The sequence below is a fragment of the Manihot esculenta genome, chromosome 8, assembly GCF_001659605.2.
Source record: "Manihot esculenta cultivar AM560-2 chromosome 8, M.esculenta_v8, whole genome shotgun sequence".
NCBI lineage: Eukaryota > Viridiplantae > Streptophyta > Magnoliopsida > Malpighiales > Euphorbiaceae > Manihot > Manihot esculenta.
This window is the reverse complement of record NC_035168.2, coordinates 6,489,812-6,561,900: the sequence shown is the minus strand read 5'-3', so window position 1 is coordinate 6,561,900 and position 72,089 is coordinate 6,489,812. Positions and strand designations below refer to the sequence as shown.

The 72,089-nt window shown below is 39.7% G+C and overlaps 2 protein-coding genes across 4 annotated transcripts; both read right to left on the bottom strand.

The window, feature by feature from the left end:
- Window positions 1–35,581: 35,581 nt before the first annotated feature.
- On the bottom strand, window positions 35,582–37,482 carry LOC122724412. The gene is made up of 2 exons (XM_043959358.1): window positions 35,823–37,482; window positions 35,582–35,730 (listed from the first exon to the last, which is right to left on the bottom strand). Exons 1-2 carry the CDS (start codon window positions 37,480–37,482, stop codon window positions 35,582–35,584), a joined length of 1,809 nt encoding a protein of 602 aa, XP_043815293.1.
- Window positions 37,483–55,902: 18,420 nt separating this feature from the next.
- Window positions 55,903–65,028, bottom strand: LOC110620400 (condensin complex subunit 1). Of its 3 annotated transcripts, none has more exons than XM_043959440.1 (17): window positions 64,825–65,028; window positions 63,772–64,187; window positions 63,526–63,686; window positions 62,252–63,440; window positions 61,852–62,043; window positions 60,682–61,332; window positions 60,417–60,593; window positions 60,157–60,224; window positions 59,794–60,016; window positions 59,608–59,707; window positions 59,378–59,493; window positions 59,241–59,298; window positions 57,819–57,970; window positions 57,543–57,735; window positions 56,659–56,820; window positions 56,493–56,586; window positions 55,903–56,335 (listed from the first exon to the last, which is right to left on the bottom strand). In XM_043959440.1, the coding sequence occupies exons 1-17, from the start codon at window positions 64,958–64,960 to the stop codon at window positions 56,332–56,334; spliced, it is 4,092 nt and encodes a 1,363-aa protein (XP_043815375.1). In that variant the 5' UTR covers window positions 64,961–65,028; the 3' UTR covers window positions 55,903–56,331. The 3 variants fall into 3 exon arrangements, with proteins under 3 accessions (XP_043815375.1, XP_043815374.1, XP_021619813.1); XM_043959439.1 differs by having other exon boundaries at window positions 55,903–56,323; XM_021764121.2 differs by having other exon boundaries at window positions 55,903–56,323; window positions 63,865–64,187.
- Between the last annotated feature and the right edge of the window lie 7,061 nt (window positions 65,029–72,089).

Here is a 72,089-nt window from a genome sequence, read left to right as displayed (position 1 = left end):
TCACAGACTATAAAGGAAAACTTACATCACTGTACAAATATTTAAAATAGATTAGAGTAATAAATTAATAAAATTTGAAACTAAACTAGCATACTCAACTTTTTATTATTAATAAACTGTGAAAACCAAGAAAATTTATGCCTCGTTCTCCTTTTCTGGAAGTAAACTTAAGTTTATGACCTTTTCACCTTTTCTGAAAGCAAATCAAAACTAAATTTTATTATAAAATTTTGTTTGTATTTAAACATTACGTTTTTGGGCAGGAACCAATTTTTTTTACTGTAATTTTTATACTTTCCAAGAAAAAAATGTATAAAGTAATTCTCTTGTTTCTAGTTGAAAATAGATTAAAATTTTAATTTTTTTATAAATTATGAGATCTAAATTTATTTGTATATATTTATTGATTCTAATTTATATTATTATTTTTTTATTATTTTATTAATTCATCAATAAAGTTTATTACTCATTTAACAAAAGTGACGTACAGTTAATTTGAATTATTGAATCTATAATTGTTTGAGATGTTTAACATTTAGTAACAATTAGCGTAAACTCATTAAGAAATTATATAATCTAATTTAAACAAGTCACGTATTGAATTTATTGATTAGAATAAATTCTCTCTAATTTTTAAATTTTTTGATAAATTAAATTTAATAAATATTTTTTTTATTATTTATTTCTTATGATTAATTAGCGAACATCAACCAATTTAATTAGGAATAAAAGGAGATAAGTTGTGGAAACATCTCTGCAACTAGTATCAATTTATTGAAATTACTAGGAAATTACTTTACTTTTTTCAACTGAAATTTCTTCGCATTCATTGCTTTTATTTCAATTTTTTATTCATTTATATAAAAAATTATCTATTTCATAAAAATATTTAAAAACTCTAATGTGAGAAAGGAGAGAAAAAATTGTTATTATACTAAGTAAAATAAATATTAATTTTTATTTTTTAAATAAAAAACTATTAATTTTAATTAATTTATATTAAAATTAGTCAACTAACTATAATTAATAAAGGTCTTTAAAATTAAGCTATATTTGACAAAAAAGTGAAAGGTTTAAAATTTTAATTATTATGATATTTTGAGCCACATCAGCAACTATAAATAAAATAATAAAATTTTATGCCACATAGCATCCCATTTTGATTTTGATCATGGTCAAAATAATAGAAACAAAACCCTAATAGTCAAGGGACAAACTATTTATAATAGAAATAAAACCTTAATATGCAAAATTATGAAAATATATAAAATATTTAAAAAAATTAATTAAAATACAAAATTGACCCCCTAAATAATAGAATTTCCATATCGAACTTTGTGACAGGCCTATAGCCCTCGTCATACTTTTAAAAGTCGTGCGTCTCAAAATATTTTTTTCGAAAAGTTATCATGGGTCTCCATCGGACGTCAGCAGCAAAAATTAGGGTCGGTCCAAGTCTGCTGTAAAGTCCAAACCTAGTTGCTCCATGTCAATATAATTCCTTAGTTGGTTACACTAATCAAACTAACAATATATCACCTTGAAAATATGAACAACATACCCTATTGGTAAATTAAAAAAGCAATAATAATAACTAAAATTGTATAAATATTGAAAGACAAAAGATAAACAATAATGTAAAGATCTCACAACCTAAAAAATGTCTATTAGATTTAATTTATCAACTGTCTTAAGAATTAGAGAGACACAGTTCTAACAAACAAATCAAACCGCGTGGTGAGTTTAAATTAAATTATACAATTCATTAATTGGTTACACTAATCAAACTAACAATATATCACTTTGAAAATATGAACAACGGGTCTTATTAGTAAATTAACAATTGAAATTGCATAAATATTAGAAGAATAAAAGATGAATAATAATATTTAGATCTCACAATTTATGAAAAAACTGAAATTTCAACCTATCATCAATTAGAATTAAAGATATTAGTCACACGTGACTGTAAGAAAACATGAAAAAAAGAGAGAAATTTGGCCAGAAGAGAGCATGTTGGCTGTTGCTATTAAAAAGATGTCTAAATTGCAACTTTTGAGCAATCCTCTTGAAATTTCTTCCTAAAAGAGTTTGATTTAAATATTTTTAATGATTTAATTCTCTTGATTTATTTTTTAAGAGGAGTGGAGATTTTCTTATTTTTGAAAAATATCATGCCGTGAAATTTGGATTGAAACGTGTGAAATCACGCATTTTTTAATGAAAAAATCTAATTTTATTTCTTTATCCACGTCAGGTGTGTTTATGCTTTTATTTGGACAAACTTTATTTGGAGGTTTGTCCAGAAACTTAGATAAATTTATTGTCAAGTCTGTTCAGCCACTATTTTTTTTTATTGATTTTGACTTATCTTTTTTATACTTTATTTTTCTAAAAAATATGATAAAAGTACAAAATTAATAGAAAATCACCTAAATTAATGATAAAGAAAAAAAATATATGCTAAATTTGTATTCTATCAAAATTATTAACATAACATATTTAAACGTTTTAATTTTAGTAATATAAAACTATTAGATAATAAGAATTATATTTTAAATTTTAAATTAAATATTAAATAATATTAGTATCATAATCTACTCTTTTTTAAAAATAAATTACAATATCAATTAATTTATTAACTATAATAATATAATTATTAAATAATTTTAATAATAAATTTATTTTTTTAAATGACATCAAAATATTAAAAAATTAAAATTAAGATAAACATAATAGGTTTAAATTTTAATTTTTTATTATTATTTATATTTAAATTTTTTCACTTAATTTCTTTAGAAAGATTTATTATTTAATTCCTAAATATTATCATTATCAACAAGTCAGTCTCTATAACAAAAAACAAATCACCCTCCTTTTTCTCCTTTTTCTCCTCTTTCTTTTTGGATTTTTCTTTTTTTTTTTTAGGAGGAGAAGAAAGAATCATTGATAGAGAGAAAAGATAAAGAATATTTTAATAAATTTGAGAAAAAATAAAAACATTTTAATAGATTTGAGAAATGATAAAAACGTTTTAATAAATTTTTAAAATATAGTGACTGATTTATTAATAATGATAATATACATAAATTAAATAAAGAGTTTTATTTGAGAGTAAAATTACATTTTAAAAATTATCTCTTATTTTTATATATTTTTAATTTAAAAAAATTAAAAAATTATTGTGTTGACAGAAAAAAATAAAAATATTTTAATAAATATATAAAAATACTGAAATTAATTTGTTAATAATAATAGTATTTAAAAATTATATAATATTTTTTTATTATAATTTAAATTTATAATATAAATATATAAATAAATAAATTAAATTCACGTGAAAAGCATCTAAATTGAAACTAATAAGTTCTTATGACCGCTAGACTTCTCCATCCCACCATGAGGCCAGACCGATAGTAGCAGCCCACAACCAGGAGGCTCCTAAACCCTCAAATAAGTCGGGCCTAACCCATTCATCCTCCAGACTGGACTTCTATTTAAGTCACTTGATCAGACCGGCCCAGCCCAGTTCAGCCTTAAAGCCAGACCTTCCTGGGTTCCGATCCTTTTACCTCAAACCCGGGCATTTCGCAGCCCTGTCCACTCACGAGCCGAAGGGAATTAAATGCTTGCCTGACACAGGGATGGTCCTGAGGTCATCTATACGTACGAACCTGCAACAAGGAGTAGGGGGTCCTGTAGCGGAATGGCCATCTCGCGTGAGGAAAGAAAAGAGTATAAAATGGAGGAGATACCCTCCTCTAGGGCTAAGTTTTTCCTGAGTTCACAAACCTATTGTAAATCCTATTTTCTGAATCTCAGATTATCAATTGGCCCCGTCTGTGGAAAAACGAAAGAGATCTTTTCATCGCCGGAGTTCCACTCTTATAATACCCACTGAGATCCACGATGGCTAACCACAACGAAAACAATCTTGTCAATACCCCTAATGACCTGAGCTCCGCTCAGGAGGGACAACAGTTCTCTTTTTCCAGTCCCACAATACCAAACAACCAAACACCAATCCCCTTCAACCCCTCGCCAAGCTTGGCAGGGAACGTGCCTGGAGTTGCTCTATCCAACCAGGACCTTCAAACCATGGCCCTCCAACTACAAAATACCGCCCACTGGTTGGGGCAGATGATGCAATAAAGGGGCCTTAACACCCCGGTGAATGTGTTCCCAGTGGTAGAAGAACCCAGAACCAATGAACCTCGCCAACCTACCCTCAACCCTCCTCAAACAACCAGCCGAGAAATAGGAGAGAGAAGCAGGAGAGCTAGCGGAGAAGTAGAGCCAAAAGCAAGGGTTCACGGAAGGAGGGCGAGGGAGTTGATCGAGAATGATGAAGTCGATAGTTATTCCGCCGGAACAACTTGAAGGATGGGGAGCGAGACATAGGAGGAGGAGTACCGCCAGGAGAAGAAACCCAGGCAGGAAGCGGAGAGTGTAGACCAAAAGCTGCAAAAGATGAGAGAGCAGCTTTTGGCCGAGTTAGCGGCGAAGGACCGCAGCCAAACTCTTCTGCCTACCTCTTCACCCTTCTCAAAGTGGGTGCATGTAACAGCCCGGCCCTCTTACCGGCACTGTTACCGTTCACGGCCCAGGGCTATCCCTCGCCTGGCCTCTTGCCACCTCGGGCTTTCCACTGGCGTCGTGAGCAGCTCTTAACATCCCTTCACCCTCACGGGTTCCAGGCAAGATTTGTCCCCTTGGGTTCTCGTCAAACGCATCCTTCCCCAAGTGGATTTGGCCCAAATTTCCCTTTGGAAATTAGGTCGCCTCCCCCACTGCTCGAACCCTTGACCTCCCACTTTAAGGGAATAGTCTGGTGAGAGTGAGTACCAGTTGTTCCAAGGGAATAGTCTGGTGAGAGTGAGTACCAGTTGTTCCAATGGAACAATTGGTAATCACTCTCACCAGACTATTCCCTTAAAGTGGGAGGTCAAGGGTATGAGCAGTGGGGGAGGCGACCTAATTTCCAAAGGGAAATTTGGGCCAAATCCACTTGGGGAAGGATGCGTTTGACGAGAACCCAAGGGGACAAATCCTGCCTGGAACCCGTGAGGGTGAAGGGATGTTAAGAGCTGTTCATACGCCAATGGAAAGCCCGAGGTGGCAAGAGGCCAGGCGAGGGATAGCCCTGGGTGTGAACGGTAACAGTGCCGGGGTTCACGTCCGGGCTGTTACAGTGCAGCAGGAGACCGTCCCAAAGAAATTTATGATGCCGCCTATGGCCGCATATGATGGAGCTGGGAACCCCCGGGAGCACGTCCTGAACTACAAGACCTTCATAGAGCTACAGACTTTGTCAGATGCCTTGATGTGCAAGGTATTCCCAACGACGCTCTCGGGGCCAGCACGGGCATGGTTTAACAGCCTTGAGATCGGAAGCATTACAAGCTTTGGAGATCTGGCCACTCGCTTCATCAGCCGGTTCATAGCCGGGGTGCCAGCAGAGAGAAAGACCAGTTACTTGGAGACGGTCAAGCAGAGGAAGGATGAATCGCTGAGGGAGTACGTAGCCCGTTTCAACATAGAGGCCCTACAGATCTCCGAGCTGGATGAGAGCCGGGCGGTAGAGGCCATGCAGAAAGGGACAACCTCGCCCGAATTCTTTGGCTCGTTGAGCAGGAAATCCCCGACCTCACTGGCAGAGCTCATGAAGAGGGCGGAGAAATACATAAGGCAGGATGATGCCTTAATGACAAGCAGGTTTGCCAAAGGGGCAGAAGACCGAGGAAAAGCCCCCGAAGAAAAGAGGTCGGAGAGGCAGGAGAAGAAACAAGGCAGAAGGCCTGAGCCTTACAGACAACCCTGGGAACGAAGAGACCAAAGACCCCACCCTCCAAGAGTCCCAGAACAGAAATTGCTCCCTCCGTGGATTCCGGAGAGTCTGACCCCGCTCAACGCCTTCAGAGCCGAGGTGCTCATGGCAGCATAGGACAAGGAATTCCTTCAATGGCCTAGACCTATGAAAGCCAAAGCAAGCCAGCGAGATCCTGACAAATATTGTCAGTATCATCGTACACACGACCATGACACCAACAACTACTACCAGCTGATTGCCGAAATCGAGAGGCTGATAAAAAGGGGACACCTCAGAAACTTCGTGAAGAAGCCGGAGGGACAGAGGCCCCAGCCTAACCCAGCAGTCCAAGCACCAAGAAGAGTGGGAACCGGACCAGTGAATGACGGGTCTAGTGGGACCATCAACATGATTGTCGGGGGCACAGGAGGTCGGATGAGCCGAAGGGGTAAGAAGAGAAGTCGAGAGGGGGAGAGCAGCAATGCCGAGGTCATGCAGGTTGTCAAGCACTCTTCAGTGGCCATCACATTCTCTCCGGAGGATGCTCAGGGTGTTCAGATGCCCCATGATGATGCCCTCGTCATTGAAGCCGTCATTTACAACTACCAAGTTAAGAAGATCTTAGTGGATGACGGGAGCAAGGTGAACCTATTGCCCTATCGGGTTTTCCAGCAGATGGGAATCCCCGAGGAGCAGTTAGTCCGGGATCAGGCACCAGTCAAGGGGATCGGAGGAGTACCAGTACCCGTGGAGGGGAAGGTAAAGCTGGCTCTCACTTTAGGCGAAGCGCCAAGAACTCGCACTCATTATGCGGTGTTCTTAGTGGTAAAACTCCCACTGAGCTACAACGCGATATTGGGAAGACCTACACTGTTTGATTTCGAAGCCGTAACTAGTATCAGATATCTGGCGATGAAATTCCCAACAGAGGCAGGAGTGGGAGTAGTAAGGGGAAGCCAGGAAGAAGCGAGAGCGGTGTACTTGGCCACAGTGGCAAAACCGAGCTCGGCAGAGGAGAAGTTAGACTCAGAAGTGCTAGAGGTTAAGGACGAAAAGAAAGAGGTACTCCCCTTAAAATATTTGTAATGAAAATTCTTGTATTCTAAAAACATGAATAAATGGAGTAACATTACTGTTTGACAAAACAATATTATCTTTGTTACAATGAGTATTAACTCTCTCTGAAAAAGAAAAAAGAACAGATCCCAGAAGATCTCAGTAAGGTAGGTGTCCGGACTTCCAAAGTGCCCCACCACCACAAAATCGGCTGAGATGACGAAGCGACAGTAAGGTCAATGAGCCCAAATCTTACAGGAGACCTCAAGGAAATACAAGACTAGGATCCCCAAGATCTCCTGGCAAAAAAACGGCCGGCGAATATCTCAAAGTTCTCCCGGAGCAAAAACGGCAGGCGAAGATCTCAAAGATCTCCCGGAGCAAAAACGGCCGGCGAAGATCTCAAAGATCTCCCGGAGCAAAAAATAGCCGGCGAAGATCTCAAAGATCTCCCGGAGCAAAAACGGCCGGCGAAGATCTCAAAGATCTCCCGGAGCAAAAAATGGCCGGCGAAGATCTCAAAGATCTCCCGGAGCAAAAACGGCCGGCGAAGATCTCAAAGATCTCCCGGAGCAAAAAACGGCCGATGAGATCCCCGAGATCTCCCGGAGCAAACAAAGACAACAGCATGCGGTGACAACATGCAAAAACAACTCATGAAAGCACAGAAATGGGCCCAGAATCACCAAGGAAAAACCACATCCTGACCTCCCAAAGGAGCTCGGGACCTAAGAGGAAGAGACTCTGATCTCGCAACCAAAAGAGGCAAAGTGTCGTGCCGACCTCAAAAAGATACTAAGGCAGAAATAAAAAGCCTAAATCCGAACTTGGATTACAAACTATTAAGACGCCGACCTCCAAAGTTAACTGAGGGCATTAAGCCAGCTCAGCTAACCTAGAGGAAGATCTAAACCACAAAGGACCCAGCCAAGGCATACCCAAGAGCTGAATCATCAGACGAAAGACGACAAAGGGCCAAAGGCGCCGACCTGAAAACACGAGCTTAGAAAACCAAGCAAAAGAAAGCCAGCCCTGCTCATCCCCTTAAAAGGTACATGATCCATTTTATTCTGATTATACAAAGGTTGTACTCCAGAAATCGTATGCATGAAGTAATGAAATGAAAATTGAGGACGACTGGTCAACTGTCAAAAACCGAGCTCAGGCTGAGGACCTAATAGGGTCAGAACCCGTAAAGGAGCAACAGCTCGGAGTCTTATCCCTACGGAAAACACAGCTCAGAAAAAGCCTGCAGATGAGAAGACCCCAGTGAAATTGAAGAAATTTACAAGCCAGGAGCCAAGCCTTGGGCTAAGTCTTCAACCCTAGTTAGCTTAAAAGCAAGCGATAGCTCAGTAGAGTATTAAAAAACAGACAAAGGCAAAAACAATTCAAGCGCAAACACAAGACAGGAAATAACTCAGGTATGAATATGAAGTAATAGACAGTAATAAATTTTCATTAAAGGAAAAGTATATTACAGCTTATTCTCATCACTTACGCGGGATAGAAGGAAGACCGTCCCTAAAGGACTTACATGCCTAGGGGCGCTATCATCTACATAATCTGCATTTATACTATCTACATTGCTGATTGTGGGAGACCCAGCACTCTATGGCTCAGGCCTCCCAGTACCCTCAAAAGGAGATTCAAGCCGGATAAAAGAGAACCTTCAATGACAACAGATGGGATATGACACTTGGCAAATTCAGTAGCGTTGTCGCCCTTTTGCTTACTTAAAGCAGCACAAGAAAGCCGATAAAGCATTCTGAAGGGCAATGGAACAAGAAAGCATCGACGGAAGCTTGACTGAGCGCAGCAGATCTCTGTTTCTCATAGCACAAGCGCTCTACATCAAAATCGACAGCAAGCTGATCATCTTCATCATTCCCAACAAAGAAATCCTGACGCGAATCTACCACGACCTGCTTTATATTACATGTGTGAGCCGCATCTTGTATTCCACAATAAACTTCAGAAATCATGTTATTCCCTGACTCTGAGTCAGGAGCAAGCATCAGAGACACCATAGGAGCATCCTTTTTCTTCTCAAGAGGAAGGAGGACAGAAGCCGGTCTCCCAGAATCCCGGGACTCCTTTGGAATGGGAATCGGGGCAGGCACTTCGGTAAGGGCAGGACGCTTGCCCCCGACCTCCTCCGCTACACTCCCGCCATATGCAGAACTGGACTCCCTCTCCTCTGTAACCTGAACACCCTTAACTGGGGCCCCCTGAACATTCCCCCCAGGTGCGATCTTAGTCTCGCGTGCAAGGACCTTCACCTTAGCCTGAGTGACCGAGCCCGACGAGCTGCAGCTTGGCGACCTTGAAGATTTAACATTTCGAGGGCCCGGCTTCGGAGCTCGGGAAGGAGGCTGGAAAGACGACTTGGACGATCTTACTTCGGCCATGTGTTGGGAGGTCTCCCCCCTCGATCGCACCACTGAGGAGGCGCCCGAGGCGGTATTCATGTCTTACCAGGAGAGTAAGAAATTCTTAGAGGGCTTAATCTGATTCGTTTTCATTTCAGAAGCTGCAAAAAAAAAAAAAATTCCAAAATCGGGGCAAGTCAGATAACTTCTCAGCATAAATCACAAAAACAAGATTAAAATGAGACTCCAGGAGGGACAAAATAATGAGATCTTTGGTCCATCTTGACCCCCCTGAAGAAGACGATGAACAGACACGCCATGGGCGTGAACCCCTAGCTCAGACAAGCAGACTCGAAGGAAGGCAAAATCAAGCTCACATCATTCTGAGAGTCTATTAAACCAGAAGGATGAAGGGCGAGGAGAACGATTCTCCCCTTCCGGCAAGGGGCACTAACGTTAAAAAGGGGAACGTCCGGTATTTTCTGGGAATGAAGTTTCAGATGTTGGGCGGGGTGATACTAAACTCTAGGTTGCCTATATCCGAGAGATTAGAGCTATCCCAGGTAAAAGAAGAAACGTACCGTGGAAATAAAGACAGGGGAACGTAGATAGCAGCGTGCACGAATGACCGAGAAAAGCAGAGACTGGGAGAAGACGAGGAAGATTTGGAAATCGATATGACGATAAGGTGAAAGGGTGTTCTGATGCAAGCTATATTTAGACGACGCGGTCATAATGATTCTCGGTATTTACCCCCTCACCAGTCGGGCAATAACTGATGAGAAGGTAAAGGGGCATTTGATGACCGCTGGGCTTCTCCATCCCACCATGAGGCCGGGCCGATAGTAACAGCCCACAACCAGGAGGCTCCTAAGCCCTCGAATAAGCCGGGCCCAACCCGTTCATCCTCCAGACTGGACTTCTATTTAAGTCACTTGATCAGACCGGCCCAGCCCAGTTCAGCCTTAAAGCCAGACCTTCCTGAGTTCCGGTCCTTTTCCCTCAAACCCGGGCACGGGAAGAAATGATTACGGGTCCAATCATTTCGCAGCCCTGTCCACTCACGCGCCGAAGGGAATTAAATGCTTGCCTGACACAGGGATGGTCCTGAGGTCATCTATACGTACGAACCTGCAACAAGGGGTAGGGGGTCCTATAGCGGAATGGCCATCTCGCGTGAGGAAATGAAAGAGTATAAAAGGGAGGAGATACCCTCCTCTAGGGCTAAGTTTTTCCTGAGTTCACAAACCCATTATAAAACCCTATTTTCTGGATATCAGATTATCAAATTAAAAGGCTGAGTCATGTTTTTTTCATTTAATAATTTTGTCAATTAAGAAAACGTGAGCCCCTTTTACGAGTAAACCGTTGGTCATTGGGGTCTTAGGTGACGCCAATAAATGATGCTGACAATACAATTTACAGTGACGATACGTATCATATTAAATGGCTTCTTATAGATAGTTATGATATTTCCACTTACGGTAATAAAATAATAACTACCACAAAATTTATACTTCTAGTTTTATTATAATTTTACTCTAAATTTTTAAATTATTATTAATTTTATTCTAAAATTTACTAATATAATATATTGATATAGCGAATAACGTAATAATTTCATTAATTTTTATAATGTAATAATTTCGTTAATTTTTATATCGATATAAATAAAGGTAGAGTATAATTAAAATAACTGTAAAATATTATATTTTAATAAATAAAAAGAAAATACAGATTATTGACTTTTTTGTCATTAACTTTTAATAAATTATAAAGAAATTTATTATTTAATTACAGTGATAATAAAAAATCTATTATTTAATATTTCAATTGCAAAAAATATATTACAACATCATTAAAATTTTAAAGGAAAATACACATATTAAAATGGAATATATTCTGAAAGCATATATTATTATTTATCCAAAATTTTAGGGTGAAGGTGTTTGCATGAACGGCTTTATAAGGATTTTGCAGTAAGAGAAGTTGCAGAAGAGAAGAAGCATGAATCGAAGCCTCCCAAGTCTCACTCCTGTCCTGTGTTTCGTTAAACAATTATACTCATTTCATTAACATAAAACGCAACGTATCAACAAATTATTGATAAGGTGAATTGGACTAGAATGCTACTGATTTTTTGCATATTTTATGAGCAACGACTTCTTCAGTCTCATTATTTTTATTTATTTTTTTTAAATTATTATCAATTTTCTTTTTATATTATAATTCTATTTAATTTTTAAAAATTTCTCAAAAATATTTTTTAGTATTTAATAAAATTTAATATATTTAAAATAAATATAATTAAAAAATTAATAAAAAATTATAATTTTTAATATATGTAAAAAAGTAAAATAAATAAAAATTATAAGAGGAAGTTGATTGAAAGCAACAACAACAATACATATATTTAAAATAAGTTAGACAGAATAATAAATTAATAAAATACAAAACTAAACTAACATATTCAACTCTTTATCATAAGAAAGTTTATGAATCTTTCCCCTTTTCTGAAAGTAAAAATCTATGACTTTCACCTTTTCTGGAAGCAAATCAAAACTCTATTTTATTATAAAATAATAAATAATAAAATTTTATGCCATATCAGCATCCCATTTTGGTTTTGATCATGGGCCAAAATAAATATAAACTTTTCAAATTAGGTTTAAGTTGATAAAACTAAAAGAATTAGTTAAAATTGACAGATGCATCCTCGTTTGAAATGATGAATTTTGCAAAATTTTCATTCAGTTAATTTATATTTTATCAATTTTTTATTTAAAATTAAAGAATTTAATTTTTTTTATTTAGAAAATATTTAAAAATAAAATATGTATAATTTTATAAAAATTTATTTAAATTTTTTTTCATGTAAACAGGTAAAAGTTTGAATTTTATAGATAATTTAGCTTTTAATATACAATTACTTAATGCCACCATATAATCATAGGTTTTACAATTAAAGCATTCTGACAAATCTATGCATCCAATTAAACAAATGATTTTCCATTCAGAGAGTTTGGTAAAACTAATTAAAATTCACTTATAGCTTAAGGTTAAAATCTTAAATACTTGTTTATATAGGACGTGTTCAGACGAAGGCAGACAATTTAACTCACTGTACAACAATAAATTTCAAATCTCTTTCATTTAATTTTCAATCTACTTTCCCCCTTAATTTTTTTAGGGGTAATATGGGCATTTTTATTGAAATTTATTATATTTATTACTTTTTTTAAGAAAATTAATAATACGTATTGATAATCTGAGATCCAGAAAATAGAGTTTTACAATGAGTTTATGAACTCAGGAAAAACTTAGCTCTTGAGGAGGGTATCTCCTCCCTTTTATACTCTTTCCTTTCCTCACGCGAGATGGCCATTCCGCTATAGGACCCCCTACCCCTTGTTGCCGGTTCGTACGTATAGATGACCTCAGGACCATCCCTGTGTCAGACAAGCATTTAATTCCCTTCGGCGCGTGTGTGGACAGGGCTGCGAAATGACTGGACCCGCAATCATTTCTTCCCGTACCCGGGTTTGAGGAAAAAGGACCGGAACCCAGGAAGGTCTGGCTTTAAGGCTGAAATGGGCTGGGCCAGTCTGATCAAGTGACTTAAATAGAAGTCCAATCTGGAGGATGAACGGGTTGGGCCCGGCTTATTCGAGGGCTTAGGAGCCTCCTGGTTGTGGGCAGCTACTATCGACCCGGCCTCATGGTGGGATGGAGAAGCCCAGCGGTCATCAAATGCCCCTTTACCTTCTCATCAGTTATTGCCCGAATGGTGAGGGGGTAAATACTGAGAATCATTATGACCGCGTCGTCTAAATATAGCTTGCATCAGAACATCCTTTCACCTTATCGTCATATCGATTTCCAAATCTTCCTCGTCTTCTCCCAGTCTTTGCTTTTCTCGGTCATTCGTGCACGCTGCTATCTGTGTTCCCCTGTCTTTATTTCCACGGTACGTTTCTTCTTTTACCTGGGATAGCTCTAATCTCTCGGATATAGGCAACCTAGAGTTTAGTATCACCCCGTCCAACATCTGAAACTTCATTCCCAGAAAATACAGGATGTTCCCCTTTTTAACGTTAGTGCCCCTTGCCGGAAGGGGAGAATCGTTCTCCTCGCCCTTTATCCTTCTGGTTTAATAGACTCTCAGAATGATGTGAGCTTGATTTTGCCTTCCTTCGAGTCTGCTTGTCTGAGCTGGGGGTTCACGCCCACGGCGTGTCTATTCATCATCTTCTTCAGGGGGGTCAAGTTGGACCAAAGATCTCATTATTTTGTCCCTCCTGGAGTCCCGTTTTAATCTTGTTTTTGTGATTTTTGCTGAGAAGTTATCTGACTTGCCTCGATTTTGAAATTTTTTTTTGCAGCTTCTGAAATGAAAACGGATCAGATTAAGCCCTCTAAGAATTTTGTGCTCTCCTGGTAAGACATGAATACCGCCTCGGGCGCCTCCTCAGTGGTGCGATCGAGGGGGGAGACCTCCCAACACATGGCCGAAGTAAGATCATCCAAGTCGTCTTTCCGGCCTCCTTCCCGAGCTCCGAAGCCGGGCCCTCGAAATGTTAAATCTTCAAAGTCGCCAAGCTGCAGCTCGTCGGGCTCGGTCACTCAGGCTAAGGTGAAGGTCCTTGCATGCGAGACTAAGATCGCGCCTGGGGGGAATGTTCAGGGGGCCCCAGTTAAGGGTGTTCAGGTTACAGAGGAGAGGGAGTCCGGTTCTGCATATGGCAAGAGTGTAGCGGAGGAGGTCGGGGGCAAGCGTCCTGCCCTTACCGAAGTGCCTGCCCCGATTCCCATTCCGAACGAGTCTCGGGCTTCTGGGAGACCGGCTTCTATCCTCCTTCCTCTTGAGAAGAAAAAGGATGCTCCCGTGGTGTCTCTGATGCCTGCTTCTGACTCAGAGTCAGGGAATAACATGATTTCTGAAGTTTATTATGGAATACACGATGCGGCTCACACATATAATATAAAGCAGGTCGTGGTAGATTCGCGTCAGGATTTCCTTGCTGGGAATGGTGAAGATGATCAGCTTGCTGTCGATTTTGATGTAGAGCGCTTGTGCTATGAGAAACAGAGATCTGCTGCGCTCAGTCAAGCTTCCGTCGATGCTTTCTTGTTCCATTGCCCTTCAGAATGCTTTATCGGCTTTCTTGTGCTGCTTTAAGTAAGCAAAAGGGCGACAACGCTATTGAATTTGCCAAGTGTCATATCCCATCTGTTGTCATTGAAGGTTCTCTTTTATCCGGCTTGAATCTCCTTTTGAGGGTACTGGGAGGCCTGAGCCATAGAGTGCTGGGTCTCCCACAATCAGCAATGTAGATAGTATAAATGCAGATTATGTAGATGATAGCGCCCCTAGGCATGTAAGTCCTTTAGGGACGGTCTTCCTTCTATCCCGTGTAGGTGATGAGAATAAGCTGTAATATACTTTTCCTTTGATGAAAATTTATTACTGTCTATTACTTCATGTTCATACCTGAGTTATTTCCTGTCTTGTATTTGTGCTTGAATTGTTTTTGCCTTTGTCTGTTTTTTAATACTCTACTGAGCTATCGCTTGCTTTTAAGCTAACTAGGGTTGAAGACTTAGTCCAAGGCTTAGCTCCTGGCTTGTAAATTTCTTCAATTTCACTGGGGTCTTCTCATCTGCAGGCTTTTTTCGACCTGTGTTTTCCGTAGGGATAAGACTCTGAGCTGTTGCTCCTTTACGGGTTTTGACCCTATTAGGTCCTCAGCCTGAGCTCGATTTTTGACAGTTGACCAGTCGTCCTAAATTTTCATTTCATTACTTCATGCATATGATTTCAGGAGTACAACCTTTGTATAATCAGAGTAAAATGGATCATGTACCTTTTAAGGGAATGAGCAGGGCTAGCTTTCTTTTGTTTGGTTTTCTAAGCTCGTATTTTCAGGTCGGCGCTTTTAGCCCTTTGTCGTCTTTCGTCTGATGATTCAGCTCTCGGGTATGCCTTGGCTGGGTTCTTTGTGGTTTAGATCTTCCTCTAGGTTAGCTGAGCTGGCTTAATGCCCTCAGTTAACTTTGGAGGTCGGCGTCTTAATAGTTTGTAATCCAAGTTCGGATTTAGGCTTTTTATTTCTGCCTTAGTATCTTTTTGAGGTCGGCACGACACTTTGCCTCTTTTGGTTGCGAGTGTAACAGCCCGGAAACCGAACTGCTACCGGCACTAGGATCCAGATCGACTTAAGGTCGCTGGGACCCGTAGTAAGCCTGCTATACTGTCTGTGTACCTGTGAAATCCCATACATGATCATACATTTTCTGACAAATCATTAAAACTTTTCTTTCCTTCAAGGCTTAACCTGTGCATGCACTCTTTCTGGTCTATCAACTCATAATGGTAAGCCTGATTTTCTCATCTTCATTAACAATAAAAGAAACATACATAAACTGATCATGTGTCTACAACAAGGGATTACAACTCTTATAAGTCAAGCACAAAGCTACACACTATACATTATCTCTTTACATGTACATGTCCACACTAGCTATTACATAACTCTTCTTCTTGCAAACCCTGCTGGACTCCCTCTGACCTCTGAACCTGCAAACCTGGGGGATAGGGGAGAGGGATGAGCTATACAAGCCCAATGAGCAGAACTATATAAACCATAAGTTGAAAACATGATCTCATGGAATGCACTACAGCACATCATCTCAGGGATCAGACATGACCACCAACAATCCCACTCAAAGGATGCCTGGCCTAGCCAGGTCTTACAACCTCAATCTGCCTGGCCCGGCCAGGTCTTACCACTCTGCCTGCCTGGCCCAGCCAGGTCTTACTATCTCTGCTGCCTGACCTAGTCAGGTCTTACCTACAGATGGCTGCCTGGCCCGGCCAGGTCTTATAACAGAGTTTGGGCTATTGGAGTCGCCTTGGTCTATCCACAGCCTCATACGCATCGTATTATGCAATGCATCATATTCGTGAAGCTAATGCAATCATCCTACTAGACTCATTATGATGCATGATCTATGCTCAAAGCAGTTTAGTTCTGAAAAGAGAAGTTCCACTCACCTCTGGCTGACTCTGGCCTACCTCTGCAGGTTCTGAACCTGTGCTCACTGCTGACTTCCCTGATTCCTCTGGTCCGTTCCTACACAAATGAGGGACCAAACTAACTCAAGAACATCTCTAAGAAACTCCCTAAAAACCCTCTAAAAGATCCCCAAACAATCACATAAAACATGCAAAAGAAAGCTGGACAGGGCACTTTCGGCGGCAGGTTCGGCGGCCGAAACCCCTCTCTAGAGACGAAACTCATGCATGTTCGGCGGCACCTTCGGCAGCCGAAAGTCTCGTCCAGAGACGAAACTCAACCTTCGGCGGCACTTTCGGCGGCCGAACCTTGCCTCCAGAGACGAAAGTCCCAAGTTTCGGGGGCAAGCTTTGGCAGCCGAAACTGCCTCCACAAGGGGTTCGGCGGCCGAACATTCCTTCGGCGGCCGAACCTGGTTTTGCCCGCTGGGCAGAACCCTGCTCTGTTTCATGCACACCTTTCCCCCCAACTTATCCAACATGCATATCAACTACTCCCAACTAGCACATACCATAAAACATGCATAAAGAGGTCCAAAACTAGCCTAAAACCTCAAACAAACACATCAAACAACACTTAACATGCTTGAACATACACATCTCCCAAAAACCTCACCTAAACCTAATCATGCATACTACCCATCAAACTTCCATAAAACCTTTAAAAACCATCAAAGAAGGTCAGGATCCACCCTTACCTCCTTAAGAACTTGAGGATGAGTGATCCTAACGTGGAGATATGAAGAAAACCTCTTCCAAAGCTCCAAACTTCCAAACTTGCTATTTTTGCTCAAAACCTTCAAAACACACCAAAACTCTTACAACCTTTGAAAGATTTGGTGAAAAACATGAAAGTCAACGTGGGAGAGGCTTGAACTCACCTCTGGCTGCAAGTGGAGGAGAAATATCCTCCTTCCACCGACCTTTGGCCCTTTTATAGGTGGCTGGCCAGACCACCTTCGGCAGCCGAACGTGAATCCGAAACCATGCAATGTTCGGCGGCCGAAAATGACCTTCGGCGGCCAAACCTTTGCATTTCTCCCTTATTGCTTTTCTTTCAAAACTCATTTCCTTTCACACTTTAAACCATTCAAAACTCTTAAAACACACATGAAAACATATGTCTTACCCTTCTCGCGGGTTCCGACACCCGAGATTCCACCAGACGACAGGAATTCCGAGGCCGGACTCGAGCCGGGTATTACATTCTTCCCCCCTTACGAACATTCATCCCCGAATGTTCCTCAAACAACAACACACAAAAACACATGTACACATAGAAAAGGGGAAAACCTAACCTTAAAACAGATATGGATATTGCTGGAGCATCGACTCCCGTGTCTCCCAGGTGCACTCTTCTAGGTTGTGGTGGTTCCACAGGACTTTCACCATTGGTATCTCCTTGTTTCTCAGCTTTCGAATCTGGGTGTCAATGATCCGCACTGGCTGCTCGACATAGGTGAGATCGTTTAAGATTTCCACCTCAGGCTCTGTAATACCCGGCTAGACTTCGGTATCGGAATTCCTACCGTCCGGTGGAATCTCGGATGTCGGAAGCCTCTAGTAGGGTAAAACCATGTTTTTATAAAATGTTTTAATGTGTTTTATGTTTTAAGCATGAAAGAAAATGAGTTTTTGCATGAAAATAGCATTGGAGGAAAACTCAGGTTCGGCCGCCGAACCTCAAGTTCGGCCGCCGAACATGCATGCGTTGCGGGTGTGCTTTAGGCCCCCGAAAGCATAGGTGAGGGAAGTCCAGGTTCGGCCGTCGAACATGGCATGCATGTGGAGGCACATTCGGCCCCCGAACGTGGTCTGGCCAGCCACTATAAAAGGGTCCCTTAGCCGAAAACGGGCGAGCTTTTCCCCATTTTCGGCCAAGGTGAGTTTCCGCCGCCCCTCACCCATCTTTGGCGTCTTTCCTCTAAATCTTTCAAGATTTTCATTTGTTTTAACTTTGTTTTGAAGATTTGAGCTTTTGAGCAAAGTTTTGGAGCTTGGAGGTTCAAGAACCCAATCTCTCTCAACTTCGAGTTTTAGGTCGTCTCTCTCTCGATCTTCAAGAGGTAAGAGCCGATCTTAAGCTCATTGTATGTTTTAAGTAAGTTTTAAGTAGATCTATGGGTTAGAATGCATGTTTAGGCCATGGTTATGTTTATGGGTATAAATGTATGTTCTTGAGCAATGTGGATGCTTGATGTGTTGTAGATGGGGTTTATGATGGTTTGAGGCCCCTAGGAACATGTATGCTTGTGTTTGTGTGTTGTAGAATAGGTTTGATGCATGTTGGTAAGGTTTGGAGGCGAAATGTGCATAGGGAGCCAAGTTTCTGCCCTTTGGCAGAAACCAGGTTCGGCAGCCGAAGGACTTTCGGCCGCCGAACATGGCTGGGGAGGCAGCCTTTCGGCTGCCGAAGCTTGCCCCCGAAAGGAGACTTTCGTCTCTGTCTGGCAGTTTCGGCCGCCGAAGGTGCCGCCGAACCTGCCTGACTTTCAGCTCTAGAGGGACTTTCGGCCGCCGAACCTGCCGCCGAAAGTGCCCTGTCCAGGCCTCCTTTGCATGTTTTTCTATGGTTGTTTCATGATGTTTTAGGGGGTTTTTGGGGAGTAGTTTATAGTTATGTTCAGGTATGTTTGGTCCCTCATTTGAGTCCACCTGTTTAGGTTCGGACTCGAGGAACCGAGGACCCCAGCAGTGAGTTCAGCTGCTTCGGTGTTGTCAGAGTCACCCAGAGGTGAGTGAAACTAAACTTAATCTTTTAAATTGAGAAATTAAATGTTTTATCATGTTTCATGCATCATGATTATGCAATAGGATGATTGCATTAGTTTTCACGAATATGCCGCATTGCATCGATTGTTGTTGATGTGGGTGAATGTTGGATGACCCAATTAGTCCATGACAGGAAGACCAGGACCCCATTCTACGGCCTGGCACGGTTATGGGACTCGAAGACCAGGAGCCCAGAGGAGGCCCTGGGATAATGGTAAGTAATGTATGTATGACAGGAAGACCAGGACCCCATGCTACGGCCTGGCACAGAGTTAGCTTGGACTAATTGGTGACAAGTTCACCCAACCCTTATGTGAATTGTCTGTGTTATGATGCATTTCATTGGAGCATGTTTGAAAATATGTTTTATGGTTCTACTCACTGGGCTTTTAGCTCACCCCTCTCCCTTTACCCCCAGGCTTGCAGGTACAGTATAGAGCAGGAGTCCGGATAGAGTAAAGAAGTCATGTTTATGTAATAGCTAGCAATGGACATGATCAAATAGAAATGTAATGTCTTAATCAGTATAGTTATGTAATGAGATGATGTATATGGATGTTAGAGGTGTGCTTGACCATAGATTGGTGTTGTCTCTTTTAATACATGATCTTAGAGATTTTTATGATGTTTATGTAAACCAACTCAGCATATGTTATGTCACCCATTGGGGGCACTGATGAGATCCCACAGAGGGATCAATGTTATGTTAATGTTTATGCAGGTTGAGTTTGGTTGATGTATATGAAAAGAAAAGTTTTAAATTTTTTACGCACATTGTTGATCATGTATGGGATTAAGCAGGTTCTCAGGATGCATGTTAGGCTTGCTACGGGTCCCGGCGGCCTTAAGTTGACCCGGATCCTAGCGCCGGTAGCAGTCCGATTTTTGGGTCGTTACAGAATGATATCAGAGCCCTAGGTTCATATGGTCGGACCTAGAGTTTCGGGCTCATAGGTGTTATAGAAGGTCAAGCACAATAGGAAGATCATGTCTACTAGGATAGGATGTGGAGTCCTGTGTTGTATGATGATGTGAAATGCCATGATAATATGCATGTGCATTAATGATATGCTATGATATGTGATGTATGTGATGCGGGTTCATGTGTGCCCACATGAACCATATGATACTAATGTTTGCTTGTGATGTGTACTGTTTTTCAAAAAACAGGATGAGGGGAACTCGTCGATCAGCAAGATTGACTGGAGTACCACCTGAGGATGAAGGCATGAGCGCCCGTCCTCCAGCATTGCCTAGGGCAATGTCTAGTAGGTCTAACCGAGATAGAGCAGCAAGAGACCCTAGAAGGTCTCTGGATCTGGGTAGGAGCAGATCAGTGAGGGGAACAGTTCAGGGAGGAATGTCAGTTGACATGGGGGATGATATGGATGTAGAGCAGAGGAGGGATGGCAGTTTGGGAGTTAGTATGTCAGAAGAGGGAATGGGAGAGTCCCAAGGAGGCACTCAGGCCTCGGGATTTGTTCAGCCACCCCACTACCCACACTTCTCGCAAAATCCCGGGTATTCTATGGGAGGTACATCGGATTACCCTAGCTTCACCCCTTATCCCACACAGATGCCATACCCACCTTACTACCCACCTTATTCACAATACCCAATGTATCCACCCCCACCTTACTATCCAAATCCAGTAAACCCTACCTCAGAAAATGTTGCACCACCTCCACCACCTACAGAACCAGCAGCCCCAGTTACTCAACCTTCTAGACCTAGCTCAGCCAGTGGGAGCAAGGTCAGGATGACCGATTACATGAAACTGGGTGCTCCTCAGTACGAAAAAGGGGATGACCCGTTTGTGTATCTTGAAAGGGTTAAAGTGATCACAGAGGAGATTGGGGCTGATGACAGCAGAGCCATTCAGATGGCCGGGTTCACGCTTAAGTGCAAGAAGGCACGAGAGTGATTCAAGAATTATGTGAACCCGAGAGTGGACAGCATGACTTGGGAAGAGTTTGCAAACGAGTTTGCAGGATGGGCTTTTCCCGATAGTTCAAGAGAACTGAAGATGATAGAGTTCGAGCAGTTGAGGCAGACGGATGAAATGAGTGTAGAGGAGTACACCGACAGATTCTTGGAGCTGTTGCCTTTTGCTGGGCAGAGTCTGGACACAGATTCGAAGAGGTCAAGGAGGTATGTCATGAAACTTCATTCCAGGTGTTCCTCCTTGATTCAGTCCGTGGACAGGGAGAGCTTCCAGGCCATAGTAGATATGGCCAGGAAAATGGAGGCCAGTGCCATCATTCAGGGGACAGTTAAGCAGACAGTGGCACAATCTTCTGGTTCAAAAACTCCGGGTGGGGGAAGGTTAGATCCCTCTACCTTGAGTGCAGCAGCTTCAGGCAGTAAGAGATGGGGTAAGCCCAAGGGTAAGAAGAACAAGTTCTGGAACAAGGTTAAGTCTAGTCTGGGATTTGGAAGTGGCTCAAGCTCTAGTGCGGATAATGCAGTTTGTGCGAAGTGTGGTAGGCCACACAAGGGAGTATGTCGGTTTGGGACGAACGCCTGCTTCAGATGTGGTCAGGAGGGACATATGGCTCGAGAATGTCCAAGAGCAGTCCCGATGGCTCAGTCCCAGCAGACAGCCTCAGGCAGTGTAGCGCAGCCAGCAGCTCCAGCCATGACTCAGGCCAGTGGCAGAGGCCGAGGGAGAGGGGCAGCCTCTTCTTCAGCGGGTTTCAGAGGTGAAGGTCCATCAGCTCCAGCACGGATCTTCACAATGACACAGCAGGAGGCAGATGCATCTAACACCGTGGTGGCAGGTAACTTAATTATTGGTTGTTCAGATGTGTATGCCTTGATGGACCCTGGTGCATCTCATTCTTTTATCGCTCCGAGAGCCGTGGGGAGGTTGGGTCTGATGACTTCTGGGTTAGAGTGTCCTCTCTGGGTCAGTGGACCCAAGTGCGATCCATCAGTGGCAGAGTCAGTCTGCCAGTTTAGTCCTGTGTTTGTTGAGGGAAGATGCTTGTCCGCCGACCTAGTGGTTCTAGATTTGACAGATTTTGACGTCATTCTAGGGATGGACTGGTTATCTACCCATGGTGCTACCTTGGACTGCAGGGACAAAGTAGTCAAGTTCAGAGGTCAGGATGGATCTGAGGTTGTCTTCAGAGGAGACAGGAGGGGTACACCTAGAGGTCTGATATCAGCTCTTCAGGCTCGTAGGTTGCTCAGGAGGGGATGTCAGGGGTATTTGGCTCATGTGAGAGAGCTTAGCAGTCAGGTTAGAGAGCCCGCCTCGGTGCCAGTGGTTAGAGAGTTCTTAGATGTGTTCCCAGACGAGCTGTCAGGTTTACCACCTGCTAGGGAGATAGAGTTCGAGATAGAACTGATGCCTGGAACTCGACCGATCTCTATCCCTCCCTACAGGATGGCGCCAGCAGAATTGAAAGAGTTGAAGGAACAGTTACAGGAGTTGGTAGACAAGGGCTTCATCCGACCGAGTACCTCACCCTAGGGTGCTCCAGTTTTGTTTGTGAGAAAGAAGGATGGATCCCTTAGGCTTTGTATCGACTACAGGCAGTTGAACAAAGTCACTACCAAGAACAAGTACCCATTGCCAAGGATCGACGATCTATTCGACCAGCTAGCAGGAGCGGGTTGTTTCTCCAAAATAGATCTGAGGTCCGGGTATCATCAGTTGAGGATCAGGGAAGAGGACGTGCCAAGGACAGCTTTCAGGACCAGATATGGGCATTTTGAGTTCCTTGTAATGCCGTTCGGGTTAACCAACGCCCCTGCAGCATTCATGGATCTCATGAATAGGGTGTTTAGTCAATACCTGGATCACTTTGTTATTGTCTTCATAGATGATATCTTGGTGTATTCCAGAAATGCAGAGGAGCATGCCCATCATCTGCGGTTGGTTTTGCAGACCCTGAGGGAACATGGCTTGTATGCCAAGTTCTCTAAGTGTGAGTTCTGGCTGAGGAGCATTTCGTTCTTGGGGCATGTAGTGTCAGAGAATGGGATAGAGGTGGACCCCAAGAAGACAGAAACTGTGGCTAACTGGCCTAGACCCACTTTAGTGACGGAGATCAGGAGTTTTTTGGGTTTGGCAGGTTACTACAGGAGGTTCGTTCAGGACTTCTCGAAAATAGCAGCTCCTCTGACCAGGCTAACCAGGAAGAATCAGAAGTTTCTGTGGACTGACCAGTGCGAAGAGAGTTTTGAAGAGCTTAAAAAGAGGTTGACTTCAGCACCAGTTTTAGCTCTGCCATCTAGTGATGAGGGACTTTACAGTCTTTTGTGATGCGTCCCGTGTGGGACTGGGTTGTGTACTGATGTAAAATGAGAGGGTGATTGCTTATGCTTCGAGGCAGCTAAAGAAGCATGAGTTGAATTACCCCACACATGACCTTGAGATGGCGGTAGTAATCTTTGCACTTAAGATGTGGAGGCACTACCTCTATGGGGTAAAATGTGAGATCTTTACAGATCATAAGAGCCTGCAGTACATCCTGAGTCAAAGAGATTTGAACTTGAGACAGAGGAGATGGGTAGAGCTGCTGAGTGACTATGATTGCAAGATTCAGTATCATCCGGGTAAGGCGAATGTCGTGGCAGACACCCTAAGCCGGAAGTCACTAGGCAGTCTATCCCACATCACGGCAGAGAGGAGACCAGTGGTGAAGGAGTTTTACAAGCTCATTGAGGAAGGTCTACAGTTGGAGTTGTCTGGTACAGGTGCTTTAGTTGCTCAAATGAAAGTGACACCTGTGTTTCTGGAGCAAGTGGCTCAGAAACAGCATGAGGACCCAGAGTTAGTGAAGATTGCCAGGACTGTTCAATCAGACAAGGACAGTGAGTTCAGATTCGACAATAAGGGGATCCTCTGCTATGGGAGTCGATTGTGTGTACCAGATGACATAGGGCTAAAAGGAGACATTATGAGAGAGGCTCATAATGCAAGATACAGCATTCACCCCGGAGCCACCAAAATGTATCAGGATCTGAAGAAAGTTTATTGGTGGCCAGCTATGAAGAGAAAAGTGGCACAGTTTGTGTCAGCCTGCGAAGTTTGTCAGAGGGTGAAGCTGGAACATCAGCAGCTGGTTGGAATGCTTAACCCGCTACCTATTCCAGAGTGGAAATGGGAGAATATAGCTATGGACTTCGTAGTGGGGTTACCGGCGACGTCCAACAGATTGGATTCCATATGGGTGATTGTGGACAGACTCACCAAATCTGCTCACTTCATCCCTGTCAGGAGTGGCTATTCTGTGGACAAGTTGGCGCAGGTGTATGTTGATGAAATAGTCAGACTGCATGGGGTTCCTGTTTCTATAGTGTCAGATAGAGGAACCCAGTTCACCTCCAGGTTTTGGCGGAGTCTGCAGGATGCCATGGGTACCAAGTTGGATTTCAGTACTGCCTTCCATCCACAGACAGACGGACAGTCAGAGAGGACCATCCAGACCATTGAAGATATGCTGAGAATGTGTGTGCTGGACTTTGGCGGTTCTTGGAGGCAGCATCTACCTTTGGTGGAGTTTGCCTACAATAACAGCCATCATGCTAGCATCAGGATGGCTCCATATGAAGCTTTATATGGAAGGAAGTGCAGGTCACCGGTTTGCTGGGAAGAAGTTGGAGAAAAGGCTTTGGCAGGGCCTGAGCTAGTAGAGATCACCAGCAGGGTGGTACCCTTAATCAGAGAAAGAATCAAGACTGCTGCAAGCAGAAAGAAGAGTTATGCAGACATCCGCAGAAGACTAGTAGAGTTTCAGGAGGGGGATCTGGTTTTGCTCAAGGTGTCTCCAATGAAAGGAGTGGTGCGGTTTGGGAAGAAAGGTAAGCTGGCTCCGCGGTACATCGGACCCTTTGAAGTCTTGCAAAAGATTGGGAATGTATCGTACAAGCTGGATTTACCTGCTTCAATGGAGAGAATCCATCCGGTTTTCCATGTTTCTATGTTGAGAAAGTTCGTGTCAGATCCGGGCAAGGTTCTTAGTGAGCCTGATGTGGAGATCCAAGAGGATCTCACCTATGTTGAGCAGCCGGTACGGATCCTAGACACCCAGATCAGAAAGCTAAGGAACAAGGAAATCCCGATAGTGAAGGTCCTTTGGAACCACCACAATCTGGAAGAATGCACTTGGGAGACACGGGAGTCTATGCTCCGGCAATATCCTCATCTCTTTTAAGGTTAGTCCCTATGTGTTTTATGTGTATGTTGTGATGATTTTATGCATGTGCTAGTTGAGGAACATTCGGGGATGAATGTTCTTAAGGGGGGGAGAATGTAATACCCGGCTAGACTTCGGTATCGGAATTCCTACCGTCCGGTGGAATCTCGGATGTCGAAAGCCTCTAGTAGGGTAAAACCATGTTTTTATAAAAAGTTTTAATGTGTTTTATGTTTTAAGCATGAAAGAAAATGAGTTTTTGCATGAAAATAGCATTGGAGGAAAACTCAGGTTCGGCCGCCGAACCTCAAGTTCGGCCGCCGAACATGCATGCGTTGCGGGTGTGCTTTAGGCCCCCGAAAGCATAGGTGAGGGAAGTCCAGGTTCGGCCGCCGAATCTCAAGTTCGGCCGCCGAACATGGCATGCATGCGGAGGCACATTCGGCCCCCGAATGTGGTCTGGCCAGCCACTATAAAAGGGTCCCTTAGCCGAAAACGGGCGAGCTTTTCCCCATTTTCGGCCAAGGTGATTTTCCGCCGCCCCTCACCCATCTTTGGCGTCTTTCCTCTAAATCTTTCAAGATTTTCATTTGTTTTAACTTTGTTTTGAAGATTTGAGCTTTTGAGCAAAGTTTTGGAGCTTGGAGGTTCAAGAACCCAATCTCTCCCAACTTCGAGTTTTAGGTCGTCTCTCTCTCGATCTTCAAGAGGTAAGAGCCGATCTTAAGCTCATTGCATGTTTTAAGTAAGTTTTAAGTAGATCTATGGGTTAGAATGCATGTTTAGGCTATGGTTATGTTTATGGGTATAAATGTATGTTCTTGAGCAATGTGGATGCTTGATGTGTTGTAGATGGGGTTTATGATGGTTTGAGGCCCCTAGGAACATGTATGCTTGTGTTTGTGTGTTGTAGAATAGGTTTGATGCATGTTGGTAAGGTTTGGAGGCGAAATGTGCATAGGGAGCCAAGTTTCTGCCCTTTGGCAGAAACCAGGTTCGGCAGCCAAAGGACTTTCGGCCGCCGAACATGGCTGGGGAGGCAGCCTTTCGGCTGCCGAAGCTTGCCCCCGAAAGGAGACTTTCGTCTCTGTCTGGCAGTTTCGGCCGTCGAAAGTGCCGCCGAACATGCATGAGTTTCGTCTCTGTCTGGAAGTTTCGGCCGCCGAAGGTGCCGCCGAACCTGCCTGACTTTTGGCTCTGGAGGGACTTTCGGCCGCCGAACCTGCCGCCGAAAGTGCCCTGTCCAGGCCTCCTTTGCATGTTTTTCTATGGTTGTTTCATGATGTTTTAGGGAGTTTTTGGGGAGTAGTTTATAGTTATGTTCAGGTATGTTTGGTCCCTCATTTGAGTCCACCTGTGTAGGTTCGGACCCGAGGAACCGAGGACCCCAGCAGTGAGTTCAGCTGCTTCGGTGTTGTCAGAGTCACCCAGAGGTGAGTGGAACTAAACTTAATCTTTTAAATTGAGAAATTAAATGTTTTATCATGTTTCATGCATCATGATTATGCAATAGGATGATTGCATTAGTTTTCACGAATATGCCGCATTGCATCGATTATTGTTGATGTGGGTGAATGTTGGATGACCCAATTAGTCTATGACAGGAAGACCAGGACCCCATTCTACGGTCTGGCACAGAGTAAGGAAAGACCAGGACCCCATTCTACGGCCTGGCACAGTTATGGGACTCGAAGACCAGGAGTCCAGAGGAGGCCCTGGGATAATGGTAAGTAATGTATGTATGACAGGAAGACCAGGACCCCATGCTACGGCCTGGCACAGAGTTAGCTTGGACTAATTGGTGACAAGTTCACCCAACCCTTATGTGAATTGTCTGTGTTATGATGCATTTCAGTGGAGCATGTTTGAAAATATGTTTTATGGTTCTACTCACTGGGCTTTTAGCTCACCCCTCTCCCTTTACCCCCAGGCTTGCAGGTACAGTATAGAGCAAGAGTCCGGATAGAGTAAAGAAGTCATGTTTATGTAATAGCTAGCAATGGACATGATCAAATAGAAATGTAATGTCTTAATCAGTATAGTTATGTAATGAGATGATGTATATGGATGTTAGAGGTGTGCTTGACCATAGATTGGTGTTGTCTCTTTTAATACATGATCTTAGAGATTTTTATGATGTTTATGTAAACCAACTCAGCATATGTTATGTCACCCATTGGGGGCACTGATGAGATCCCACAGAGGGATCAATGTTATGTTAATGTTTATGCAGGTTGAGTTTGGTTGATGTATATGAAAAGAAAAGTTTTAAATTTTTTACGCACATTGTTGATCATGTATGGGATTAAGCAGGTTCTCAGGATGCATGTTAGGCTTGCTACGGGTCCCAGCGGCCTTAAGTCGACCCGGATCCTAGCGCCGGTAGCGGTCCGATTTTCGGGTCGTTACAGGCTCACTAAGAACCTTCTCTGGATCTGATACAAACTTTCTCAACATCGAAACATGAAATACCAGGTGAATTTGTTCCATCGATGCAGGTAAATCCAGCTTATACGACACAGGCCCGTTCTTCTGCAAGATCTCAAAGGGACCTATGTACCGTGGAGCTAATTTACCCTTCTTTCCAAAGCGAACCACTCCCTTCATTGGAGACACTTTCAGCAATACCATATCCCCCTCCTGGAACTCTATCTGCTTCCTACGGATGTCTGCATAGCTTTTCTGCCTGCTTACAGCTGTTCTGATCCTCTCTCTGATCACAGGCACTAACTTGCTGGTAATCTCAACTAACTCTGGCCCTGCAAGAGCCTTCTCTCCTACCTCTTCCCAGCAAACAGGTGTTCTGCACTTCCTCCCATACAGAGCTTCATAAGGAGCCATCCCTATGCTAGCATGATGGCTGTTGTTGTAGGCAAATTCCACCAGAGGTAGATGCTGCCTCCAAGAACCGCCAAAGTCTAACACACACATTCTCAGCATATCTTCTATGGTCTGGATGGTCCTCTCTGACTGACCGTCTGTCTGTGGATGGAAAGCAGTGTTGAAATCCAATCTTGTACCCATAGCAGCTTGCAGACTCCGCCAAAATCTGGAGGTGAACTGCGGTCCTCTATCTGATACTATCGACACTGGAACTCCATGCAGCTTGACTATCTCTTCTACATAGACCTGCGCTAACTTGTCCACAGAATAGTTGCTCCTGACTGGAATGAAGTGAGCAGATTTCGTCAGTCTGTCCACAATCACCCATATGGAGTCTAGCCTGTTGGACGTCGCCGGTAACCCCACTACAAAATCCATAGCTATGTTCTCCCATTTCCACTCTGGAATCGGCAGTGGGTTAAGCATTCCAGCCGGCTTCTGGTGTTCTAGCTTCACCCTTTGACATGTTTCGCAGGCTGACACAAACTGTGCCACTTCCCTTTTCATCGCTGGCCACCAATACACCCTTCTCAGGTCTTGATACATCTTGGTGGCTCCAGGGTGAACGCTATACCTCGCACTATGAGCTTCCCTCATAATGTCTTCCTTCAACCTGCTATCATCTGGTACACATAATCTCTTACCGTGACGAAGAATCCCCTCACTATCAAATCTGAACTCTGCACTGTTGCCAGACTGAACAGTCCTGGCAATCTTCACTAACTCAGGATCTTCGTGTTGTTTCAGAGCCACTTGCTCTAGAAACACTGGTGTAACTCTCATCTGTGCAATCAAAGCATATGTACCAGACAACTGCAACTGTAGTCCTTCATCCATAAGTCTATAAAAGTCCTTCACCACCGATCTTCTCTCTACTGCAATGTGGGATAAACTGCCAAGTGACTTCCGGCTTAAGGCATCAGCTACAACATTAGCCTTACCCGGATGATATTGGATCTTACAATCGTAATCACTGAGCAATTCTACCCACCGTCTCTGCCTCAAGTTTAACTCTCTCTGACTTAAGATGTGCTGCAGACTCTTATGATCCGTATAGATCTCACACTTTACCCCATAGAGGTAATGCCTCCACATCTTAAGTGCAAAGATAACAGCTGCCATCTCAAGATCGTGTGTCGGGCAGTTCAGCTCGTGCCTCTTAAGCTGTCTAGAAGCATAAGCTATCACTCTGTCATTCTGCATTAACACACAACCTAATCCCACTCGGGATGCATCACAGAACACTGTGAACTCATCCTCACTGTTCGGCAGAGCTAACACCAGTGCTAAAGTCAACCGTCTCTTCAACTCTTCAAAACTCTCATCACAATCCTCTGACCATACGAACTTCTGATTCTTCCTGGTCAGTCTGGTCATAGGAGCAGCTATCTTCGAAAAGTCCTGAACAAACCTCCGATAGTAGCCTGCCAAACCCAGAAAACTCTTGATCTCTGTCACTGTCGTGGGTGTAGGCCAATTGGCTACTGCCTCTACCTTCTTGGGATCTACTGTTATTCCTTCCTCTGATACTACATGTCCCAAAAAGGCAATGCTCCTTAGCCAGAACTCGCATTTGGAGAACTTGGCATACAAGCCATGCTCTCTCAAAGTTTGCAAAACGATCCTCAGATGCTGGGCATGCTCCTCCGCATTCCTGGAGTACACCAAGATATCATCTATAAAGACGATCACAAAACGATCCAAGTACTCCCTGAAAACCCTGTTCATGAGATCCATGAATGCTGCAGGGGCATTAGTCAACCCGAACGGCATCACTAGGAACTCATAATGCCCATATCTGGTTCGGAAAGCAGTCTTGGATACATCTCCTTCTCTGATCTTCAACTGGTGGTATCCGGATCTCAGATCTATCTTAGAAAAATAACCTGCTCCTGCCAACTGGTCAAATAGATCATCGATCCTGGGTAAAGGATACTTGTTTTTTATCGTGACTTTGTTCAACTGCCTGTAGTCGATACAAAGTCTAAGAGGTCCATCCTTCTTTCTGACAAATAATACTGGAGCACCCCAAGGGGAGGTACTCGGGCGGATGAAACCTTTTGCTACCAAATCCTGTAACTGTTCTTTCAGTTCTCTCAACTCTGTTGGCGCCATCCTGTAGGGAGGAATAGAGATCGGTCTGGCACCGGGCATCAACTTTATCTCGAACTCTATTTCCCTATCAGGTGGTAGTCCTGGAAGCTCTTCAGGAAACACATCTGGGAATTCTCTAACAACTGGTACTGAGGATGGTTCCCTAACCCGACTGTCTAGCTCTCTCACATAAGCTAGGAACCCCTGACACCCCTTCCTCAACATCCTACGAGCCTGGAGGGCTGATATCAAACCCCTAGGTGTCCCTCTCCTGTCTCCTCTGAAGACACACTCTGACCCATCCTGGTCTCTGAGACTCACTACCTTGTCCCTGCAGTGCAAGGTAGCACTATAGGTAAATAATCAATCCATCCCTAGAATGACATCAAAATCTGTCAACTCTAGAACCACAAGGTCAGCTGGAAGGCATCTATCCTCTATAAACACTGGACTGAACTGACAGACTGACTCTGCCAATGATGGGTCACATCTAGGTCCACTGACCCAGAGAGGACACTCTAACTCGGATACAATCAACCCCAATCTCTCAGCGGCTCTAGAAGAAATGAAAGAGTGAGAAGCACCGGGGTCCATCAAAGCATACACCTCGGAACACCCAATGATGATAGTACCTGACACCACTGTGTTCGACGTGTCTGCCTCCTGTTGCGTCATGGTGAAAATCTGTGCTGGAGCTGACGGACCTGCACCTCGGGAACCCATCCCTGATGAAGAGGCTGCCCCTCTTCCTCTACCTCTGCCACTGCTTGGTGGACGGGCTGAAGCTGCTGACTGTACGACACTACCTGAGGTCATCTGCTGGGATGGTGCAACCAAAGTCGCCTGAGGACATTCCCGTGCATAATGTCCCTCCTACCCACATCTATAGCAGGCTGTAGATCCCAACAAACAAGCTCCTCTGTGCGGTCTCCCACACCTATTGCAAACTGGAAGATCTGTGCCAGAGCTGGAGCCGCTACTCATGCCCAGACCCGTCTTAATCATGTTCCAGAACTTGCATCTCTTTCCTCTGAATTTATCCCATCTCTTTTTGCTCGCACTTGCCATACTCTGTGAGGAGGAACCTGGTTTAGCACCAGAAGACTGTGCCTTTGACTGCTTGACTACTCCCTGACTTATGGCACTGGCCTCCATCTTTCTAGCAGCATCCACAATGGAGTGGAAACTCTCCTTCTCCGCGTGGAGAATCAAGGAGAAATACCTGGGATGAAGCCTCGTGGCATATCTCTTTGCCTTCTTCTGATCCGTATCATACGCCTGACCCACGTATGGTAACAATTCCAGGAACTTATCTGTATACTCATCAACGCTCATCTCCTCCGTCTGCCTCAACTGCTCAAACTCCACAACCTTTAGATCCCTAGAACTGTCAGGGAAAGCCCACCCAGCAAATTCGTTGGCGAACTCTTCCCATGTCATACTGTCTATTCTGGGGTCCACATAGTTCTTGAACCATTCTCTGGCTTTCTTACATTTTAATGTGAACCCTGCCATCTCAATGGCCCTGCTCTCATCTGCTCCCAACTCACTTGTTATCATTCTGACTGCACTAAGATACTCAAAGGGATCATCTCCCGTGTTGAATTTAGGAGCATCCAACTTTAAGTACTCCGTCATCTTCACCTTAGTTCCCCCTGAAGAACTGGGTTGTGCTTCAACAACAGGGGCTACTGGTTCAGGTGGTGGTGGTGGAGGTACTGTTTCTCTGGATTCAGGCGATGCTGAACTGGGATAAAAAGGTGGGGGTGGATACATGTGATATGGTGGATAGAAGGAAGGATAGGTCATATATGGCATGTAGGGTGGATATGGGGAAAAGCTGGAGTAATCCGACGTGCCTCCCATCGGATCCCCTGGGCCCTGTGGAAAGGATGGATAGCCAAACCCCGAGGCCTGTACGCCTCCCTGGGACTCCCCCATACCTTCTTCTGACCTTTCTATACCCATACTTACATCTCTACTCTGAGCCTCCTCCATACCAACTCTCTCTTCTTCTGATCTTCCCCCTCTGCCTATTCCTCTTCTGCTCTCGTCAGAAGACCTTCTAGGGTCTCTTGACGTTCCCTCCCTGCTTGACCTGTGAGTCCTTGCCCTTGGCAATGCAGGAGGACGAGCAGTTGTACCCTCACTTTCAGGTGGGACTCCAGTCAATCTCGCGGATCGACGAGTTCCTCGCATCTTCACTCTCTCTAGAAAACAACATATAACAGAGCACATAAGCAACACATGCAGCATAGCATTGGCACATCATCAGCAGATAGACAGGACTAACATCCTATCCTAGTGGACATGTTTGCCTATTGTGCTTGACCCACTAAACCTCTATGAGCCCAACTCTATCTCTCTAGGTCCGACCATGTGAACCTAGGGCTCTGATACCAATCTGTAACAGCCCGGAAACCGAACTGCTACCGGCACTAGGATCCAGATCGACTTAAGGTCGCCGGGACCCGTAGTAAGCCTGCTATACTGTCTGTGTACTTGTGAAATCCCATACATGATCATACATTTTCTGTCAAATCATTAAAACTTTTCTTTCCTTTAAGGCTTAACCTGTGCATGCACTCTTTCTGGTCTATCAACTCATAATGGTAAGCCTGGTTTTCTCATATTCATTAACAATAAAAGAAACATACATAAACTGATCATATGTCTACAACAAGGGATTACAACTCTTATAAGTCAAGCACAAAGCTACACACTATACATTATCTCTTTACATGTACATGTCCACACTAGCTATTACATAACTCTTCTTCTTGCAAACCCTGCTGGACTCCCTCTAACCTCTGAACCTGCAAACCTGGGGGATAGGGGAGAGGGATGAGCTATACAAGCCCAATGAGCAGAATTATATAAACCATAAGTTGAAAACATGAACTCATGGAATGCACTACAGCACATCATCTCAGGGATCAGACATGACCACCAATAATCCCACTCAAAGGATGCCTGGCCTAGCCAGGTCTTACAACCTCAATCTGCCTGGCCCGGCCAGGTCTTACCACTCTGCCTGCCTGGCCCAGCCAGGTCTTACTATCTCTGCTGCCTGACCTAGTCAGGTCTTACCTACAGATGGCTGCCTGGCCCGGCCAGGTCTTATAACAGAGTTTGGGCTATTGGAGTCGCCTTGGTCTATCCACAGCCTCATACGCATCGTATTATGCAATGCATCATATTCGTGAAGCTAATGCAATCATCCTACTAGACTCATTATGATGCATGATCTATGCTCAAAGCAGTTTAGTTCTGAAAAGAGAAGTTCCACTCACCTCTGGCTGACTCTGGCCTACCTCTGCAGGTTCTGAACCTGTGCTCACTGCTGACTTCCCTGATTCCTCTGGTCCGTTCCTACACAAATGATGGACCAAACTAACTCAAGAACATCTCTAAGAAACTCCCTAAAAACCCTCTAAAAGATCCCCAAACAATCACATAAAACATGCAAAAGAAAGCTGGACAGGGCACTTTCGGCGGCAGGTTCGGCGGCCGAAACCCCTCTCTAGAGACGAAACTCATGCATGTTCGGCGGCACCTTCGGCAGCCGAAAGTCTCGTTCAGAGACGAAACTCAACCTTCGGCGGCACTTTCGGCGGCCGAACCTTGCCTCCAGAGACGAAAGTCCCAAGTTTCGGGGGCAAGCTTTGGCAGCCGAAACTGCCTCCACAAGGGGTTCGGCGGCCGAACATTCCTTCGGCGGCCGAACCTGGTTTTGCCCGCTGGGCAGAACCCTGCTCTGTTTCATGCACACCTTTCCCCCCAACTTATCCAACATGCATATCAACTACTCCCAACTAGCACATACCATAAAACATGCATAAAGAGGTCCAAAACTAGCCTAAAACCTCAAACAAACACATCAAACAACACTTAACATGCTTGAACATACACATCTCCCAAAAACCTCACCTAAACCTAATCATGCATACTACCCATCAAACTTCCATAAAACCTTTAAAAACCATCAAAGAAGGTCAGGATCCACCCTTACCTCCTTAAGAACTTGAGGATGAGTGATCCTAACGTGGAGATATGAAGAAAACCTCTTCCAAAGCTCCAAACTTCCAAACTTGCTATTTTTGCTCAAAACCTTCAAAACACACCAAAACTCTTACAACCCTTGAAAGATTTGGTGAAAAACATGAAAGTCAACGTGGGAGAGGCTTGAACTCACCTCTGGCTGCAAGTGGAGGAGAAATATCCTCCTTCCACCGACCTTTGGCCCTTTTATAGGTGGCTGGCCAGACCACCTTCGATAGCCGAACATGAATCCGAAACCATGCAATGTTCGGCGGCCGAACCTTTGTATTTCTCCCTTATTGCTTTTCTTTCAAAACTCATTTCCTTTCACACTTTAAACCATTCAAAACTCTTAAAACACACATGAAAACATATGTCTTACCCTTCTCGCGGGTTCCGACACCCGAGATTCCACCAGACGACAGGAATTCCGAGGCCGGACTCGAGCCGGGTATTACATTCAGAGTCTCTTCCTCTTAGGTCCCGAGCTCCTTTGGGAGGTCAGGATGTGGTTTTTTCTTGGTGATTCTGGTCCCATTTCTGTGCTTTCATGAGTTGTTTTTGCATGTTGTCACCGCATGCTATTGTCTTTGTTTGCTCCGGGAGATCTCGGGGATCTCACCGATCGTTTTTTACTCCGGAAGATCTTTGAGATCTTCGCCGGCTGTTTTTGCTCCGGGAGATCTTTGAGATCTTCGCCGGCCGTTTTTGCTCCGAGAGATCTTTGAGATCTTCGCCGGCCGTTTTTGCTCTGGGAGATCTTTGAGATCTTCGCCGGCCATTTTTTGCTCTGAGAGATCTTTGAGATCTTCACCGGCCATTTTTGCTCCGGGAGATCTTTGAGATCTTCGCCGGCCGTTTTTGCTCCGAGAGATCTCGGGGATCTCACCGGCTGGTTTTGCTCCGAGAGATCTTTGAGATCTTCGCCGACCGTTTTTGCTCCGGGAGATCTTTGAGATCTTCGCCGGCCGTTTTTTTGCCAGGAGATCTTTGGGATCCTGGTCTTGTATTTCCTTGAGGTCTCCTGTAAGATTTGGGCTCATTGGCCTTACTGTCGCTTCGTTATCTCAGCTGATTTTATGGTGGTGGGGCACTTTGGAAGCCCGGACACCTACCTTACTGAGATCTTCTGGGATCTGTTCTTTTTTCTTTTTCAGAGAGAGTTAATACTCATAGTAACAAAGATAACATTGTTTTGTCAAACAGTAATGTTACTCCATTTATTCATGTTTTCAGAATACAAGAATTTTCATTACAAATATTTTAAGGGAAGTACCTCTTTAGGTGCTGGATATTCCAGGCGTGAGGCTCAAGGTTTCCCTGCATATCCTCAATTCGATATACCCCTGACTTGACCACTTTTGCTATTCTGAACGGGCCCTCCCAGGTCGGTGCCAACTTGCCTATCGCCACTCTTTTTCCTGTAGCTTCTAGGTTTCTCAGGGCCAGGTCTCCTACCTTCAGGCTTCTTTCCCTGACCTTTTAATTGTAATAATGGGCCGCTCTTTATTGGTAAGCGGCAGTTCGGATTTGGGTTTCTTCCCTGATTTCCTCCAGGGCATCAAGGTTACTTCTCAGTTTATCACTGTTTGCATTCTCATCATGAAACTGGACCCGGTGTGTAGGGACTTGTAACTCAATTGGGACTACGGCTTCAGTGCCAAATGCAAGTGCAAAAGGCGTTTCTTTAGTGGACGTCCTGGGGGTAGTTCGGAGTGTCCACAAGATGCTATTGAGTTCTTCTGCCCTGTTTGCATTTGCCCCATCCAGCCTCTTCTTTAACCCCTGGAGGATAGCTCTGTTGGTGACCTCCGTCTGGCCGTTGGTCTGAGGGTGGGCTACTGAGGAAAATTTGTGCCATATGCCCATGTTTGTCGTGAACGCTCTGAAGGTACTGCAGTCGAATTGTCTGCTGTTATCTGAGATGAGTACCCTCGGTACTCCAAACCTGCAGATGATATTCCCCCATACAAAATCTATCATCTTGCGGGCGGTTATTGTGGGGATTGCTTTCGCCTCCGGCCATTTCGAGAAGTACTCCACAGCCACTACTACAAACTTTTTCTGTCCCTTGGTCTTAGGAAAGGGTCCCAGGATGTCTATTCCCCATTCCGAGAACGGCCACGGGCTGGAGATGCTGGATTGAGGAGTGGTTGGGACATTGATGGCGTTGGCAAATCTCTGGCAGACGTCACATCTTCGAACAAACTCTTCTGCTTCCTTCTTAACGGTGGGCCAGTAGTACCCTTGCCTGAATATCTTATTAGCCAGTATTCCTGCCCCTTCGTGAGCTCCGCACGTTCCTCTATATATTTCTTCCATCACCTTTATTGCCTCCTCCGGGCTTACACAGCGGAGCCACGGGCTGGATTTCCCCCTTCTGTACAAAGTTCCCCTTATTGCTTGATAGTTGGCAGCTCGGGCCGCTATCTTTTTTGCTTCGCCCTTGTCTTTAGGGAGCTTTCCTTTTTCCAGGTATTCCAAGTACGGGATCGTCCAGTTCTGGTTTTGCTCTACCTGAAATACATTGATTGTTTTATTAAAAGCAGGCGTGCTAACATATTGTATGTATACCTCATCAGGAAGTTGTTCTAGTTCTTCTTTAGTCAACCGACTGAGCAAATCTGCTTCTTCATTCTCCTCTCGGGGTATTCTTTGGTATTTAACTGTGACTCCCCGACCCTTGAGCTCGGCTTTAATGGCTTTTACCTTTGCCAGGTAATTCTGCATGATTGGGTCTCTGGCCTGATATGCCCCGGTTATTTGATTAATCACCAGCTGGGAGTCACTATTCACTTCGAGGTCGGTCGCCCCTACTTCCATTGCCACCAGCATCCCATTTATTAGGGCTTCATATTCTGCCACATTATTGGAGGCCTTGAATTCTAGGCGTAGGGCATAGCAAACCTTAAATTCTCCTGGTCCCTTTAGCTGTATTCCAGCGCTACTGCCCCCGGCGCCTGACGCCCCATCTATGTATAGTTTCCAGTCGAATTCCTGAGAGGACTGCCCCTCTGTCTCCTCTCCCGACACTTCAAAAGCTAGCTTGCCCGACCCCTTTTGTTCTTCATTGAATGTGCACTCTGCTATGAAATCAGCCAGGGCCTGAGACTTTATAGCGGTCCAAGGTCGGTACTCTAGACAATAAGGGCTAATCTCAATGGACCAAGCCAGCATCCGGCCTGAGGTTTTCGGCCTGTGCAGAATCTTCTTCAGAGGTTGATCTGTCATTACTACTCCCTGGTGGCTTTTCAGATAAACCCTGAACTTCCAAACTGCTAGCAACAAAGCGTATGCAATCTTCTCGATGTTCAAATATTTGATTTCGGCATCTTTAAGCACCTTGCTGACATAGAAGACAGGCTTCTGCTCCCCTTCTTCCACCCTAACCAGCACTGCACTGATAGCTTGTTCTGAGGCTGACAAATAAATCAGGAGCTCTTCTCCTTCCACCAGGCTACTGAGCACATAAGGCGAACTAAGATAACTCTTGAGCTCTTTGAAAGCTTCTCGGCAGTCCTCAGTCCATTCAAAGTTCGGTACTTTCCTCAACTTCTTAAAGAATGGCAAGCATCTCTCCGCCGACCTTGACATGAACCGATTGAGCGCCACCACTCTACCAGTAAGTCTCTGGACGTTCCTCACGCAGGTAGGTTTTGGCATGTTCAGGATAGCTTCTACTTTCTCTGGGTTGGGCTCGATGCCTTTTCCACTCACCATATACCCTAGGAACTTTCCCCCCTGATGCAGAAAGCGCATTTTCCTGGGTTTAACTTCATCCTATACTGTTCTAGCACTTCAAATACTTCCCTTAGGTCTACCAAGTGTTGTTGGAAAGTAGGGCTTTTCACCACCATATCATCTACGTATACTTCTACATTTCTGCCGATCTGATCTTTGAAGATTTTGTTCATCAGTCTCTGGTATGTTGCCCCGGCATTCTTCAGCCCGAAGGGCATGGCCTTATAACAATAAGTCCCATCTTCTGTTATGAACGAGGTCTTTTCTTCGTCCGACCTGTCCATTGGGATTTGATGATAACCAGGCATAGCATCCAAAGAAGACATATAATCAAATCCAGCCGTAGAGTCGACCATTTTATTAATGTCGGGGAGGGGGTAACAATCTTTAGGGCATGCTTGATTAAGATCAGTGAATTCTATACACATCCTATATTTGCCATTGGCTTTTTTGACTAATACAGGATTTGCTAGCCACTGCGGGTACATAACCTCCCTGATGAATCCAGCCTCTTCTAACTTTCGGACCTCCTCCCTGGTGGCCTGTTGCTTCTCCCTTCCTACTACCCTCTTCTTCTGCTTCACCGGTTTGGCTTCTGGGAGGACATTCAGCTTGTGTGTCATCACTCTAGGGTCAATCCCGGGCATGTCAGCAGGTTTCCAGGCGAAGCTTGACGCGTGACCTCGGATCAGGGCCATGACCTCGATTTTCTATTCTTCGGTGAGGCCAGCATTGAGACTGAAGACTTTATCTGTCTCTGCTTCTGATAAGGGAAAAGTCTCCAGTTTCTCCACCGGCTCCGTCCTGGCCTCTTTCTTTTCGTCCCTGACCTCTAACACTTCTGAGTCTAACTTCTCCTCTGCCGAGCTCAGTTCTGCCACTGTGGCCAAGTACACCGCTCTCACTTCTTCCTGGCTTCCCCGTACTACTCCCACTCCTGCCTCTGTTGGAAATTTCATCGCCAGATATCTGATACTGGTTACGGCTTCAAAATCAAACAGTGCAGGTCTTCCCAATATTGCGTTGTAGCTCAATGGGAGTTTTACCACTAAGAACACCGCATAATGAGTGCGAGTTCTTGGCGCTTCGCCTAAAGTGAGAGCCAGCTTTACCTTCCCCTCCACGGGCACTGGTACTCCTCCGATCCCCTTGACTTGTGCCTGATCCCGGACTAACTGTTCCTCGGGGATTCCCATCTGCTGGAAAACCCGGTAGGGCAACAGGTTCACCTTGCTCCCGTCATCCACTAAGATCTTCTTAACTCGGTAGTTGTGAATGACGGCTTCAATGACAAGGGCGTCATCATGGGGCATCTAAACACCCTGATCATCCTCCGGAGAGAATGTGACGGCCACTGAAGAGTGCTGGACAACTTGCATGACCTCGGCATTGCTGCTCTCCCCCTCTCGACTTCTCTTCTTACCCCTTCGGCTCATCCGACCTCTTGTGCCCCCGACAATCATGTTGATGGTCCCACTGGACTCGTCATTCACTGGTCCGGTTCCCACTCTTCTTGGTGCTTGGACTGCTGGGTTAGGCTGGGGCCTCTGTCCCTCCGGCTTCTTCACGAAGTTTCTGAGGTGTCCCCTTTTTATCAGCCTCTCGATTTCGGCAATCAGCTGGTAGCAGTTGTTGGTGTCATGGCCGTGTGTACGATGATACTGACAATATTTGTCAGGATCTCGCTGGCTTGCTTCGGCTTTCATAGGTATAGGCCATTGAAGGAATTCTTTGTCCTGTACTGCCATGAGCACCTCGGCTCTGGAGGCGTTGAGCGGGGTCAGACTCTTCGAAGGGTGGGGTCTTTGGTCTCTTCGTTCCCAGGGTTGTTTGTAAGGCTTAGGCCTTCTGCCTTGTTTCTTCTCCTGCCTATCCGACCTCTTTTCTTCGGGGGATTTTCCTCGGTCTTCTGCCCCTTTGGCAAACCTGCTTGTCATTAAGGCATCATCCTGCCTTATGTATTTCTCCGCCCTCTTCATGAGCTCTGCCAGTGAGGTCGGGGGTTTCCTGCTCAACGAGCCAAAGAATTCGGGCGAGGTCGTCCCTTTCTGCATGGCCTCTACCGCCCGGCTCTCATCCAGCTCGGGGATCTGTAGGGCCTCTATGTTGAAACATGCACATACTCCCTCAGCGATTCATCCTTCCTCTGCTTGACCGTCTCCAAGTAACTGGTCTTTCTCTCTGCTGGCACCCCGGCTATGAACCGGCTGATGAAGCGAGTGGCCAGATCTCCAAAGCTTGTAATGCTTTCGGTCTCAAGGCTGTTAAATCACGCCCGTGCTGGCCCCGAGAGCGTCGTTGGGAATACCTTGCACATCAAGGCATCTGACAAAGTCTGTAGCTCCATGAAAGTCTTGTAGTTCAGGACGTGCTCACGGGGGTTCCCAGCTCCATCATATGCAGCCATAGGCGGCATCATAAATTTCTTTGGGACGGTCTCCTGCTGCTGTAATACCCGGCTAGACTCCGGTATCGAAATCCCTACCGTCCGGTGGGATCTCGAATGTCGGAACCCTCTAGAAGGGAAAAACCATGTTTTTATAAAATGTTTTAATGTATTTTATGATTTTAAGTGAAAAGGAAGTTGAATTTTAAATGAAAACAGCCTTGGAGGAAGATGCAGGTTCGGCCGCCGAACCTTAAGTTTGCCCGCCGAACATGCATGTGTTCGGGTGTGCCTTAGGCCCCCGAAGGCATAAGTGAGGGAAACCAGGTTCGGCCGCCGAACCCTATGTTCGGCCGCCGAACATGGCATGCATGCGGAGGCACATTCGGCTCCCGAATGTGGCCTGGCCAGCCATCTATAAAGGGGTCCCTTAGCCGAAATGGGCGAGCTTTTCTCCCCATTTTCGGCCAAGGTGAGCTCTCCGCCGTCCCTCACCAATTTTTGAGTTCTTCCTTCAGATCTTTCGAGATTTTCATGAGTTTTCACTTTATTTTGAAGATTTTGAGCATTTGAGCAAGTTTTGAAGCTTGGAAGACACAGGAGCTCTTTTCCTTTGGTTTCCAAGTTTAGGTCATCTTTCTCTTGATCTTCAAGAGGTAAGAGCCGATCTTGAGCTCATTGCATGTTTTAAACAAGTTTTAAGTTGATCTATGGGGTAGAAATGCATGTTTAGGTTTTGGTTGGTTTTATGGGTTATGTTAAGTCTTTGAGCAATGTATGATGTTTGTGGTTGCTTGATGTGTTGTAGTTGGGGTTTAAGATAGTTGAAGCCCCTAGGAGCTTGTATGCTTGAGTATGCATGTTGTAGATCAGGTTTATGCATGTTTGAATGGAATGGGAGGCTATTGTGCATGAAGAGCCGAGTTTCTGCCCTTTTGGCAGAAACCAGGTTCGGCAGCCGAAGGACTTTCGGCCGCCGAACCCGCCTGGGAGGCAAGCCTTTCGGCCGCCGAACCTGCCTGGGAGGCAAGCCTTTCGGCTGCCGAACCCTGCTCCCGAAAGAGGACTTTCGTCTCTGGAGGGCAGTTTCGGCCGCCGAACATGCATGAGTTTCGTCTCTGTCTGGACTTTCGGCCGCCGAAGGTGCCGCCCAACCTGCCTGACTTTCAGCTCTGGAGGGACTTTTGGCCGCCAAAAGTGCCCTGTTCAGCCTTCCTTTGCATGTTTTCCATGGATGTTTTGAGGTGTTTTTAGGGGGTTTTTGGGGAGTATTTTAGAGTCATGTTCATGTATGTTTGGTCCCTCATTTGAGTCCACCTGTGTAGGTTCGGACCCAAGGAACCGAGGACCCCAGCAGTGAGTTCAGCTGCTTCTGTGTCTGTCAGAGCTAGCCAGAGGTGAGTGGAATAACTCTTTATGCTTTAAAGTAAATAAATCACTTTTAGCATGATTCACGCATCATGAATGCCATGAGATATAATAGGGTGTTTGCATTAGAACTCACGAATATGTTGCATTGCATAATATGTTGATGATGCAGATGAATGTTGAATGATCCTTTAGTCCTCGTATGTTACGATATGATGATGATACGGTACGGAAGACCAGTGAGGCCCATTCTACACCCCTGGCACCATGTAAGAGAAAGACCAGTGAGGCCCATTCTACGCCCCTAGCACAGTCGGAATGTTATGTTATGTTATGTTATGTTATGTAAGAGAAAGACCAGTGAGGCCCATTCTATGCCCCTGGCACAGTTGGACCATGTAGAGGACTATTGGTGACAAATTCATCCTTGATGTGATATGATTGTGATGTGATGCATTCCATGTTATCATATGTTTTAAATGTTTTATTATTCTGCTCACTGGGCTTTATAGCTCACCCCTCTCCCTTAACCCCCAGGTTTGCAGGTACAAAGTAGACCAGGAGGTCAGCATGAGTAATGAAGTCTTGGTTATGTAATAGATAGTGTGGACCTGAATAATGTTGAGATGTTTTGTATAAGCACAGTATAGAAATGTAATGTAATGATGTTCATGGATGTTAGAGGTGTGCTTGACCATAGAATGTTGTTATCCCTTTTTAATACATGATCTTAGATGCTTTATGATGTTTATGTAAACCAACTCAACACATGTTATGTCACCCATTGGGGCATTGATGAGATCCCCAAAGAGGGGTCAATGTTTATGGTTATGTTTATGTTTAGTGCATGCACAGGTTGAGTTGGGTGTATGAGAGAATGAATGAATGAAAAAGAAAAGTTCAAATTTTTATGTATGTTGTTGATCATGTATGGGATTAAACAGGTTTGCAGGAGGTATGTCAGGCTTGCTACGGGTCCCGGCGGCCTTATGCCGATCTGGATCCTAGCGCCGGTAGCGGTCCGATTTTCAGGTCGTTACAGATTGGTATCAGAGCCCTAGGTTCATATGGTCGGACCTAGAGTGTCGGGTTCATAGAGGTTATAGAAGGTCAAGCACAATAGGAAGATCATGTCCACTAGGATAGGATATGGAGTCCTGTCTTGAATGATGATGTGAAATGCCATGATTATATGCATGTGCATTAATGATATGCTATGTATGTGATGTATGTGATGCGGGTTCATGTGTTTGCACATGAACCATTTGATGCTAATGTTTATATGATGTGTGTTATTTTTCAGAAAACAGGATGAGAGGAACTCGTCGATCTGCGCGATTGACTGGAGTACCACCCCAGGACGAGGGCACTGATGCCCGTCCTCCTGCATTGCCAAGGGCAATGTCTAGTAGGTCCAGCAGAGAAAGAGCAGCAAGAGACCCTAGAAGGTCTTTGGATCTGGGTAGGAGCAGATCAGTGAGGGGGACAGTGCAAGGGGATATGTCAGAGGATGTGGGGGATCAGATGGATGTGGATCAGAGGAGGGATGGCAGTCTCGGAGTAAGTATGTCGGAAGAGGGAATGGGAGAGTCCCAAGGAGGCACTCAGGTCTCGGGATTTGTTCAGCCACCCTATTACCCACCCTTTTCACATAATCCCGGGTATTCGATGGGAGGTACATCGAATTACCCCAGTTTTAACCCTTATCACTCTCAGATGCCATACCCACCTTTCTACCCACCGTACCCACAGTACCCCATGTACCCACCCCCATCTTTCTATCCAGGTACAGCAAACCCTACCCCGGGGGATGCTGCACCTCCTCCAACACCAGCAGCACCTACTGTCCCAGAAACCCAAATGCCTAAACCTAGCTCATCTGGAGGGAGCAAGGTCAAGATGACCGATTACATGAAGCTGGGTGCTCCCCAGTTTGAAACCAGTGATGACCCGTTTGTGTACCTTGAGAGGGTCAAAACAATTACAGATGAGATGGGAGCTGATGACAGTAGAGCCATTCAGATGGCTGGGTTCACATTAAAATGCAAGAAGGCCCGAGAGTGGTTTAAGAATTATGTGAACCCGAGATTGGACAGCCTATCATGGGAGGAGTTTGCAAATGAGTTTGCAGGATGGGCTTTCCCTGACAGTTCTAGGGAGCTGAAAATGATTGAATTTGAGCAGTCTCAGCAGACAGCTTCTGGTAGTGTGGCTCAGCCAGCAGCTCCAGCCGCGACTCAGGCTAGTGGTAGAGGCAGAGGGAGAGGGGCAGCCTCTTCTTCAGCGGGTTTCAGGGGTGAGGGCCCGTCAGCTCCAGCATGGATCTTCACCATGACTCAGCAGGAGGCAAATACATCCAACACCGTGGTGTCAGGTAATCTCATCATTGGGTGTTCAGATGTTTATGCCTTAATGGACCCTGGTGCATCGCATTCTTTCATAGCTCCGAGAGCCGTCGAGAGATTGGGATTGATGGTCTCTGGGTTAGAGTGTCCCCTATGGGTCAGTGGACCCAAGTGTGACCCGTCAGTGGCAGAGTCAGTCTGCCAGTGTACTCCAGTTTTTGTTGAGGGAAGGTGCCTTTCCGCCGACCTTGTGGTTCTAGATTTGACAGATTTTGACGTCATTCTAGGGATGGATTGGTTATCTACCCATGGTGCTACCTTGGATTGCAGAGACAAGGTAGTCAGGTTCAGATGTCAGGATGGGTCAAAGGTTGTCTTTAGAGGAGATAGGGGGAGTACACCTAGAGGTTTGATATCAGCCCTACAGGCTGCTCAGGAGGGGTTGTCAGGGTTTTCTAGCTCATGTGAGAGAGCTGGATAGTCATGTCAGAGAGCCCGCCTCAGTGCCCATGGTCAGTGAGTTTTTAGATGTATTCCCAGACGAGCTGCCAGGTTTACCACCTGCTAGGGAGATAGAGTTTGAAATTGAATTGATGCCTGGAACTAGATCGATCTCTATCCCTCCCTACAGGATGGCACCAGCAGAATTACAAGAGTTGAAAGAGCAGTTACAAGAGCTGGTAGATAGGGGTTTCATCCGACCGAGTACCTCACCTTGGGGTGCTCCAGTGCTATTTGTGAAAAAGAAGGATGGATCCCTTAGACTTTGTATCGACTACAGGCAGTTGAACAAGGTCACTACCAAGAATAAGTACCCGTTGCCAAGGATCGACGATCTATTCCACCAGCTAGCAGGAGTAGGTTGTTTCTCCAAAATAGATCTGAGATCGAGGTACCATCAGCTAAGGATAAGGGAAGAGGATGTGCCGAAGACAGCCTTCAGGACAAGATATGGGCATTATGAGTTCCTTGTTATGCCGTTCGGGTCAACGCCCCTGCAGCATTCATGGATCTCATGAACAGAGTGTTTAGCCAGTACCTGGATCACTTTGTTATTGTCTTCATAGATGATATCTTAGTGTACTCCAAGAATGCAGAGGAGCATGCCCATCATCTGCGGTTGGTTTTGCAGACCTTGAGGGAACATGGCTTGTATGCCAAGTTCTCCAAGTATGAGTTCTGGCTGAGGAGCATCTCTTTCTTGGGGCATGTGGTGTCAGAAAATGGAATCGAGGTAGACCCCAAGAAAGTGGAAGCTGTAGCTAACTGGCCTAGACCCACTACAGTGACAGAGATCAAGAGTTTCTTGGGTTTGGCAGGTTAATACAGGAGGTTCGTTCAGGACTTCTCTAAGATTGCAGCTCCCATGACCAGACTGACTAAGAAGAACCAGAGGTTTGCGTGGACCAACCAGTGTGAGGAGAGCTTTGAGGAGCTAAAGAAGAGGTTGACTTCAGCACCAGTGTTAGCTCTGCCATCTAGTAATGAAGACTTCTCAGTCTATTGTGATGCGTCCCGTGTGGGACTGGGCTGTGTACTAATGCAGAATGAAAGGGTGATTGCTTATGCTTCTAGGCAGCTGAAGAAGTACGAGTTGAATTACCCTACACATGACCTAGAGATGGCAGCGGTAATCTTTGCACTCAAGATGTGGAGGCACTACCTTTATGGGGTTAAATGTGAGATCTTCACCGATCATAAGAGCCTGCAGTACATCTTGAGTTAGAGGGATCTGAATCTGAGGCAGAGGAGATGGGTAGAACTGCTTAGTGACTATGATTGCAAGATCCAGTACCATCCGGGTAAGGCGAATGTTGTGGCAGACGCTTTAAGCCGGAAATCACTTGGCAGTTTGTCCCATATTTCAGCAGAGAGGAGGCCAGTAGTGAGGGAGTTCTTCGAGCTCATGAATGGAGGTCTACAGTTGGAGTTGTCTGGTATAGGCGCTTTGGTAGCCCAGATGAGAGTGGCACCCGTGTTTCTGGAGCAGGTGGCTCAGAAACAGCATGAGGACCCAGAGTCAGTGAAGATTGCCAGGACTGTTCAGTCAGGCAAGGATAGCGAGTTCAGATTCGACAGCAAGGAGATCCTCCGCTATGGGAGCAGATTGTGTGTACCAGATGACATAGGGCTGAAGGGAGACATTATGAGGGAGGCTCATAATGCAAGATACAGCATTCACCCTGGAGCCACCAAGATGTATCAAGATCTGAAGAAGGTTTATTGGTGGCCAGCTATGAAGAGAGAAGTGGCACAGTTCGTGTCAGCCTGCGAAGTGTGTCAGAGGGTGAAGCTGGAACATCAAAAGCCGGCTGGAATGCTTAACCCGCTACCTATTCCAGAGTGGAAATGGGAGAATATAGCTATGGATTTCGTGGTGGGGTTACCGGTGACGTCCAACAGATTGGACTCCATATGGGTGATTGTGGACAGACTCACCAAATCTGCTCACTTTATCCCTGTCAGGAGTGGCTATTCTGTGGACAAGTTAGCGCAGGTGTATGTTGATGATATCGTCAGGCTGCATGGGGTTCCTGTTTCAATAGTGTCCGATAGAGGACCCCAGTTCACCTCCAGGTTTTGGCGGAGTCTGCAGGATGCCATGGGTACCAAGTTGGATTTTAGCACTGCTTTCCATCCACAGACAGACGGACAATCAGAAAGGACCATCCAGACAATAGAGGATATGCTCAGAATGTGTGTGCTGGACTTTGGCGGTTCTTGGAGGCAGCATCAACCTTTGGTGGAGTTTGCCTACAATAACAGCCATCATGCTAGCATCGGGATGGCTCCATATGAAGCTTTGTATGGGAGGAAGTGCAGATCACCTGTTTGCTGGGAAGAGGTTGGAGAAAAGGCCTTGGCAGGGCCTGATCTAGTAGAGATCACCAGCAGAGTGGTGCCCACAATCAGAGAAAGGATCAAAACTGCTGCAAGCAGGCAGAAGAGTTATGCAGACATCCGCAGAAGGCAAGTAGAGTTTCAGGAGGGGGATTTGGTATTGCTCAAGGTGTCTCCAATGAAAGGGGTGATTCGGTTTGGGAAGAAAGGTAAGCTAGCTCTACGGTACATCGGACCCTTTGAGATCTTGCAGAAGATTGGGAATGTATCGTACAAGCTGGACTTGCCTGCTTCAATGGAAAGAATCCATCCGGTTTTCCATGTTTCTATGTTAAGAAAGTTCGTGTCAGATCCGGGCAAGATTCTTAGTGAGCCTGATGTGGAGATCCAAGAGGATCTCACCTATGTTGAGCAGCCAGTACGGATCCTAGACACCCAGATCAGAAAGCTAAGAAACAAGGAAATCCCGATGGTGAAAGTCCTTTAGAATCACCACAACATCGAAGAGTGTACCTGGGAGACACGGGAATCCATGCTCCAGCAATATCCTCATCTCTTCTAAGGTAAGTTTTATGTGCTTAGTATGTATGTTATGTGTATGCCATGCTTGTGTTTGTTTGGTGAACATTCGGGGACGAATGTGCTTAAGAGGGGAAGAATGTAATACCCGACTAGACTCCGGTATCGGAATCCCTACCGTCCGGTGGGATCTCGGATGTCGGAACCATCTAGAAAGGAAAAACCATGTTGTTATAAAATGTTTTAATGTATTTTATGATTTTAAGTGAAAAGGAAGTTGAATTTTAAATGAAAACAGCCTTGGAGGAAGATGCAGGTTCGGCCGCCGAACCTCAAGTTCGGCCGCCGAACATGCATGTGTTCGGGTGTGCCTTAGGCCTCCGAAGGCATAAGTGAGGGAAACCAGGTTCGGCCGCCGAACCCTATATTCGGCCGCCGAATATGGCATGCATGCGGAGGCACATTCGGCTCCTGAATGTGGCCTGGCCAGCCATCTATAAAGGAGTCCCTTAGCCGAAATGGGCGAGCTTTTCTCCCCATTTTCGACCAAGGTGAGCTCTCCGCCGTCCCTCACCAATTTTTGAGTTCTTCCTTCAGATCTTTCGAGATTTTCATGAGTTTTCACTTTATTTTGAAGATTTTGAGCATTTGAGCAAGTTTTGAAGCTTGGAAGACACAGGAGCTCTTTTCCTTTGGTTTCCAAGTTTAGGTCGTCTTTCTCTTGATCTTCAAGAGGTAAGAGCCGATCTTGAGCTCATTGCATATTTTAAACAAGTTTTAAGTTGATCTATGGGGTAGAAATGCATGTTTAGGTTTTGGTTGGTTTTATGGGTTATGTTAAGTCTTTGAGCAATGTATGATGTTTGTGGTTGCTTGATGTGTTGTAGTTGGGGTTTAAGACAGTTGAAGCCCCTAGGAGCTTGTATGCTTGAGTATGCATGTTGTAGATCAGGTTTATGCATGTTTGAATGGAATGGGAGGCTATTGTGCATGAAGAGCCGAGTTTCTGACCTTTTGGCAAAAACCAGGTTCGGCAGCCGAAGGACTTTCGGCCGCCGAACCTGCCTGGGAGGCAAGCCTTTCGGCTGCCGAACCCTGCTCCCGAAAGAGGACTTTCGTCTCTGGAGGGCAGTTTCAGCCACCGAAAGTGCCGCCGAACATGCATGAGTTTCGTCTCTGTCTGGGACTTTCGGCCGCCGAAGGTGCCACCGAACCTGCCTGACTTTCGGCCGCCGAAACTGCCGCCGAAAGTGCCCTGTTCAGCCTTCCTTTGCATGTTTTCCATGGATGTTTTGAGGTGTTTTTAGGGGGTTTTTGGGGAGTATTTTAGAGTCATGTTCATGTATGTTTGGTCCCTCATTTGAGTCCACCTGTGTAGGTTCGGACCCGAGGAACCGAGGACCCCAGCAGTGAGTTCAGCTGCTTCTGTGTCTGTTAGAGCTAGCTAGAGGTGAGTGGAATAACTCTTTATGCTTTAAAGTAAATAAATCAGTTTTAGCATGATTCACGCATCATGAATGCCATGAGATATAATAGGGTGTTTGCATTAGAACTCACGAATATGTTGCATTGCATAATATGTTGATGATGCGGATGAATGTTGAATGATCTTTTAGTCCTCGTATGTTACGATATGATGATGATACGGTACGGAAGACCAGTGAGGCCCATTCTATGCCCCTGGCACCATGTAAGAGAAAGACCAGTGAGACCCATTCTACGCCCCTGGCACAGTCGGAATGTTATGTTATGTTATGTTATGTAAGAGAAAGACCAGTGAGGCCCATTCTACGCCCCTGGCACAATTGGACCATGTAGAGGACTATTGGTGACAAATTCATCCTTGATGTGATATGATTGTGATGTGATGCATTCCATGTTATCATATGTTTTAAATGTTTTATTATTCTGCTCACTGGGCTTTATAGCTCACCCCTCTCCCTTAACCCCCAGGTTTGCAGGTACAGAGTAGACCAGGAGGTCAGCATGAGTAATGAAGTCTTGGTTATGTAATAGATAGTGTGGACATGAATAATGTTGAGATGTTTTGTATAAGCACAGTATAGAAATGTAATATAATGATGTTCATGGATGTTAGAGGTGTGCTTGACCATAGAATGTTGTTATCCCTTTTTAATACATGATCTTAGATGCTTTATGATGTTTATGTAAACCAACTCAACACATGTTATGTCACCCATTGGGGCATTGATGAGATCCCCAAAGAGGGGTCAATGTTTATGGTTATGTTTATGTTTAGTGCATGCACAGGTTGAGTTGGGTGTATGAGAGAATGAATGAATGAAAAAAAAAAGTTCAAATTTTTATGTATGTTGTTGATCATGTATGGGATTAAACAGGTTTGCAGGAGGTATGTCAGGCTTGCTACGGGTCCCGGCGGCCTTATGCCGATCTAGATCCTAGCGCCGGTAGCGGTCCGATTTTCGGGTCGTTACAGATTGGCATCAGAGCTCTAGGTTTATATGGTCGGACCTAGAGTGTCGGGCTCATAGAGGTTATAGAAGGTCAAGCACAATAGAAAGATCATGTCCACTAGGATAGGATGTGGAGTCCTGTCTTAAATGATGATGTGAAATGCCATGATTATATGCATGTGCATTAATAAATTTTAAAAAATATAATAACTGATTTGTTAATAATAGTAGTATAAAGAAATTAAATAATAGATTTTATTTAAAAATAAAATAAAATTTTAAAAATTTTATCTTTTATTTTTTATATATCTTTAAAAAATATTATTTAGTTAACAGATGAAAAAAATAAAAATATTTTAATAAATATATAAAAATATAAAAATGAATTTATTAATAATAATAATATTTAAAAATTAAATAATAAATTTTTATTTTTTATTATAATTTAAATTTATAATATAAATATATAAATAAATAAATTAAATTCACGTGAAAAGCATCTCAATTAAAACTAATAAGTTCTAAAAAAGGCTGTCATATTTTGTTTTTTTCATTTAATAATTTTGTCAATTAAGAAAAGTTGAGCCCCTTTTAGGAGTAAACCGTTGGTTGTTGGGGTCTTAGGTGACGCCGACAAATGATGCGGACAATACAATTTACAGTGACGAAAGCTTTCGCCCTCCGCACGTGTCATATTAAATGGCTTCTCGTAGATAGTTATGATGTTTCCACCTACTTCCGTGTAAAGTTAACATTTTTAGCTAATTTTAACAAATGAGTCAGATGGTAAAAAAATTATATACTTTTAATTTTATTATAAATTTTTTAAATTAAAATTTAATTTTTTAAAATTATTTCAATAATATTTTATTAATACTTATATCATTAAAAAATTTATAAAATTATCACCTAAATATTATATTACCTTAATACATCAGTAAAATTTAATATTAATCATTAAAAAAATTTTATACTTTATTTTTATTATAATTTTTTTATATTTTTATTTTTTATCATTTAAACTATATTTTTTAATATCTGATCAAATATATCTATTATTATTTGTATAGTTAGAATCTTATAAAATAAGTTATCCTTTTTTACTATTAAATATATTTAAAAATTACTATTATTATTATTTAATTTTATTTTAATTTTTATCAATAATTTTAAAATAATAATAATTTATCTTAAACTTATTTTGACTAAAATCATTATGGATGGATTTTTTTAAATTTATTTGATATATTTACTATTTAACATTCCTTTTCAAATTATCATTAAAAAAAAATCTTATCAAATACGTTAGTGATGAAGTATTAAAAAATAATTTAAAATAATATTTAACATGATTTAATTTAAAAATATTAAAAATAATAAAAAATAATAAAATAATATATTAGGGTGTTTTTTTTAAAATTATTTTTTAAACTCTTAAGTATAATATTAATTCACTATTTTTTTAAATTATATTAATATTTAGGGTGAATTTTAAAAAAATTAATAAAATAAATAATTATTACAAAATTTATACTTTTAATTTTATTATAATTCTACCCTAAAATTTTAAATTATTATTAATTTTTTCTTGAAATTTACTGATGTGGTATATTGATGTGGCATTGATATGGTAAGTGATGTGTTAATTTCATTAATTTTTAACCGTGAAAGTAATGACGGAATACAATCGGTATAATTTTAAAAAATTAAGTTTTAATTAATAAAAATAAATATAGAGTGTAATTATAATAAAATTAAAAATATATATTTTTTGCCATTAATTTTTAATAAATTATAGAGAAATTTATTATTTAATTACCATGATTATAAGAAATCTATTATTTAATATTTCAATTATGAAAAATGTATTATAACATTATTAAAATTTTAAAGAAAAATACACATTAAAATGGGAGATATTCTGAAAACATATATTAATATTATTTATCTAAAAATAAATAGTAACGAATCACTTAAAAAATAGTTTTGTAATTTTCATTTTGGGGATATATTATTTATCAGTTAAGAATGAGAGCTAGATTCTCCTTTGATCCATTTTAGGGTGAAGGTGTTTGCATGAAGGGCCTTATAAGGATTTTCCAGTAAGAGAAGTTGCAGAAGAGAAGAAGCATGAATTGAAGCCTCCCAAGTCTCACTCCTGTGTTTTGTTAAACAATTATACTCATTTCATTAACATAAAACGCAACGTATCAACAAATTATTAAGAAGGTGAATTGGACTAGAATGCTACTTATTTTTTGCATATTTTGTGAGCAACGCACATAAGCACACTGAACAGCAAAAACATACTTCTTCTCTTCTGTCTCATCACATTTCTGTTCATTTTTTTATTTCAAAATTATTATCAATTTCTTTTATAAATTATAATAACATATAAATTCACTATTATAAATTTATTTAATTTTATCTTATTTTTAAAATTTTTTATAAAATATCTCTTAATATTTAATAAATTTTAATATATTTAATATGAATATAATTGAAAAATTAATAAAAAAAATTATATTTATTAATATTTATAAAAAAATAAAATAAATAAAAATTATGAGATAGATGAAATAATAAATACAAAAATAACTGTTGGTTGAAAGCAGCAACACAGTGTAAATATTTTTTTCACAATAAATTTATTTCAAATCTCATTGTTCAGGACTCTCATTGTTCAACAATAAATTTCAAATCTCTTTCATTTTATTTTCAATCTACTTCCCCCTTAATTTATTTTAGGGGCAATATGGACATTTTTATTAAAATTTATTATATTTATTATTCTTCCTAAAAAACTTAATACTCAGCCGTGCTTTCTTAATCTCACTCGTCTTTCTATTTTATCATGCCATTATGCTAATTAATTTCTTGATAATTGAAGCTTACCCTTATATAACTAAATCAAATTATTTAATTAATTATGTTGCAATATTTAATTAATCATCTCAAAATATTATTTATTTTTTTATATTATTATTAATATATAAATCAACTATGATAATTTTATTTAATTTTAGAATAAATTATATTTTATTCTTAATTAATAAAGCGTTTCCTATATTTTTAAAATTAAAATACTTAAATTTCGCTATAATCGGTCCATCCCCTATTTAAATTATACTATTAGAATATAAATTATTAAAATAATTATATATAAGTAAATATATTTATAACGATTATTATTATTTATATACGTATATAATAATAATATAAAATTATTATATCTTTTAATTATTGATTAATTATTTAATATTTATAATAGTATAATTTAATTAATTAATTAAAATTCATTCTATCTAAATAAATTATGTATATATACTATCTCAATATTAATAGAATTATACTAATAGAATATAAATTATTATGATAATTATATATATACTTATAATTATAATTATTATTAGTATCTATATGTATATATAAAATTATTATATGTTTTAGTCATTAGTCAATTATTAAAGATTATAAAACTTTAATTCAACTAATTTAATTTATTAATTATATTTTATTTTATTTAAATAGATTATATCATATTAATAGAATTGATATTAATAGAATATAAATTATTAAATTCAATTATATATGTATATATGTATTCATAATTATTATTATCTTTTATATATATATATTAATTAAATTATATATTAATAAAATATAATTTAATAAAATTAAAAATAAATTAAATTAAAATAATTATAACTATTTTAAAAAATACTATTCAGTCAAACAATATAATTTTAGATATTACATAATTTTATCTAAAATTATATAATATTATAAATATTTAATATTATTTTAAAGTTGAAATGTGAGATTTGTCAATTTAATATAAATAATATTAATATTATATTATTAGTATTTGTTAAAATTTAAATTTTATTATAAAAATTAATAATCGTATTAAAATTAAAATCGAAATAAAAAGTAATATTAGAATCAAATTAGAATAAAAAATATAAAATAATATTAAAATTATACTGAAAAATATAAAATAATATCAAAACTGTATCGAAATTTAATTATATTTATGATTTAAAAAAAAATTAACTGACTTTCGATTTTACTTTCAATTCCTGCAAACAAATGTCACGGAACCGGAACCGTATATCCTACGTTTTAGTACCTCCAACTCTAAATGTAATAGAGATTATTATTTTATTTATGTATTATCAATATAAATTAATATAATTTATTTATAAACTTAATTATTAAAATTTTAAAAATTAAATACAAATTATTCACATTGTCAATTTTAATTTCTTTTTTATTGGTCTATTAAAAATAAAAGACTAAAACTTTATATTTAAACATAATTATAGCAAAAATCTTCCATTTTGGAAAATAAAAGAATTTTTTAAATTTTAATTTAGAAACTAGAACAATAAGAGTTAAATTTTTTCCAGTATATAAATAATTAGAACTAAAAAGCGACTTATATAGATTTATTTAGTATTTAAAAAAAGTAAATAAATAATTCTTGACATAACATATATAATAATTTAAATTTAGTCAGACTTATTTTATAAATTGACTATAATTAAAATAAATTTAAGATTTTAGATATAAAATAAAAAGTTTTTTTACAATTATTATGATTAAACGTAAAATTTTAAATTTTAGTATTTAATTAAATAAATAATTTTAAAAATTAATTACAATTACAATAAATTTTAAAATTAAAATTTTATCATCTAAAATTAAATATAAAATTTTGACATTCTATATCCACTAAAGCTTTTTCATTTTGTAAATAATTTTGTTATTTTATGAAAATTTAGAATATAATTAACAAAATAAAAATTATCGACATAATAAATTTATATTTAATTATTAAAATTTTGAGAAATTTAAGTGTTAAATAGATTATTTATAATTTTAATTCAAATATTGAGTAGGTTAATTTCAAAGTACATGTATGGTGTTCATTCATTACATGCTTGGTTTCGTTCCGACATAAATTGGTATGCCCACTTAGCTTACCCAACCTTCATTTCTTCACACCTACTTCATTATTATCTTACCTAAACCACACAACCCCGTATAAGATTGGCGATTCCAATCTATAAAATTTAGAGATTTAAAAAATAAAATGGAACCATTTAGGTCGGAGGTGTAACTAACCTAACTTATTTATAAATTCACCTTGGTTTAACTAATTTTCTAAATAAACCGAGTTAATTTCAATTTCTAAATTCAAACTTAATATTTATTGTTTATTTATAAAAAAATTAAATTTAAATTTATATAAATTATCTCATGAATAGAATTTTTTTTTTTTTGAAATGATGTCATGAATAAATTCTATATTAGAATTATGAATAGGCTCAATAGAAAGCTAGCTTGTGATTTTTATTAGTTAAGTCTTTTGTAAAAGCATATAGATATTAATTTTTATATTTTATAAAGTTTATAAATATGTTTAATTCACAATATATAATTTAAATCATAATAAAATTATTGAATAAAATGTGTACAAAATATAATTATTTTAAATTTAGATTTGTAATGAAAATCAAGTTAAGTTTTACATTATTTAATTAGTGTTTTAAAAACTGGACTAATTTGCTTGCTAATTCATCACTCTGATGGATTCAAAGTTAGTCTATTTGATTCAAATTCCATTAAAAAACATTGGTGAATTGACCAGGAATATTACCCAAAAAACTGAAACATCTCACATCATTAGAGGATGGAAAATTAAAAAGATTTATATAGCTAAATTTTCTTTTTTTTTTTTTTTAAATGGGGATTAGGTGATTAGAGAATTAGAACAGAAAACCTTTCGAATTTACTCAGATACACTTACCACCAGACTAAATCTGTAAGTGTTTATATAGCTAAACTTAAACCTACTTAATCATTTTGGCTTAATCATTTTGGCAAAATAGATCCAAAAGTTATTTGGATCAACTAGAACTCGGCTGTTTTACAGCATGCGATCAAAATATGTAGATCATAGTGCACAAGTCTATCCACTTCAATAGAACTACATGAGAGTCTGAGAGTCAGCATATCAGTATATCTAATCCATCATAGCATAACAATTTCAACTCACTCGACAGCTAAGTGAATGTAATCAGGTATGAACATTGACTGACATCTAAAACATCAGCAAATAGGATATACTTGTTAATCTACATATTAAGATGACTCTGCCATGTTTGAGCTATCATACATACACATATGCTTTCAAAGACTTGACCACAATTTGAAAGTAAACACTAGTTCATATCTATACACTTAGCTCTAAATACAGGATGCCCACTCAGAAAATGAACATTTTTTTAATATATGATTTTGTTACGGTTATTTTTTTATCGGTACAAATGTTTGCAAACTTCTTACAACAACCTAGTGAGAGGAAACTTCTTACTTTCTTTAGTTGTGAACAGCAAAACATGGATCTTTAGACTTTCTAACTCTTCTACCTGCATTATCATCTACAAAGTTAAAGATTTTCTTGGGTCCATAAATGGTATGCCAAACAATAATATTCAGTTATGTTTCTTGTAATCATAGACAAATAAATAACAAATTCTTACAGAAACATGCAAGAGATCAAGTACATAAAAAATGTTATGAAAATTGAAAATTTACCTTTGTTTTGATCTTGTATTTCTTCTACCAGAAACAGAAATACCACTTTTGTGATCTTTCATTTTGCTTTTCTTATTTCTTGATGTGGAGGTTCCTGCAAATGATAATATGTTGTAGCAAAGAATTGTGGCATTGAATTATAATGGAAGCATAGAATTTCTATTACCTTCTGTGATAAATTTTGGTGATTGGACTTCAGTCCCATCTGGTTCTGTCTCTATCACCTCACTAGAACCACCAGAATATTCATCTGAATCATCAAGTTTTGTATCTGGTGTTTTATTCATAGATTGAGGCATCCCTTCCATGGATGGATCAATGACTTCATCTGTTTTACCAATAACCAAGATTAGGAACCTATACTGTAACCTTACAACAATAGAAGAAAATATCAGTGAAGGAAATCTGCATTGTAAAGCACACTTCGCTAGAGGACCAATAGCACACCCACCAATAATGCCATGCACCATCAAGGTAGGAAATGTTGCTATAGAATTTCTAAAACTTCTAGAACTTCTCAAAGAATAGAACTTCGAAGCAATGATAGATTTCCACCCTGTTGCTCCAAAAATTGGTCAAATGCAATGGAAAATTAAGAGTGCTATCTGCAAATGTTTTTGCAATCTATTCATGTTATGAACTTATGCGGGTCAGGGGGGTTTTTTAACTGAAATAGTTGTATTTCATGACCGGCATTTGCTCGTCATTTTGGATATATGAGGTCCACTCCAAGAGCTGTTTATCCACTTTGAGCCTTTCCAGTTATTATTTTAACTTCTGCTCAAGAATATTAAATGACATCATAGAAACTCATTGAGTTATTGACAATAAAATTTTGCAGAAACTCTGGCTCACCCTTGATTTGACAGGAAAGATAAAACAAATGGAAATAATCAGGTCATGCAACTCAAGAAACATCTTCTAAATAAATTCATTAGTTTCCAATGATGCTATGCAAAAGCTGCAAAAATAGATACAGTGAAAGGAATTCAAGCAAATAGTGAAAAGTTAAAGAAATTAATATTAAAGCATAGTGATAGCTGCACTAACCTTCAGCATTATCAGATTCTTCACCCTCATTTCTAGACCTGATAACATGTTCCATATCTTCAACCTTCTGTTGATGAATTTGGGCATTTCTTGCTGTCTCTTCTTGCTCCTTCTTTTCCAAGTGGAACTTATTAAGCTTTTCTTCAAACTCCTCAATGCATAACTTAAGCTCTGGTTTTGCAAACTTTTTACCCTGTTTAAGATTAATGTGAACAGAGAACATATCATAAAACATTATAAATAAGAAGATGCACAAGAAAAACAGATATGCATTACCTTGTTAATAATGCTTCTGAAATGATCCATGACAGAATCCTCAGACAGGACATGCTCATATGTCTTGAATGATTCAATGAGCTTTTTTATTCCCTTCTCAGTAAATGATAGCTGAGAGAGGCAATAAGAGATATATTCCCACTGCTTAACATCTGCAGCAAAAAGTATTTCCCAAAGTGACCACTAATCAACTATTGAAAGGACTGAAGCTAAGAAACTTATGGACTTAATTTGCTATAACAAATATGGGACAAAGTTATGAACTTATGATCAAAAGAACATAAAAGTCCCTGCAAATCAATAAAATGCTTATTTAAGATGAAGAATTGGGTGCAATGCTTCCTTCAACCACGGCATCATGCATTGTTTTAAAAATTGCATAGTTTTATGTATTTATTTGTTGCTGTCTATTTTAGTAGTACAAGTTTCTGGAAGCTTATGCTCCGTCAGAGGCAACAATTTAAGATGAAAGTGAAGGGAGCTTGTTTCGAATAAGTATGAGATAATGAGACCAAGTTTTAGTCCTAAATTGGTAGCACTTTTAGAATCCAGCTGCAGAAGATCCTAAGGTTTAGACAGGTTAAAGGGCGCTATCTTCTTTACTACGTGTGTCTCTCTTATTTTAGTGCACCTTTTTCTTTTTTATTCTCTTTCTCCTTTTGTACATGTATTTCCTTTTTTTGTCCATTTTGATGATTTTTTTTTTCATACTTATAACAATCTTTAATATGACCAAGAGATGATGAAAGATTTCCCCTCCGTTTGGAGCCAAGGATTGAAAAGGTTTCATTGGTATCTACTTCAAAGGTTTCTGAATACAAGAATACTTTAAGCGGTTCAACCTTTCCAAGGGCAATGTCCAATGTACTTGGGCTACATGATCAACAATGATCATTTTGGTAATTTCTTCCTTTCTGGAAAAAAATGAAATAAAATAATATAGAATCTTCCAACACAGCACATGCACAAGCAACACATAATAAAAGAGAAATTTCAAAATTTGCAAAGCCCTTCAATTATTACAGCTCGCAAACATTATGGAGGCCATTGTGGCGAATAGAAAAGATACTGTAACCAAAATACACCTTCAGCTTGATTTGGATTTTAAATAATGAGATATATAACATTACTACATTACTTTATACTGAAATTTTATGATTACTTTATATTGAAATTTTATGATCTTTTGCTTAAAATATTAAATCAAATTCATATACGTTTAGTATATCTATCCAAATGTATCCTTGTACAAATAACAATTAGATCAGAAATAATGCTACATAAATATATTAGTATATTATTTTAATAAGAAAAATAAATTTTCAACTGAGTCTCACTTTGTAACACATGGTTATATGGCCTAACACTATAGATGGGTGTCAGCATAGTGGCAATATATTTAAAAATATACTAAAGACATACCAGTGACTCCACTAAACCGATTGCAGAGCTTTTCCACAAGAGCTTCCATTTGTTTTTCCTGGAAAAGATGCAAAAATTTGATATTGAAGCCATTGTTAGTTGAAAATATGAACTAAGAGGTTGAAACAGTCTTATACCTTTTTTATGGAACCAATTAAGAACTGCATGATGTTGTAGAAAGACTCCCTCTGCAGATTCTGGTGGGATAACTTGCCAAGTATATCTGGAAGTAAATTATATACAGGATTGTTTCCTGCATTTACATTTTAGAGTAAGAAAAATATTCAAAATCCCTCTAGCAGAAGAAACGACAAAATGAAGTGAGTCTTAAAATTTTCCATCCCAGATTGAATTCTTAGCAACTTACCTTTCTTAGACAACTCATGGAAGAAAAGTTTAGCCAGACTTGATATCCTCTCATCTTCATCTTCTAAACATAGAGCCATCTCATTTATATAACCTTTCACCTATCCAAGCATGGCAAGTAATCAGATCTTGCATGATTACAACTTACAAGCAAAGAGGAAGAAAATGAAGTTAGCAGTTCTCAGACCTTCATCATGTCATTTAAGATGAGATGCGAAAGAACCAGCACAGCATTTTTCCTAACCGAACGTGAAGGATCTCGTAAGCGGGCATACATGTTCTCAGTCCATGGTTCTAACAGATTGGGAAAGCGAACTGCCAAATCTCCAAGAGCAATAGTGCAATTGGAACGAACAGTTTCTGATGGTGCACTTTCCACAACTGTGAACAGAAGCTGGAGATTTGCATCACTGAAAATAGATACACTCAAAAGTTAAGCATACAGTCCTCTTCACATGGGACTGATGAATGCACATATGCAGGTGTGGACGTTGCAAAAATGTGTATATGTATTTACGAGAGAGAAGAAAGAGAGGGAGAGACAGGTCACCAAAAATTTGCATCAATAATCATCAGTCTACAAAGAGCGAGCATTCCAGATGCCTGAAGTACAGGATACTGACAAAAAAAAAAAAAAAGAGCTGTCAGCATTAGATGTAAAAGTAAGAAGGATGGATATGATTGTCATGGTTTATCGATGCCTTAACATCATGGAAAAAAACAAAGAAATTGCATTTCCATGTGCAAATCGCTTGGAAAGTTTAAAGGTTGTGAATGCTTAAAAAGATACCAGCAAACAAGAAGGATCACCTTTTGCATCAAACTAAAATTTCTACAAAGCTTTGACAGGAAAGGTGCACAAAGCCCTATCAAATTCTTCTCACTAGAACCACTAGAAACAATCTCTTGCTCTGCTTTTTCAGAGAGTGTGTCAAGAATTGCATCTTCCGAGGCAGCAATACCTAGCTCAGCATTTATATTGTTATCCTGTAACAAAAAATTGAAGCAAGTCTCTTAAGTGAAATAAAAGGCTCATTGTAAATCATTACAATGATACATACAAATTGCAACGTACATCTGGAGTATTCGATGCTTTTATGCCAACATTCTGAACATCAGTACCCATTTTTTCTTTCGTCTTCTGCTTCTGGATTTTTCGAACACAGGATTCTATGTATAGCAACTGGTTCATGGCAATATGACTTATAACAAATAAAAATCTACCAAGTTTGGATACTAGAACTGCTGTGAGAGCATTGTGACTACCACTATCAATGTCATTCTGCAATTCATGTTCTCCACTACAATCAAAAACAGAGCTAAAAGATTTCTTTACAATATCAGCAGCTAAGGTTTCTGGAGTTGGATGAATTGTATATATGGCACCTATTGCTTTATCGGCAGCAGCATACCATATGTTTTCTGGGAGCCAAAAGCCTGTAATTAAGCTTTCTAGCATACCAAATACACGACTACCATTACTAACCAGCAATTTTTTTCTATCCTCAGCAGACAATCTTTGAATGGCAATGCATGCTGTTCTGGCAAGTAAAGGTTCCACTTTAGCCCATCGACCAAAGCCAATATCAATAATATCTTGCAAGTGAGAGCCAAGAACTCCAGTGGATGATTTTGCAGCCATGCAAAGTACATGTAATGCACCACGACTTTGTTCTGCTATGGTTCCGTTGATATTAAAGCAAAAGAAATCCCATAATGCAGATATCTGCAGAAAGAAATAATTTGCAACAGATGTGACTCTGAAAAATGAATTTATTAAATTCAAAATAACTTATTTTTGACATAACAACACAGAACATACAACTCCCGCATGAATTTAGCTACCAAAGCACAAACCTCAACTACCATATAAAAATATCTCACAAACTTAATATCCTGTGACCCATCCAGTTGCCTTGAATGTAACGAGTGATTGGTTGCTACCACACATGAAAAGAACGGAATGGAACAAACTTTATCAACAATTTCAGTGTCGTTCTATATCTGGATGTGCCTATACTAATAAAGCTTCAGATCCAGTAGTTACGAGGGGCAGCATTCCTACCCAATTGGGCTTATTTATTGTATAGAAACAATTGAAATAATTTTAAGTAAATATAATAATCAGTTTATTCAGAATGACAAAAGGAACATTTTAAACATCTGTTTTATCCAAAACAAATAGAACCAATTTATCATAATTTAGTAAAATGTCTAATAAAAATATAATTGAAAAGAGACGCACCGTGCTTGGAGATATATCACCTTTAGACACCAAGGCATTGATAATAAATTCCAGAGCTGTAAGATCTCCGATATTTGAATCTATGGCAAGATTCAAAAGATTCTTAGCAGTTTCTGCTGGACTTTTCCTCACATAAATAGTGATAAATGCATTCTCCACAGCTTCATAGATAGATTTATCCTGTGAGAATACCTACAAGACCAGCATATGCAGTATAATATCAATGTCAAAATTCTTGAAGCTTATACGTAGAATTAACGAAATATGATGTCAAGCTTAAATGTTGACAAAGGATCTGTATAGCCTCCCCCAACTAGTTTGGCTTAGGGCTTAGTTGACGTTGTTGTTATGCAGATTCCAGTCTTGTCATTATTTCACTGGCTTGAGTAAAAAAGCTCACCAGTGGCAACATCTTACGGAGGGATTCTTCAGCACCATCGATTTGGAACTGTTTGCACCTCATCAGCAACAGAATTGTGTTCTCAACATCAGTGGCAGAAGATGAAGCCATCAATTGAACAAGAGTAGGCATTGTGGCAGAGATGCACTTAGAAAACCCCAAGCCAGCCTCAAGAGATGCTACCAGAGCCCGAGTTTGCTCCACGTTCCCAACATCTGGCACTAAGCTATCCTTTTGAGTGATCTTTTCTTCTAGATGAGGCAGACAACTATCAGTTAAACTCTCTTGATGTTCCTCAGCTAACTCTTCGTCGTTTACATTATCAACCTCACCTTCTCCAACAAAGGTATCACTATCAGATTGTAAATCATTGCTAACACTCTGTACTTTTTTTTCAGGTTCAAGCTCATTCAGTTTCTTCTTATACTGCTCTAAGGTTGCTTCAAATGAAGCTATTCTAAGTTGTGGACCAAAAGGATTATGCTGCAACATCATTATAAGTAAATTTAATGCAGCTTTTCTAACCATTGCAGTTTTGTCCTCCAATCTCCCAGCAGCAACTGCTGCAACCTCATTCCAGAAACCAATTGAAACAGAATGCTCTTCACATAGTTCAGCCCAAACCTGAAGGACCCGGCTCCTAGTAAAAGCAGAGACATCTCGGCAACGTTCTAGTAAAATTTCCAACATAGCTTGCTTGCTTCGAAGACGAACAGATTTAGAACTCACTTCAGCCTCAGCATCCTTAAATGCCTTGGCAACCAACTTTCCCAAAACAGCAACTAAAGCATTCCTAATCTTATAAGATTCCCCTCCAAAGTGTGGGACCAAAACACCTATGTTGGTTGACATCAACTTTGGCAGCCGATCGGCAAGTTCTACAAGAAAACGGCCAACATTTTCAGCTCCATTAGTGTCCTTCACATAAGCTTTTGGGTTAGTCCTCCCAATCTCTCTAATAAGAGAACTTGCAAGAGTTCCATCAGCATATTTTTTCTCAGCCCCAGCAACTGCATCAGCCAAGTGAATAACAACAAAATCATATTTGTGAATCAGGTGCAAGATCGATGCACATGATTGTGTTGTGTAGTGGTATTTTGTTGCACAAGCCCCAATAATACGGCAAAGAGCATCTTTTGTTTCAGAGTCTTTAAGGAGTGATGGATTCTCAAACATAGAGAAAGCATTTCTGTAAAAACAAAAGCCATAAATTAATATGACACTAATACTCATGAAAGTATACGAGACATAGTAAGACGGTAAGTTGTTCTTACTTCGTAATGAAGGAAAGATAATTTTCATCTGGATTTGATGATCCAAAAAGCAAATCAAGGTTGACTTCTAATGAATTAGCGATCAAATTAAGTATCCGACCCCTCTGTGGTTCCCAATTCCATGAGTGTAATGGTTGTTTCTTCCTGGTACTTGTTGTCACCTAAACAAATGACCAAGAAACTTCTAAACTGACAACTACAATAGCAAAAACACGTTTAATAAAATCAAGAGGTATCTATACTGACGATGTAGATAGCAAAAACAGTAGCAATTAAGCTGCTAAGAAGACACTTGAGTGGTACATAGAAATTTCTCACAGAAAGATGGACACAATGCACCTTTGAGTTGGTATTTGCACTCGCATTGGACTCCTCTGCCAGAACAATGTTGAGTAGAAAAAATGTGTATATTTTGAAAGCATTCCTATGTGATGTGACCCTATCAAGCACTGGAAGATCATCATCCTGGCCTTGAGAAACCCGTGAGAGTGAGTCCACATTTGGGAGAAGAACACTGAGGTTGGATCGAAGGCTCTCCAAAAGATTGAGTTTACAAGATGAGGTGAGAGTAGAGAAACCCAATACCAATGAGTAAACGCGATCAAACACATCTTGTTCTTCAATGCAGAAAAGTTCTTTATCCGACAGATCAAAGGACACATCTGTATACAGAAAAAAAAATCAAAATTAATTATTTTCTTCTCATAATTCATTTTGTGAACAAAAGAAGATTAAGATTATTTCCTTTCATGCCCACTTGGAAACAAAAACAATAGGAACAAAGGGTATATTTTGTTTATTAAACAAGAGAAGCAACCTTCCAAACTTCATAAGCTTTACCTCATATCAGCCTGATCCCCATAGAAAGATAAAGAGAAGAAGGAGGGATTCTAAGATAAAGAAACTAGAGAAACCCAAAGATAAAGAAAAATCAAACTGATGCAAACGCAGGTGAATTCTTTAACATTCTTTTTCGGAGCTTGCTGAAGTGTATCTTGTTCTCTTTTCCCACAACTTCCCATTTACCAAACAATGTCTCACAGAACGACTAAATTTTTATTTAAAAAGTTAAATTCTTAGAAAAATGAAGAGCTTAACCAAACAGCTTTTTAAATTCAATAGTAAAGACCAAAGAATTAGGACACATGTGGAATTTTCGGAATTGACTAGGGATATAACCGGCATCAAAATTCAATTCCTCAGAAACCCAATGAAATTAAAAGTTAAAATCACACAATTTCCTTGGGAAAGGAGAGGGATGGAAGAAAATGTTGGGATTTTGAGGGGGAGAGAACTGACCTTTGACTAACTCTTCGAGCTCAGGAGGACGAAGAGAAGCGGTATCGATTGGGTTCTGAGCGTAGAGACGATTGTCTCCGGGCTGCTCCTCCTCCAGAGATCGGAGGGTCCGAGGAAAGACAAAGTGAGGAGCCATTGTAGAGAGAAGAAGAAAAAGAGAGAGTTTCTCTTTTCTGAGATTTAGTTTCAAGTGGTGACCTGCTGAGACCTACACATCAATTTCAAATGTTTGGAAGGAGCGGGAATCTGCGAGTAACTATTCGGGTCGGGTTAAACTTTTTCTTGGACACGGTTGAATAACGGTTTTAATATTAAAATATTAGGTAATTTACAGCTAAATCCCTCATATTTAGCAAAATCTTCAGATTGATCCCTATTTTAAATTTGAGTAACGGTTTAGCCTTTAAATTTTACTTTTATTAATAAATTAGTCTTTCTTTAAAATGGATCTCTATTTGCCTTTAATTATTATTGTAAATTTAAATCCATTTAAAAAAAAAAAACAATATGTTAACATAAGTAAAATTTAAGAACTAAATTGTTAGTCCAACTTAAAATAGAGACTAATATATAAATTTTACTAAATGTTAAGGATTTGACTGTAAATTATCTAAAAATATTTATAACAATATTGCTTTTAAAATAACAAATTTTGTCAATTATTTATTTTACTATTGAATAATTAAATTATTTTTCTATGATAAAATTATATTAATTTTTTTTTTAAAAAAATCAATGTAACACCTGATTTTTATAAAAAAAAAACATAAAAATTAGACACATAGTAATTATGTCTTTGCAAAAAAATCAAAAATAAGCATACTTATTTAATATGCACTAATTTTGCATAAAAATAATAAAGTTATTCTTATTTTATTATTTATAACTTTATTATTTATAAAAATTTAGAATATAATCAGTAAGATTTATTGTATAATTAACAATATGGAAGCATTTTTAATTTTTTTAATAAATTAATAATAATATTGATTATTTTACATTTAATTATTATAATTTTAATATTGCAAAAAGGCTAAATTTATTCAAATATCTAATAATTTGCATTATATAGTAAGGATCATAAATACTAAATTTTTTTTTATTTTTCGATTCAATAATGTCCCTTAATTATTATCAAAAAGTAAAATATGCATAAATAAGATCAAATAAATTATAACTCAAACTTTTAAATTCTGATAAATAATAATTTTATTTAATTTTTTAATAATAATTTAAGTGTAAATTTAGACTAAAAAGTAAAATTTGATAAATTAAAAAAGTATAACCATAAATGTAACCTAAAATTTTAATTATATCAAAATAAATTAAGTTTTACTTTAATTAAATAAATAGATAAAGGATAAAAATGAAATTAAAAAGTAGAGGAAGAAGGTAAAGCGTAATTTTAATTTGGTAACGGAATCATACATTATAGTGGGTCCTGCTAGTTTTTTTATTAAATAGAATTCTTAGTTAAATGAAGATTCAAAGCACTAAATAAATTATAATTAATAATAAAACTTGTATTGATTATATTTTTTAAATTAATTAATTAATAAATAAATAATAAGTTTATTATTTGTTATAAAAAAATATAATAATAGATATTGATACAATTTTATTTAAGTTTTCTTATTAACTTTCTACCAAATGTCATTAATTATTACATAATTAATTATTATTTTTTACTCTTATAATAATTAATCCTTTAAAATATAAAAGAGTGACACTTAATTTCTAATTTTTAATGTTATACCAAACACACCCTTTATATTAATGTTTGAAAGATTGCAATTTGGCATATGGTTATGATTTTATTGATAATTCTCCTTTTAATGATTTCTTTTAAAGAAAATCAATATTTTAGATATATATAGTATTTTAAATTGAAAATATTTTAAAATTAAAAAATTTTAAAATTAAAACTAAATAGTATATATTTTTATATTTTTTAAAGTCTATTAGATAATATAATCTAAATGTTTGCCAAAAATTTTAAAGATTTATATTCTAAACTTTATTTTTTGGATAATAAAGATAAAATTTTAAAGATTTATCATTAAATTGCATTTAAAAGGATAAATTATAATATAATCTTTAAATTTTTATTTAATTAATAAAATAATTTTTTAAAATAAATATTTTTATTTTAATTATGTCTATTAAATTTAGTAATATCCTTTTTTTAATTATATTATTTTCCTTATCAAATAATTTAAAATTTTTAAAAATTAATTTTAAATTAAATTTAATATATATTAATTTCTTATCAACATACATATTAGAATAACAAAATAATATTTTTTAAATTTATTTTAATAATATTTAAAACTTCTTTTACCTCTTAAAATTTATATATATAATTTTTAAAATTATTAAATATGTAATATTACGAATAAATATTTTAATTAAATTTTTATTAGTATTATCTTGTTGATACTCATAATATCGAAAAGGAAAAATTATTTTTTAGTGCCTGAGATTTAACGTAATTAATACTTTTATCCCTCTATTTTAGCGACCTAACACTTAAGTCTTTCACTTTCTCTTCCGTCCGAATTCGTAGTCATTCCATCCAAAATGGCCGTTTGGAACACGTGAATTGATAAAATTAATTCTCACAAAAAGTTCATCTATTTCAAAATCAGGAAACCCTATTCTCTTTCTTCTCCCTCTCTCTGTCTTTGTCTAAATTTCTCTCTCTCTCAGCTTTGTCCCTTCCTCTCGTGCTCTCTCTATCTCTCTCTCTGTTAAAACTAAAACCCTCTATCTCAATCGAAACTTGTCCCTCTCTCTTGCGCTCTCTCTGTCTCTGTCGAAGCCTTGTCCCTCTCTCTTACGCTCTCTCTGTCTCTCTCTATCGAAACTTCTCTCTTTGTGGTCCCATTTTCTCTTATTTTCTTAATTTTCTCGAAAAGCACTGAACCCACCATATTCCGAAGGTGGAGCGTGGTCCACTTCAAAGGTACGAAAAACCCTTTTGTTTTACGATGAAGAAAAATTTGTTGCTTTACTGTTTAGATTTTTTGAGTTGCAATAATTAATTTTTTATTTATTAATTTTTCTAGAGTTAAGATTGGGGGTTTAATGATTTGGAAATTAATTTTGTAATTTTCTTTTTATTTTTGTAGATAGCAATGGATAAATCTGAGAGGTACAATTTGCTAATCAAATATGAAGAGCGTGAGGAGAGAATGAACAATTTGTGGACAGGTGTGCAGGTTGTGAGTTTTTTGTTGGATATATTAGATGTGCAACATGTTTTTTTGCATAGATTTGGTGAGTTTTAATTTAGTCTAAATTGGATAAAATTGTGATTTTTTTGGATATAATTAGTGTGCAGCTTTTGATGTTTATTTTTTTTTTATAGATTTCATTTACAGGTTTTGAGATCTTTTGATATGCAGCTATTTTGGATATATACTGGTCATTTCAGATATGCAGATATTGTAAAACTATTTTGGATAACTTTGAAGAAATTAGATAGGTTTTTTGCATATATTTTGTAATGTAATGGAAAAACTTTCATTTGCAATGTAATGGACTTGATCATGTTATCATTCAAATGATCAAGCTTTTATATGAATGAATATTCAGTTTTTTTCACATCCTGTGTATGCGTTTACATTTCTTATTAGCTACTTTTTTATAACATTTTTATATGTGAATAGGGATAAAGTACTTTGTAACAAACTAAAAGTTCACAACACTATAATTCATATACATTTAAATATTCAAACACTATAATCCTCATATTTTTAAATTTTCAAACACTTTAGTCCTCATATATTCAGTTTTTCAAACACGTCCTCATAAAATTAAATATTCAAATATTTTAGTCCATCGTACTACTGTAAATTCAAAATATATATTCACAACAAAAAAAGGTAGTTTCTATTATCTAAATTCCTGATATATATTATTTCAAATCACTTTCATTGTTACTCCAACTACGATAAAAATCAAAACAATATAAATTATTCTCAATTGGCACATAATTCCCCCAATATTTGCAATCTCATTTATAGTAGCTCTTTGTTTTTCCTTCATCTTCTTCAGATCATTCTTCATCTTTGCAATATCTTTTATTACCTTCGTTAGCATTTCTTCTATATGTGTTGTTTTTTTCGATTTTCCATCCCTCATCCATGTTAATGCTTCCACTTGATGGAGTTGAATTTTGATTCACAGGTTCACACCACCCACGAAAACTTCCACATACATTATCTCTACAAAAATAATATGACTTATTAAGGAAAAGACTGACTCAGAAATCCTTATCCCAACCTTTTTGCCACATCTGCAGTTCACATTCTTCAATCTTTAATTCCAGTACCTGGCAGACCCACTTGATACAGACATTATTCTTTTCAAGTGATAATTCACAATAATCGCCGAAAGGAAAGAGAAGATGTGAGGGAGAAGAAAGATGAAAATGAGAAAAAAAAAAAAGGAGAATCAACAATGGCTAAAAGGAAATAGAGAAGATATGAGCGAGAATAAATATATGAGAGAGTAGAAAGATATGAGTGAAAATAAAGATGAAAAAGAGAAAAAAATGGAGAATCAACAATGGCCGAAAAGAAGAGAGAAGATATGAGGGAGAAGAAGGATGAATGGATTTTACATTGAGAGGGGTTTTATCAAATTCATTAAGGGTATTTTTGGTAAAAAATTTCACATCTCACCTTAGACTCTTTGATCAAACGGCCATTTTGGACGAAAGAACTACGAATTCGGACGGAAGAGAAAGTGAGGGACTTAAAGGGACAGAAGTGTTAATTACGTTAAATCTCAGAGACTAAAAAGTAATTTCTCCTATCAAAAATTATATACACAAGTTTCAAGATTTAAAAAACTTAAAATACTGTTAAAATTAAATTAATTTTTTATTTTATTATTTATTAATAAAAATTTAAATATGTGAAATTTAATTTAAAAATTAAATTTCATAATTCTTTTATTTATTAATATTAAAATAATATAATTAATAAAGATGGTTTGAATTTGATAATTATAAATAAGGACGTAATTGAAATAAAATATTTATTTTAAAGGATTATTTTATTAATAAAACAAAACCTCAAGAATTATATTAAAATTTTATCATTAATTTTTTAATTCAAATTTAATCTATTAGTTAAAATTATGATAAATTTTAAAGTTTTAATTTTATTATAAAAAAATAAAATTTAAAATATAAATGTAATTTTTTATAATATTCAAATTATTTTATCTAATAAACTAATTTTTAAAACAAAAAAAGCCCTTTAATTTGAAAATTTTCTGACATAATTGTTATAAGCCCATTATTAAAAATAAAGATAATCTAAAATTTTGTAATTAAAAATATAAAGATATTACTCATTCATATTTAAATTTTAACAAATATTCAGTTTTTGAAAGTGAATATGTAAATTTATTTTAATCTTAAATATAAGTTTTCTTTTTCAAAATATACTTTTCATAATTAAAATTATAAAAATGGAGAAGCAATTTTCTACTTTACAACGATATAGTAGAATTATGTTACATCATTAATGTTCTAATTACTGAGATTAGATTGATCATCTAAATGGAATGGAATTGCATTGTGATTAGATAAAATCTATAAGGAAGAGAATGTATGACATTCAAGTCAGTAAATGGATGGGTAGAGAGAATACAATAAACTGTTTAAAACTTTAATATTAGAAAATAACATATATTCTTTTATTAAAGAATTGCCAAGGGTTAACACCTAAACATATGGCCTAACATATACTTGTCTTGGGCCTGTTCTTGAGGCTAACACTCGCCCACAAAGTTGAACCTTGAGAGGTTTCAAAAAGTATTGTATGGAGCTATCTCCTAGTAATCGAATTTGGAAAAACCCACTTTGCAGCCTAGCACAAAGCCCTTGACTATTGGGGTCTCTGCCTGCTTTTCTAGCCTGCCTTATATCCTCCTTGGGTATGCTTTAGGATTCCTTGTAGGGAATTAACACTGGTCAAAACTCACCCTGTGGTCTTTTGTAATCACTTTGGATTAATGGGACCAATGCCCAGATGGTCTGGGGGACCCACCTTGTGGCTTTGTACAGTGGGACTAACGCTCGAATGGTCTACAGAACCCGCCTTGTGACCTTGTATAGTGGGACTAACACTCGAATAGTCTGACAAAACCCACCTTGTGGCTTGATTTGGCGAAACTCGTCTTGTGGCCTTATTTAGTGGGACCAATGCCCGTATGGTCTGGCGGAATCCAGATTATGACCTGGTTTGGTGGAAACTGCCTTGTGGCCTTGTTTAGTAGGATAAACGTCCGAATGGTTTGGCGAAACCCGCCTTATGACCTGGTCTGGCGAAAATTGTCTTGTGGCCTGGCAAAACCCACCTTGTGGTCTTATTTAGTGGGACCAATGTCCGAATGGTCTGGCGGAATCTGCCTTATGAGCTGGCCTAGTAGAAACCGCCTCGTGGCCTCTTCTTGTCTCCTTAATCCTTTTTCCTTCTTTGAGGAAGGCAAACCATCATTCCTTATCACTAAAGAACACAATATATGAAAGTACCTTGTTAACTTCATTATTAAGAGAATATCCTCATGTCATAAATATATCGAGAGTGGGGATCACTCGACTCCCTAAACTGACTAACTTGTAAAACTTCTGAGCTAATAACCTCTGAGACTTAAAAGGTTGCTTACCAGTCCAGTAATTATATTTGCAATCTACTTACTTTTCCTAACCATCCCTGGGTCATTCTGTTATTACATGTATGACCCCTATAGGTTTTCGATCAGGGATTGTTTCGGGGGTTAGTTCCTCGAGCTTAAGTCTCCTCTCTTTCCTTTCTTTCCTTGTGAATTTTTGAAGATTATCGTCCCTTATCAGTCTCTCGATCTCATTTTTTAGTTGCCAACATTCTTCTATCGTATGACCATGATCTTCGTGGAAGCGACAATACTTTGTCCTGTCTCATTTTTCTACTTTCTCAGGGTTGAGCTTGGGTGGCCACCTGATTTCTTTATCATTTTTTCTCATCCATCTCCTTCCTATTCTTGCTTCTCGAACTTTTAGTTTTATTTTTGACTTGCCCTCTTATCTTCTTTTGATTCATGGACTTCGTCATCTAGGTTGATATATTTTTGGACTTTGTCTATCAACTGTTGATACGTAGCGGCTGAATTTTTAATTAGGAAATCCACGAATTTGACATTGCGGGTTCCTTTCTTCAATACTTCACACGCTATCTCATGATTTAACTATTCTACTTGTATGGTTTCAA

Bases quoted from the DNA above. Each gene is read 5' to 3' on its own strand.
- LOC122724412 (XM_043959358.1), bottom strand. From the start codon at position 37,482: ATGACAGATCAACCTCTGAAGAAGATTCTGCACAGGCCGAAAACCTCA. The intron at 35,731-35,822 runs GTAACCTTGATG...TACAATTAAAAG, and splicing joins AAACAGTGATAAACTGAGAA to GTCAGGGAAAGAAGCCTGAA.
- LOC110620400 (XM_043959440.1), bottom strand. From the start codon at position 64,960: ATGGCTCCTCACTTTGTCTTTCCTCGGACCCTCCGATCTCTGGAGGAG. The intron at 59,708-59,793 runs GTCTGAGAACTG...ATGCTTGGATAG, and splicing joins TCTTAAATGACATGATGAAG to GTGAAAGGTTATATAAATGA. The intron at 57,736-57,818 runs GTAATGCATATC...AATCTTAAACAG, and splicing joins TCAGAAGCATTATTAACAAG to GGTAAAAAGTTTGCAAAACC.